Here is a 70,587-nt window from a genome sequence, read left to right as displayed (position 1 = left end):
CTGTCTAGGAGTGACTTTATGGTACAATCTTCTCTTTTTACTGTACTGTAGATCTGACCAAATCTGTTCGGCACCTGCGTGTGCTCACATGACAGCATATGTTTGACTGTGCTACAGGATTCAGTACATTGTGTGCCTTGCATTCACTTCCTCCTGGAGTGTCAGTAAGAAGTGTTGTACAGAATCACCCTTACAGTAACTTCAGAAAGAATTCACATCCCTTGACTTTTTCCAAATTTTGTTGTGTTACAGCCTGAATTTGGATTGAATTGAGATTTTGTGTCACTGGCCTACACATACATTTTTACAAATGTATAAAAAAAACATGTCTCAAGTCAATAAATATTCAACCCCTTTGATATGGCAAGCCTAAAAGTTCAGGAGTGAAAATGTGCTTAACAAGTCACATAATAAGTTGCATGGACTCACTCTTTGCGAAATATTAGTGTTTAACCTGATGTTTGAATGACTACCTCATCTCTGTACCCCACACATACAATCATCTGCAAGGTCTTTCAATCGAGCAGTGAATTGCAAACACAGATTAAACCACAAAGATCAAAATGTAAACAAGCAGACATTGAATATCCCTTAGAGCATGGCGTAGTTATAAACCGCGCCCAAGTGCGCAGTGGTCTAAGGCACTGCATCTCAGTGCAAGAGGTGTCACCACAGTTCCTGGTTTGAATCCGGGCTGAATCATATCTGGCCGTGATTGGGAGTCCTATAGGACGGTGCACCATTGGCCCAGTGTCGGCTGGGCTAAGAATTTGTTCTTAACTGACTTGCCTAGTGATATAAAGTTTGGGAAGGACTAGGAAGTTTTTGGGGGGATAAAAAGCCAAGCAAAGAAAAAACTGGTTCAGTCTGCTGTCCAACAGACACTGGGAGACAAATTCACCTTTCCGCAGGACAATAAACTAAAACACAAGGCCAAATATACACTAAAGTTGCTTACCAAGACAACATTGAATGTTCCTGAGTGGCCTAATTACAGCTTTGACTTATATCGGCTTGAAAATCTATGGCAAGATTTGAAAATAGCTGTCTAGCAATGATCAACAACTAATTTGATAAAGCTTGGAAGAATTGTAAAAAAAATTATCCCGGTATGCAAATCTCTTAGAGATTTACCCAGAAAGGCTCACAGCTGTATTCGCTGTCAAAGATCATTCTAACATGTATTGACTCGGGTGTGAATACCTATGTAAATGAGATATTTCTGTATTTCATTTCAATAAATGCGTAAACATTTCTATAAACATGTTTTCACTTTGTCATCATGGGGTATTGTGCGTAGATGGGTGTGAGAAAATAAATGTCATCCATTTTGAATTCATGTTGTAGCCTAACACAACAAAATGTGGAATAAGACAACTGTCATGCCCTGACCTTAGATCCCTTTTATTCTCTATTTGGTTAGGTCAGGGTGTGACACGGGTGGGAAATCTATGTTTCTATTTCTTTGTTGGCCTAGTATGGTTCCCAATCAGAGATAGCTGTTTGTCGGTGTCTCGGATTGGGGATCATACTTAGGCAGCCCTTTTTCCCACCTTAGATTGTGGGATCTTGTTTGTGTGTAGTTGCTTTCTGCACTGCATATAGCTTTATGTTATTTTTTTTGTGTATATATATTTTTTTCCGGTGTTGTTTTTAATAAAAGTAAAATGTACGCCTACCACGTTGCACCTTGGTCTCATTCCAACAACGAGCGTAACAACGGGTATGAATACGTTCTGAAGGCACTGTAATCACTATTGCTATGGTATTGATAATAGAATTCATAATATAATTGATATACATATTTTAATTAAGAATGTTATTTTGATTAATTTATTCATACTATTCAACCTTCCACAAGATATAGTCCCGACACAAATCTAGGGTTGTTACCCAAGCTGGCTGGTCATTCGTTCTATTGGTTCAGTTGCCAGAGACGCGATCCAGTCGTTCAGTCTTTTTGTTCTGTATCTATGGACACGACCCAGTCGTTTGTTCTAAATGTTCCATTGCCATACTGGCTGACAACGTTCTTATCCCTTGCTTGCTAGCTAGTCAACTACGGCTAACTTACAGTCACGTCAAACAGTGAAGCCAAAATAACAACAAAGTACAGTAGTTGCATTTGCGTTTAAGCTGTTTCTTAGTGGCATTTATTTGGATATATCCATAACAATGAGCTAATGATGCACGATTTCGCCTGGTGTAGAAAATGAGCTCTCTCGTCAGGACACTTGTTCAGAGGAGCCAACACAGTCAACATAGTCACTTCAAACTGAGGCTGGAAAGATAGTAAACCAGCTGAACTTTTGTTTCATTTACCTGTTTTCTATTGATAGTTCTTTGTATATATCCTTAAAAATGATGCTGATTCATGATTTTGACTGGTTGAGAAAAGCTGCCTGCCCGTCTGTCTCATCCCGACTCCCGACATGTTCATTACTATGGGACAGCTGGAGATCCAATTTGTATATTGAAACAATGTTGCAAATGTTGGAGAGACAGACAGCAAGCTTTATACTAATAAGCGTTATACTAATCTCTGCTGTTGACAACTAAATGTTAGTCTAAAAGAAATGTGAGATAATGTCTAGATGCTTTTTATAGTGGAGATCAAGTTCATAACTTGCCTGGCTGGGCTGATGAGACAGTGGATTGCGCAGTCAGATGTAACAAAGTAAATAGTCATTTTAAAGTCATAGATTTAGCCAGTGGTAATTTGTGGAATAGACTCCCGGCTGGAATGCGGTTTTAAACAATCAGCCTTCAGGATTAGACACACCTTTTGTATAAATGTACAATATCCTGTAGATCAAGCATTGGAATCACCCCTACATCTCCGTGGCTGGTGTGTGTGTGTCCATCACCACTAATGTAAACAATCAGAATACAGGCATGTATTGTACCTGTTCTTCCCCCCAGAGCCAGGCACTAGCATCACCCCTACATCTCCGTGGCTGGTGTGTGTGTGTCCATCACCACTAATGTAAACAATCAGAATACAGGCATGTATTGTACCTGTTCTTCCCCCCAGAGCCAGGCACTAGCATCACCCCTACATTTCCGTGGCTGGTGTGTGTGTGTCCATCACCACTAATGTAAACAATCAGAATACAGGCATGTATTGTACCTGTTCTTCCCCCCAGAGCCAGGCACTAGCATCACCCCTACAGCTCTGTGTTAGCGTGTGTCACGACTTCCGCCGAAGTCGGTCCCTCTCCTTGTTCGGGCAACGTTCGGCGGTCGACGTCACCGGCTTTCTAGCCACCGCCGATCCACTTTTAATTTTCCATTTGTTCTGTCTTTGTCTTACACACCTGGCTTCACTCAACCAATCACTTGTTTATTATTTAACCCTCTGTTCCCCATGTTGTGTTTGTGAGTGATTGTTTGTTGTAATTCGGCCCGTCTTTGTGGGCTCGGTATGTTACTTTGTATATTTGTCTTTTTGAGTAAAAGAACGTTGATTACTCATAACTGCTGTCCTGCGCCTGACTCTCTACACCAGCTACACACAGGACCCTTACAGAATCACTCACCTGAAGAATGGGGTCAGTAGGAGCAGACGTCCTCCCTGTTGCAGTGGAGGAGCGCGTTCAGCAGCATGTGACCATGTTGCAACGTCTGGGCACCGCCATGGAGCGCGTGCTGCAGACAATGGATCGTTGGGAGAGAGGAGGAGGCTTTCCAGTACCTCCACCAGCTCTACTACAGCCGGTCCCACTGTCCACCCCTCCTTCACCTGGTCCCAACGGGATTCGACTCGCGCTCCCAAGGGAGTATGATGGGACGGCTGCCGGATGCCAGGGGTTTCTACTCCAGCTGGAGCTCTATCTGGCGACCGTCCACCCGGCTCCTTCGGGGCGTGAGAGCGTGTCCGTCCTCGTCTCCTGCCTCTCAGGCAAAGCCCTGGAGTGGGCCAACGCCGTATGGAGTGAGGGAGACGAGGCGTTGGACCATTACGCAGAGTTCACCCGCCGCTTTCGGGCAGTGTTCGACCACCCACCTGAGGGTTGAGCGGCGGGTGAACGTCTGTTCCACCTGAGGCAGGGGACGAGGAGCGCACAGGATTTCGCCTTGGACTTCCGGACCCTGGCTGCCAGCGCGGGATGGAACGACAGGGCCCTGATCGATCACTACCGGTGCAGTCTGCATGAGGACGTCCGTCAGGAGTTGGCCTGCCGAGACACCACCCTCACATTGGACCAGCTGGTGGACCTGTCCATCCGGCTGGACAACCTGCTGACTGCCCGCGGACGTCCGGATCGGGGCCTGTCAGTTCCATCCCCCAGCACCTCCGCTCCGACGCCCATGGAGCTGGGAGGTGCTGCACTTAGGGCGACCGGAGGAGGGGCCATTCCCTGCACCATCTGTGGCCGCAGAGGGCACACTGCTGGTCGGTGCTGGGGGGGTTCTTCAGGGAGTCAAGGCAGCAGGCAGGGCACTGTCGTGTCACCCCAGGTGAGTCGGCACCAGGCTCACCCAGAACCCCCTGTTGCTTACATGTATGTGTTTATTTCATTTCCTGAGTTTTCCCCGCATTCCCAGCATAAGGCGCTAGTAGATTCAGGCGCAGCTGGGAATTTTATTGACCGTTCATTTGCCCATAGTTTAGGGATTCCCCTTGTTCCTGTGGATATGCCCTTCCCTGTGCACGCCCTAGATAGTCGACCATTAGGGTCAGGGCTGTTTAGGGAGGCCACCGCTCCACTAGACATGGTTACGCAGGAGGGTCATAAGGAGAGAATCAGTCTCTTCCTTATTGATTTTCCTGCCTTTCCAGTGGTGCTGGTCTTACCCTGGTTGGCCTGTCATGACCCCACAATTTCGTGGCAACAGAGGGCTCTCAAGGGGTGGTCACGAGAGTGCTCAGGGAGGTGTGTGGGGGTTTCCATCGGTGCGACTACGGTGGAAAGTCCAGACCAAGTCTCCACCGTGCACATCCCCTCAGAATATGCCGATTTGGCTCTCGCCTTCTGTAAGAAGAGGGCGACTAAATGACCACCTCATCGACGGGGGGATTGTGCGATAAACCTCCTGGTAGACGCAGCACTTCCCAGGAGTCACGTGTATCTTCTGTCACAGGAGGAGACAGTGGCTATGGAAACATATGTCTCCGAATCCCTGGGGCAGGGATACATTCGGCCCTCCACTTCACCTGCCTCCTCAAGTTTATTTTTTGTGAAGAAGAAGGATGGGGGTCTGCGCCCGTGTATTGACTATCGAGGTATCAATCAGATCACTGTGAGGTACAGCTACCCGCTGCCTCTCATTGCCAGTGCGATCGAGTCAATGCACGGGGCGCGCTTCTTCACAAAATTGGATCTCAGGAGCGCTTACAACCTGGTGCGTATCCGGGAGGGGGACGAGTGGAAGACGGCATTTAGTACCACCGCGGCACTATGAGTACCTCGTCATGCCGTATGGGTTGATGAATGCTCCATCAGTCTTCAAGGCCTTTGTTGATGAGATTTTCCGGGACTTGCACGGGCAGGGTGTAGTGGTGTATATCGACGACATTCTGATATACACACGCCGAGCATGTGTCCCTGGTGCGCAGGTTGCTTGGTCGACTGTTGGAGCATGACCTGTACGTCAAGGCTGAGAAATGTCTGTTCTTCCAACAGTCCGTCTCCTTCCTAGGGTACCGCATTTCCATGTCAGGGGTGGAGATGGAGAGTGAATGCATTTCAGCCGTGCGTAATTGGCCGACTCCCACCACGGTAAAGGAAGTGCAGCGGTTTCTAGGGTTTGCCAACTACTACCGGAGGTTTATCCAGGGTTTTGGTCAGGTAGCAGCTCCCATTACCTCACTGCTGAAGGGGGGACTGGTGCGGCTGCAGTGGTTGGCTGAGGCGGACAGGGCTTTTGGTCACCTGAAGGCTCTGTTTACCTCGGCTCCCGTGCTGGCTCATCCGGATCCCTCTTTGGCGTTCATAGTGGAGGTGGACGCTTCCGAGGCTGGGATAGGAGCCGTGCTCTCTCAGCGCTCAGGCACACCACCAAAGCTCCGCCCTGTGCTTTCTTTTCGAAGAAGCTCAGCCCGGCGGAGCGAAACTATGATGTGGGGGACCGGGAGCTGTTGGCTGTTGTCAAGGCTCTGAAGGCGTGGTGACATTGCCTTGAGGGGGCTAAACACCCTTTTCTCATCTGGACTGACCACCGCAATCTTGAGTACATCCGGGCGGCGAGGAGACTGAACCCTCGCCAGGCAAGGTGGGCTATGTTCTTTACCCGTTTTGTTTTCACTCTATCCTACAGACCAGGTTTCCAGAACGCTAAGGCAGACGCACTGTCCCGGATGTATGACACAGAGGAGCGGTCCATGGATCACACTCCCATACTTCCGGCCTCTTGCCTGGTGGCACCGGTGGTGTGGGAGCTGGACGCGGACATCGAGCAGGCGTTATGCACAGAGCCCACTCCCCCCAGTGTCTAGCTGGGCGCCTGTACATTCCGTCTGCTGTCCGCGACCGTTTGATCTATTGGGCCCATACGTCACCATCCTCTGGTTATCCTGGCATCGGTCGGACGGTGCGTTGCCTTAGTGGGATGTACTGGTGGCCCACCTTGGCCAAGGACGTGAGGGTTTATGTTTCCTCCTGCTCGGTGTGCGCCCAGTGCAAGGCTCCCAGGCACCTGCCCAGAGGGAAATTACAACCCCTACCCGTTCCACAACGGCCGTGGTCGCACCTGTTGGTGGACTTCCTGATGGATCTTCCTCCCTCACAGGGCAACACCACAATCCTGGTCGTTGTGGATTGGTTTTCTAAGTCCTGCCGTCTCCTCCCTTTGCCCGGTCTCCCTACGGCCCTACAGACTGTGGAGGCCCTGTTCACACACGTCTTCCGGCACTACGGGGTGCCTGAGGACATAGTTTCTGATCGGGGTCCCCAGTTCACGTCCAGGGTCTGGAGAGCGTTTATGGAACGTCTGGGGGTCTCGGTCAGCCTCACCTCAGGTTTTCACCCCGAGAGTAACGGTCAGGTGGAGAGAGTAAACCAGGATGTGGGTAGGTTTCTGCGGTCATATTGCCAGGACCGGCCGGGGGAGTGGGCAGCGTTCATCCCCTGGGCAGAGACGGCCCAAAACTGGCTCTCGACCCGAAACCTGCCCCTCTACCTGCCCTGCCGGAAGCTGGGTCCGCGGTTTGTGGGGCCATTTAAAGTCCTGAGGAGACTGAACGAGGTTTGCAACAGGTTACAGCTTCCCCCAGGTTATCGTATTAATCCCTTGTTCCATGTGTCTCTCCTCAGGCCGGTGGTGGCTGGTCCACTACAGGAATCTGAGGTGCGGGAGGTTCCTCCGCCCCCTCTGGACATCGAGGCGGCCCCGGCGTATGCTGTTCGAGCCATCCTGGACTCGATGCGTTGGGCGAGGGGCCTTCAGTACCTCGTGGAGTGGGAAGGGTACGGTCCGGAGGAGAGATGCTGGGTGCCGGTGGAGGACGTCCTGGACCCTTCGTTGCTGCGGGATTTCCACCGTCTCCATCCGGATCGCCCTGCGCCTTGTCATCCGGGTCGTCCCCGAGGTCGGTGTCGGCACACTGCTGGAGCTGCGCGTCAAGTGGGGGTACTGTCACGACTTCTGCCGAAGTCGGTCCCTCTCCTTGTTCGGGCGACGTTCGGCGGTCGACGTCACCGGCTTTCTAGCCACCGCCGATCCACTTTTGATTTTCCATTTGTTCTGTCTTTGTCTTACACACCTGGCTTCACTCAACCAATTACTTGTTTATTATTTAACCCTCTGTTCCCCATGTTGTGTTTGTGAGTGATTGTTTGTTGTAATTCGGTCCGTCTTTGTGGGCTCGGTATGTTACTTTGTATATTTGTCTTTTTGATTAAAGGAAGGCTGATTACTCATATCTGCTGTCCTGCGCCTGACTCTCTATACCAGCTACACACAGGACCCTTACAGTATGTGTGTGTGTGCGTGTGTACATCGCCACTTACGTAACCAATAATTTTAAAATATAAAGGAAATGTTGTACATATAAATTTAAAAAATGATTTAGGCCCACACATTGGGGAAGGGGGTTAAAGTAAAAATAAAATACAAAAACAATTAAAAACAAACAATCAGAATGTAAAAAAATAACATGAATTGAGGTAGCAACAACTCATTAAGGATAATGAAACAATGGTATGTACCAACAGTGCATTCGAAAGTATTCAGACCCCTTGACTTTTTCCACATTTTATTACATTGCAGCCTTATTCTAAAATGGATTAAATAAAAAAAATCTCTGCAATTTACACACAATACCCCATAGTGACAAAGCAAAAACAGATTTTTTGAAATTTTTGCAAATGTATCAAAAAATATAATTCATATTTACATAAGCATTCAAACCCTTTGCTTAGAGACTCAAAATTGAGCTCAGGTGCATCCTGTTTCCATTGATCATCCTTGAGATGTTTCTACAACTTGATTGGAGTACACCTGTGGTAAATTCAATTGATTGGACATGGTTTGGAAAGGCACACACCTGTCCATATCTTATCCCACAGTTGACAGTGCATGTCTGAGCAAAAACCAAGCCATTTTTTCTTAATTTTATTTTTTTTCACCTTTATTTAACCAGGTAGGCCAGTTGAGAACAAGTTCTCATTTACAACTGCGACCTGGCCAAGATAAAGCAAAGCAGTGCGACAAGAAACAACAACACAGAGTTACACATGGGATAAACAAAAGTACAGTCAATAACACTATAGAAAAATCTATATACAGTGTGTGCAAATGGAGTAAGGCGGTAAGGCAGTAAATAGGCCATAGTAGCGAAATAATTACAATTTAGCAAATGAACACTGGAGTGATAGATGTGCAGATGATGATGTGCAAGTAGAAATACTGCTGTGCAAAAGAGCAAAAAAGTAAATAAAAACAATATGGGGATGAGGTAGATAGTTGGATGGGCTATTTACAGATGGGCTATGTACAGCTGCTGTGATCAGTAAGCTGCTCAGATAGCTGATGCTTAAAGTAAGTGAGGGAGAAATAAGTCTCCAACTTCAGCGATTTTTGCAGTTCGTTCCAGTCATTGGCAGCAGAGAACTGGAAGGAAAGGCGGCCAAAAGGGGTGTTGGCTTTGGGGATGACCAGTGAGATATACCTGCTGGAGCGCGTGCTACGGGTGGGTGTTGTTATGGTGACCAGTGAGCTGATATAAGGCAGAGATTTACCGAGCAAAGACTTATAGATGACCTGGAGCCAGTGGGTCTGGCAACGAATATGAAGCGAGGCCCAGCCAACGAGAGCTTACAGGTCGCAGTGGTGGGTAGTGTATGGGGCTTTGGTGACAAAACGGATGGCACTGTGATAGACTGCATCCAGTTTGCTGAGTAGAGTGTTGGAGGCTATTTTGTAAATGACATGGCCGAAGTCGAGGATCGGTAGGATGGTCAGTTTTACGAGGGTATGTTTGGCAGCCTGAGTGAAGGAGGCTTTGTTGCGAAATAGGAAGCCGACTAGATTTCATTTTGGATTGGAGATGCTTAATGTGAGTCTGGAAGGAGAGTTTACAGTCTAACCAGACACCTAGGTATTTGTAGTTGTCCACATATTCTAAGTCAGAACAGTCCAAAGTAGTGATGCTAGTCGGGCGGGCGGGTGCGGGCAGCGATCGGTTGAAGAGCATGCATTTAGTTTTACTAGCGTTTAAGAGCAGTTGGAGGCCACGGAATGAGTGTTGTATGGCATTGAAGCTCGTTTGGAGGTTTGTTAACACAGTGTCCAAAGAAGAGTCAGATGTATACAGAATAGTGTCGTCTGCGTAGAGGTGGATCAAGGAATCACCAGCAGCAAGAGCGACATCATTGAGATATATATATATATATATATCCCGAGAATTGAACCCTGTGCTACCCCCATAGAGACTGCCAGAGGTCTGGACAGCAGGCCCTCCGATTTGACACAATGAACTCTAACTGAGAAGTAGTTGGTGGAACCAGGCGAGGCAGTCATGAGGTCAAAGGAATTGTCCGTAGAGCTCCGAGATGGGATTGTGTCGAGGCACATATTTCTTTACATGTATTTTTATTTCACCTTTACATAACCAGGTAAGCCAGTTGAGAACATGTTCTCATTTACAACTGCGACCTGGCCAAGATAAAGCAAAGCAGTGCGACAAAAACAACAACGCAGAGTTACACATGGAGTAAACAAACGTACAGTCAATAACACAAGATCTGGGGAAGGATACCAAAACATTTCTGCAGGATTGAAGGTCCCCAAGAACACAGTGGCCTCCATCATTCTTATATGGAAGATGTTTGTAACCACCGAGATTCTTCCTAGAGCTGCCCGCCCGGCCAAACTGAGCAATCGTGGGAGAAGGGCCTTGGTCAGGGAGGTGACCAAGAACCCGATGGTCACTCTGCCAGAGCTCTAGAGTTCCTCTGTGGAGATGGGAGAACCTTCCAGATCTCTGCAGCACTCCACCAATCAGGCCTTTATGGTAAACTGGCCAATTGGAAACCACTCCTCAGTAAAAGGCACTTGACGGCCTGCTTGGAGTTTACCAAAAGGCAGCTAAAGAACGCTCAGACCATGAGAACCATCCCTACGTTGAAGTATGGTGGTTAGCATCATGCTGTGGGGATGTTTTTCAGCGACAGGGACTGGGAGACTAGTCAGGATTGAGGAACAGATGAATGGAGCAAAGTACAGAGAGATTTACACTTTTTACATTTTTAGTCATTTAGCAGACGCTCTTATCCAGAGCGACTTACAGTAGTGAATGCATACATTTCATACATTTAAAAAAAAAAATATGTTACAATTTTTTTTGTACTGGTCTCCCGTGGGAATCGAACCCACAACCTTGGCGTTGCAAATACCATGCTCTACCAACTGAGCCACAGGGGATCCTTGATGAAAACCTGCTCCAGAGCGCTCAGGACCTCAGACTGGGGCGAAGGTTCACCTTCCAACAGGACAACGACCCTAAGCACACAGCTAAGACAATGCAGGAGTGCCTTCGGGACAAGTCTCTGAATGTCCTTGAGTGGCCCAGCCAGAGCCTGGACTTGAACCCGATTGAACATCTCTGGGCAGACCTGAAAATAGCTGTGCAGCAACGCTCCACGTCCAACCTGACAGAGCTTGGGAGGATCTGCAGAGTAGAATGGGAGGAACTCTCCAAATACAGGGTTGCCAAGCTTGTAGCATCATACCCAAGAGGACTCGAGGCTGTAATCGCTGCCAACAGTGCTTCAACAAAGTACTGAGTAAAGGGTCTGAATAAATGTGATATTTTTGTCTTGTATTTTTAATATATTTGCAAAACAAAAATATAAACCTGTTTTTGTTTAGTCATTATGGGCTATTGTGTGTAGATTGATGAGGGGGGGAAAAAACAATTTAATCAATTTTAGAATAAGGGTCTGAATACTTTCTGAATGCACTGTAGGTCACCATATATGCTGCCACAATTTAAATTAGATTTGATAGGATAAGTCATTCTGCCAATATAGTTAGATGGAGTTAGAGAGAGGAACAGACACATTGCTTTCCCACGGGAGCTGCTAAGAATCCATTCAATCTGATCTGAGATCAGATCAGAGACTGTGTCAGCATCCCAAATGGCACCCTATTCCTTATGTAGTGCACCTCTTTTTGACCAGGTCCCATATAGGGTTTCATTTGGGACTAGTGCCTAGTGATGCAGTAGATATGACATCATGGAAGTGACCACGCAGCAATGGATTTCTCTCAGGGATTGTCTGCTTCACACCCGACTTGAGATACCGTCCACATTGGCATCATCATGGTGTCTATACCTTCCATTGATTCAATGCTGTTGCACCCATCAACTGGTGTCATTGGACGGACAGTTTGGAAAACGGGTGTGTTTATCATAATTAAGTTGGAGCTATTGCCAACATTGACATTACAATGTTCTGCTCATTGATACACGAGGCTACTGCATTACTCCTCAACTAGTTTTATTGTGCTGTATAGGCAATTGGGCATTGTGCTGTATAGGCAATTGGGCATTGAGAATGTGCATGTGCCTCCTTAGCCAGCTTGAGGTATTTACTTTGCAATGAATGTGTTCAATTGACGCCCTACTGCCAACCACCTTAACAGGTTTCACTGGATCGACATTGAGAATGGGTATGTAATTAGCAAGTAAATGTAAATGTTTTTGAGTACTCAATGTCTGGTTGTCATGTACTATGAATCTTTAAAAAATTGGTCATGGTAGGTACTAAGACTGAAAGCCAAGAAATACACACACACACTTTCTCACACAACAAAACAGTTTTACAGTTTAATATTTCCATTTTAATCTGCACTTTGCTATCATTTATTTCCGTAAGAAATTGTGTATAAAAATATATATCCTAAAAATCTGGGTTTTCCAACAGTTACTGGGTGCTTTACCGCAGAGCTGTATTTACACAGGCTTCAGTGGTTCACTAGGTGACAAAAAAGCTATTGTAAATATTTTACATTTACTGTTGATTTAGTCATTCAACACATTCAGTCAACGAATTTAACAGACATAAATTCAATTAACTTTTGATACAATGGTACTAGATATACCATATGACTTCAATTCAATGACGAATCATGGTCTATAGTCAGGGATTAATACAGCAACAACAAAAAATCCTGTGATGGAAACTTAAGTCGATCTCAGATTGATGGTCTCACAAGCCACAGAGATGAAGGGGTGATGCTAGTGCCTGGTTCTAGGGGATATAGTACATGGAAGTCTGCGTGACGTAAATTCATAATGCCCTCGAAGCCGGTGTTTGGAGGATACATTGACACAGTTTGCCAGCCCGAGACGAAACAACACCCATGTCAATATATCCTCCAAACACCGGCTTCTCTGGCATTATCACTTAAGTAAACAGCAGATGGAAGTTTGTGTGATGTGCAGCTGAACACACAACACATGGCATACTGGAGAACGCTTAAGGTGAGAGTGATAACAGCGAAACATGTGCCTGTGTGTGTGTCCGTGCGTGTGCGTGTGTGTGTGTTTCCATGCCCACACCTTTGTTAATAGCTACTATGACAACCCAGGTGGAAAAAGTACCCAATTGTCATACTTGAGTAAAAGTAAAAATACCTTAATAGAAAATGACTCAAGTAAAAGTAAAAGGCACACAGTAAAATTCTACTTGAGTAAAAGTATTTGGTTTAAAATATACTTATGTATCAAAAGTAAAAGTATAAATCATTTGAAATTCCTTCTATTAACCTCTACGTACGGGATGGGTGTCCCTAAACTGGGATGGTTGTTGTTAACGTGCGATAATGTGACTAGAATGTTGTTGTATACAACAGCCAACTTTCCGGGACATAGACATGTCTTGTATGGGCAGAAAGCTTAAATTCTTGTTAATCTAACTGCAGTGTCCAATTAACAGTAGCTATTACAGTGAACAAATACCTTGCTATTGTTTGAGGAGAGTGCACAACAACAAAAAACTTTTATCACGGCAACTGGTTTGATACATTCACCGCTGAGGGTCCCAGAGATAAAATGTAGCTTAGTTTTGTTTGATAAAATCAATTTTTATGTTCCAATGTAGGAAATGGGGTCTACAGTTTGACCCCACTGCTGTCTCTGGCTGCACACCCACCCCGACCGGCCGTCTAGATGTGTGAAAGTTAGTGTATAAGCTAACGATCTACAATTTAAGACATTCCTGGGGGTGTGTAAACTTAAATGTTTTATTACGATAGCATTTGTGTATGTTCTCTATAGTTATGTACTTCAAAATGTATCAATTGACCAATTCCACACATTTGGGTAAACTCCTGGCAGACTTGATACAACATTTTGTGCAGTAATATAATTCTTCACTGGATCAGTCTGAAACTTTGCCCACACACTGCTGCCGTCTGCTGGCCAAAATCTAAATTACACCTAGACTCCTATCTGAAAGTATGGCCTTTCTCCTGCATTTCAAAGATTAATTTAATTTATTTTTAAATATGCATTTTTTTGTTTGTATTGTCTTTTACCCGATCTAATGTGTTATATTCCTCAACATTAATTTAAAATCTCCACAAACTTCAAAGTGTTTCCTTTCAAATGGTATCAAGAATATGCATATCCTTGCTTCAGGTCCTGAGCTACAGGCAGTTAGATTTGGGTATGTCATTTTAGGCGAAAATTGGAAAAAAAGGGTACGATCCTTTAAGCAAACCAGTTGGCACCATTTTCTCGTTTTTTTTTTTACGGAAAGCCAGGGGCACACGCCAACACTCAGACATCATTTACAAACTAAGCATGTGTGTTTAGTGAGTCCGCGAGATCAGAGGCAGTAGGAATGACCAGGGATGTTTGGTTGATAAGTGAGTGAATTTGACTATTTTCCTGTCCTGCTAAGCACTCAAAATGTAGTGAGTACTTTTGGGTGTCAAGGAAAATTAATGGAGTATAAAGTACAATATTTTCTTAAGGAATGTAGTGAAGTAAAAGTAGGAAAAAATATAAATAGTGAAGTACAGATACCCCCAAAAAGTACTTAAGTAAAAATACTTTAAAGTACTACTTAAGTACTTTACACCACGTGTGTGTGTGTGCCCCATCAAAAGTAAAATGTTTACAGTGTTTTTCCGTGCCAACACCTTTATTAATAGCTTGTATGACAACCAAGTGAACCCACCATCAAGGATTTTCGTTCTATAACCTCGGTTAAAGATTAGATCCAATGTTTTAAAAGAACAAAGTTCCAACAACCATCATAGATAAAAGGGGTGTTTTAGAAATATGAGCTGGATTTACAACTGTGTAGGCTAGATTAACGAACACTCAACGAAGGAACAGTCAACTGATTATGATTGTGTTATTCTAATGTTTATATTATCAATTATTTTATCAATACCTTACCAATAGTGATTACAGTGCCTTCAGGACTTGGTCTTTTACCAAATAGGGCTATCTTCTGTATACCACCCCTACCTTGTCACAACACAATTGATTGGCTCAAACGCATTAAGAAGGAAAGAAATTCCACAAATTAACTATTAACAAGGCACTCCTGATAATTGAAATGCATTCCGAGTGACTACCTCATGAAGCTGGCTGAGAGAATGCCAAAAGTGTGCAAAGCTGTCATCAAGGCATAGGGTGGCTACTTTCAAGAATCTCAAATATAAAATATATTTTGAATTGATTAACACTTTTTTGGTTACTACATGATTCCATATGTGTTATTTCATAGTTTTGATGTCTTAACTATTATTCTACAATGTAGAAAATAGTAAAAATCAAGAAAAACCCTTGAATGAGTAGGTGCGTCCAAACTTTTGACTGGTACTGTAAGAAAGTCATGACCATTATGCTTTTAGGGAAAGAGGATAATTTTGTACATGTTTTAAACTGCGAGTGTGACTGATTCCAGTCCTCTTGATTAGGGGGTCCAGGGTCCTCCCCCAGGAGAATGTTTAAGCAGAAAGACTGAGAAGCTCAGTTCTGGTGACTTGTTAAAAGGACATTCTACTTCAAAATTAATTCAAATAAGATCATGCTGACACCATCTAAGATATAATTACCACTTCTAAAAATGGGCCTAATAACATACTGATAAAAATTATGCTAAAATTATTTGAACAGATTGGATATAGCCTATGCATGGTCTATATTATCAGATGTGCTATTAGCAATAAGCATTGTCACCTGTAGCCCAACTGTTGAAGAATAGTGGCTATAAAATCTGCATTCACCCCATTGGACACAACATCCTGTTTGTTATTATTATTATTCTACACATTTTGCCATGGGACGGCGAGAGGATTTTACAGCTAATTTCCCTCAAATCTACACATTTTGCCATATGTTGGAGAGAAATATTTGCAGTCTGTAATATGATATCTGAGTGAGACTGACAAAAACATTTATGGGGCCTCCCTGGCCGGTAATTCGACCATGATAACAAGTTTAGATAGCTGGCCGCTAAACTAATTTAGCAATCTAAAAAATGTAAGCTAACATGGGCTGACTATCAGTGACTGACATAACAAGAGAAAAACAGCTGGCCGCCAGTTGCCCATCACTGATCTCAGACAACGATCTAGCATTAGTGTTACTATCCTTTACCCAGTATTGGAAGGGAACAACCATCTAGGAGTAGTATAAGTATCCTGAACCCAGTAGGGAACAACCATCTAGGAGTACTATAACTATCCTGGACCCAGTAGGGAACAACCATCTAGGAGTAGTATAACTATCCTGGACCCAGTAGGGAACAACCATCTAGGAGTAGTATAACTATCCTGGACCCAGTAGGGAACAACCATCTAGGAGTAGTATAACTATCCTGGACCCAGTAGGGAACAACCATCTAGGAGTAGTATAACTATCCTGGACCCAGTAGGGAACAACCATCTAGGAGTAGTATAACTATCCTGGACCCAGTAGGGAACAACCATCTAGGAGTAGTATAACTATCCTGGACCCAGTAGGGAACAACCATCTAGGAGTAGTATAACTATCCTGGACCCAGTAGGGAACAACCATCCAGGACTAGTGTAACTATCCTGGACCCAGTACTTTTGGGGTGCAAGAATATCATAACATTTAACAGTAGAAAAAGTAGATCATGTAAATTGAAATAATTTTGAGTGTTGAATGTTATCATGATCAATTAGATATTGGAAATTAAATTAAAATGTTTCTACTTGTCTACTTGTGCTACTTGTCATATTTTTTGGTTTCTATTACCAGGTATGTGATGACCTTTTTAAGGTGACAGTACCTCTTTAAGGGCTCTGTTGCGCAGCTGTGCCTAAACCATGCTTAAAACTCTGGATGGAAACACTGCATTTGTAAAATGATGCCATGCGCAATTGAATTTTTAAAGAAATAAACGTGGTAGCAATGTAAAACTGCCCCCCCCCTCTGAATAAGTTTCCCTCCTATGGCTCTCGAACACGCCTCGAGAGGAATATTTATCTCGCATAGAAAACACAACAACCGACGAGGGAAATAGGTCAACTGTTCTGTCGGGTGTCTGATTTTGTTATAATAAAACATTACATGTCAAAAATAGTACCTCTGGAAAGTTACAGAGTTAAAAGTATATGCTCTGAATCAGGGGCGAAAATCTGATATCAACTTTGGAGGGGACAATTACATTACATTTTCTCAAGAGCAATTCCTGAGGGGGACACCAAAAGTAGTGCTGTAACACATAGCCTACGTTTAATATGGTAAATGTATATTGAGGAACCAAAGAAATAAGGTGTTTGCCGTACTCCTAACTACCGGTACCCAAAACTACACAACTAATCCCAACAGCAATACCATTGCCTTTAACAAATCTTAGTTCAGTCACCAGTTTAAGTTGAGAGTGGGGGTATCCATGGCATTTTCCAATTATGTTCCTATTTTACAAGTCAAAAAAATTGAGAACCTTTCATAATGTTGCCAAACAAAGACTCAACAAACTTACCTGAGACTCCCTGTCTCTGCCAGTCTGTCCCTGCATATCTGTCCCCAACTCTGCTGTCTGTGTGCCATCTGTGGCCTGCTCTGCCTAATGACATCATTGTGAAACATTTCCATTAGAATATAATTTCTTTCTTATGAACATTTTATCAACTAGTCTTTGAGATATTAGGCTACTAGGGTTCTTACTTTGCGTTTTGGTGTACTGAAAAATACTCTGATGTCCGTCTTTTTTCTGCCATTTTTCTACCTGGTTGGCTACACACACACAGTATGTAGGTTATTTACAGTAGGAGATGGGCTTCTATCATCTTATCTTCTATCATTCTATTTGGGCTTCGATCTAAAAGGTAGCTAGCAAATGTGAAACGGATTGCAGTGACAAGAGTTGACAGCTGTATGAGTTCACCATTTACACAACATATGCTGCAACCTTTTGTAATTTTAATCGTTTGTTTCATATTGGCTGGCTTCTAACAATAGCTGAATTTGCAAAGCTAGCGAGCACCAATTCAGTGGTGTTTGCTATAATCTTTGCTACCCGGGTTAAATAAAGGTGAAATAAAATATATAAATAAAAGTTCCCTTGCGACAATTTAGCTTTTGCAACGAGACCATTAAATATATTTAAAACAATGGTAGAAGAGAGTGTAGTTCTGTTCAGTTTATCGCTAACCTTATCACAGGGACTTTGAAGCACTAACTTACATGCATGCTGATCTTGGAATAAATTGACGATAGCAAAGATTCCATCTTTGACGACGCCACATAAATGGAATAGGTACTAGCTAGCTTAATAGTTAATATTTGCGCGCTAGCTCTGCATATTCAGGTAGTGTGTGTGCGCGATTGACTGGATTAACCTCACGTCAGTTACGTGCATTGAGTGCCTTTCAGACAGTAGATACAACCTCTACGTTACCTCGCAAGCTAAGGAACTGGCAGTGGATCAAACCATTGTGAGGCAAAGGGTGGGGGGGGTCGCAATCTTTTGAAACTTAAAAACGAGCTATTAAGTGTCTATAATCAGCACAATTGCTTTCATTGCGTATTATTAATATTATTTAAATTACATAGTTATGTTTCAGTGATATATTGGGGGGACAAATCATATTTTTCCCAGGATGGGGGGGTCGTGTCCCCCCCGTCCCCCCCGGGATTTCCGCCCCTGCTCTGAATGACTTTGCCAGCAGTTACAGCAGGCTACACACCGCTGCCAGAATTGAGCGCTGCTGTGGTGCGCGTTAAAGACTATTCATTCCCTTCATCTGAACATCGGAGTTTTCGTAAACATTCATGCATGTCTCACACAGTTTAAAAAACAAAATAAACCATTTAAGAATACATGTATTTGGGAATATATTGAGTAGAACATGCTTATGTCTGTATTAGGCTGTGTAATTTCCAAACTAGAAGGATGAGCAATCTGCATGTATAATTTAGTGACATCCTGTGATAATGGCAAGGAAGGCCAATGCAGGGAGGAAATGGACAATAGACCTCCCCTGTAAATCTGAAACAAGACCATTTTTTTAAATAAAATATATTTAAAAAAAATCATCATTGTAAATAAAACTTCATATAAAACATATCTGCATAAAACACAGTTTTGCAATGAAGGGTTTTAAAGTAGTCTCAATAGCAATTCCTTTTAATATCCATATTTCACAACGTACTTTTGACCACTAGATGGCAGTCACTGGCCATTGTAAAAAAGCATCGGCTGCTCACTGGACTGCATGCTTTCCCTAATTTGTAGCCTAGGTTTGGACTAGTAGACACAGAGCATACAAACATCACAAGACCGAAAGCAAATACTAACTCAGATATCTAAATGGCGTCGTTTGCAATTGGAGCAAATTAAGTATAGTAGGCAGAACAAGCAAGGTGGGCAGAGCCAAGCAGAGCTAGCAAGATCCTATTGACATGTTTTAACATGTACACTGAACAAAAATATAAAACGCAACATGTAAAGTGTTGGTCCCATGTTTCATGAGCTGAAATAAAAGATCCCAGAAATGTTCCTTAGGCACAGTAAGCTTTTGTTTAAATCCCTATTAATTCTAAGTTCATCCATCCACCCGACAGGTGCGGCATATCAAGAAGCTGATTAAACAGCATGATCATTAAACAGGTGCACCTTGTGCTGGGGACAATAAAAGGCCACTAAAATGTTCAGTTTTGTCACACAACGCCAAAGTTTTGAGAGAGCATGCAAATGGCATGATGACTGCAGGATTGTCCACCAGAGCAGTTGACAGAGAATTGAACGTTCATCTCTCTATCATAAGCCATTTTAGAGAATTTGGCAGTACGTCCAACCGGTCTCACAAGCGCAGACCACATGTATGGCTTCGTGTGGACGAGCAGTTTGCTGTCAATGTTGTGAACAGAGTGCCCCATGGTGGCGGTGGGGTTATGGTATGGGCAGGCATAAGCTACAGACAACGAAGACAATTGCATTTTATCGATGGCAATTTGAATGCACAGAGATACCTTGATCAGATTCTGAGGCCCATTGTCTTGCCATTCATCTGCAACCATCACCTCATGTTTCAGCATGATTATGCAAGGCCCCATGTCGCAAGGATCTGTACACAATTCCTGGAACCTAAAAATGTCCCAGTTCTTCCATGGTCTGCATACTCAGACATATCACCCATTGAGCATGTTTGGGATGCTCTGGATCGACGTGTATGACAGCGTGTTCCAGTTCCCACCAATATCCAGCAACTTCGCACAGCTATTGACCAAGAGTGAGACATTCCACAGGCCACAATCAACAATCCGATCAACTCTATGCGAAGGAAATCGGCCGCGCTGCATGAGGCAAGTACATGGTGGTCACACCAGATACTGACTGGTTTTCTGATCCACGCCCCTATCTTTTTTTAAAGTTATCTGAATTCCCAGTCATGTGAAATCCATAGATTAGGGCCTAATTTATTTCAATTGACTGATTTCCTTATAGTAACTGTAACTCAGTAAAATCTTTGAAATGGTTGCGTTTATATTTTTGTTCAGTATATTTGCTTATTTCCGTTAGGGAATAACTGAAGTGTGTGTGTGCACAATAACTCAATTCACCCTTCCATGCCTTCTAAACAACGCAATTTTTCGAAACCTTGGCAAAGGGTCAAGTCTACAAAACTTTGAGCACTCTGCTCTTAATAGATGTTCTGTTCCCAAAACTACAATGTATTAAGAGCTGAAGTTAGCAGAACGGCATCCAAATTTCATCTGGCTCCATCTTCTCCCACTTCCCATCACTTGACTTCCTCTTATTACCATATTTGGTGGTGAGTGGAAGTTCTAAACGGATGCTTCAGATTTATACATCCTGTGAGACATCTGGCTCCTTCTGTCTCTGCCGAAAGTGCTCAAGGGACGATGCTACAGTGCATTCAGAAAGTATTCAGACCCCTTCACTTTTTTCACATTTTGTTACGTTACAGCCTTCTTTTAAAATGTATTACATTTAAAAAGCATTCTTATCAATCTACACACAATACCCCATAATGACAAAGCAAAGAAAAAATTTATAAAATAACCTTATTTACATAAGTATTCAGACCCTTTGCTATGAGATTCGAAATTGAGCTCAGGTGCATCCTGTTTCCATTGATTATCCTTGAGATGTTTCTACAACTTGATTGGAGTCTACCATTGTTGAAACTAAATACACTACAAGGAACGTCTTGATTAGTGTTATGTTAGCTAGCTAGCTACAAAGTTGCTTTGTATCATGACAAGGTGTAGTACTGAAACTACCGAGGTTACCTAGCCAGCTACACGTTCAAAGTCAACAACGCAGCCACTGCTAGCTAGCCTACTCCACCAGCCAGCAGTACTGTATCATTTTAGTCAATAACATTCTTGCAACGTAAGCTTAACTTCCTGAACATTCGAGACGTGTAGTCCACTTGTCACTCCAATCTCATTTGCATTAGCGTAGCCTCTTCTGTAGCTTGTCTACTATGTGTCTGCCTATCCCTGTTCTCTCTCCTCTGCACAGGCCATACAAACGCTCCACACCGCGTGGCCGCTGCCACTCTAACCTGCTGGTCCCAGCGCGCACGACCCACGTGGAGTTCCAGGTCTCCGGCAGCCTCTGGAACTGCCGGTCTGCGGCCAACAAGGCTGAGTTCATCTCAGCCTATGCTACCCTCCAGTCCCTAGACTTCCTGGCGCTGACGGAAACATGGATCACCACAGATAACACTGCTACTCCTACTGCTCTCTCCTCGTCTGACTACGTGTTCTCGCATACCCCTAGAGCATCGAGCCAGCGGGGTGGTGGCACTGGAATCCTCATCTCTCCCAAGTGGACATTCTCTCTTTCTCCCCTGACCCATCTGTCTATCTCCTCATTTGAATTCCATGCTGTCACAGTTACCAGCCCTTTCAAGCTTAACATCCTTATCATTTATCGCCCTCCAGGTTCCCTTGGAGAGTTCATCAATGAGCTTGACGCCTTGATAAGTTCCTTTCCTGAGGATGGCTCACCTCTCACAGTTCTGGGTGACTTTAACCTCCCCACGTCTACCTTCGACTCATTCCTCTCTGCCTCCTTCTTTCCACTCCTCTCCTCTTTCGACCTCACCCTCTCACCTTCCCCCCCTACTCACAAGGCAGGCAATACGCTTGACCTCATCTTTACTAGATGCTGTTCTTCCACTAATCTCATTGCAACTCCCCTCCAAGTCTCCGACCACTACCTTGTATCCTTTTCCCTCTCGCTCTCATCCAACACTTCTCACTCTCCCCCTACTCGGATGGTATTGCGCCGTCCCAACCTTCGCTCTCTCTCTCCCGCTACTCTCTCCTCTTCCATCCTATCATCTCTTCCCTCTGCTCAAACCTTCTCCAACCTATCTCCTGATTCTGCCTCCTCAACCCTCCTCTCCTCCCTCTCTGCATCCTTTGATTTCCTCTGTCCCCTATCCTCCAGGCCGGCTCGGTCCTCCCATCCTGCTCCGTGGCTCGACGACTCACTGCGAGCTCACAGAACAGGGCTCCGGGCAGCCGAGCGGAAATGGAGGAAAACTCGCCTCCCCTGCGGACCTGGCATCCTTTCACTCCCTCCTCTCTACATTTTCCTCTTCTGTCTCTGCTGCTAAAGCCACTTTCTACCACTCTAAACTCCAAGCATCTGCCTCTAACCCTAGGAAGCTCTTTGCTACCTTCTCCTCCCTCCTGAATCCTCCTCCCCCCCCCTCCTCCCTCTCTGCGGATGACTTCGTCAACCATTTTGAAAAGAAGGTTGACGACATCCGATCCTCGTTGCTAAGTCAAACGACACTGCTGGTCCTGCTCACACTGCCCTACCCTGTGCTTTGACCTCTTTCTCCCCTCTCTCTCCAGATGAAATCTCGCGTCTTGTGACGGCCGGCCGCCCAACAACCTGCCCACTTGACCCTATCCCCTCCTCTCTTCTCCAGACCATTTCCGGAGACCTTCTCCCCTACCTCACCTCGCTCATCAACGCATCCTTGACCGCTGGCTACGTCCCTTCCGTCTTCAAGAGAGCGAGAGTTGCACCCCTTCTGAAAAAAACCTACACTCGATCCCTCCGATGTCAACAACTACAGACCAGTATCCCTTCTTTCCTTTCTCTCCAAAACTCTTGAACGCGCCGTCCTTGGCCAGCTCTCTTGCTATCTCTCTCAGAATGACCTTCTTGATCCTAATCAGTCAGGTTTCAAGACTGGGCATTCAACTGAGACTGCTCTTCTCTGTGTCACGGAGGCTCTCCGCACTGCTAAAGCTAACTCTCTCTCCTCTGCTCTCATCCTTCTAGACCTATCTGCTGCCTTTGATACCGTGAACCATCAGATCCTCCTCTCCACCCTCTCCGAGCTGGGCATCTCCGGCACCGCGCACGCTTGGATTGCGTCCTACCTGACAGGTCGCTCCTACCAGGTGGCGTGGCGAGAATCTGTCTCCGCACCACGTGCTCTCACCACTGGTGTCCCCCAGGGCTCTGTTCTTGGCCCACTCCTATTCTCGCTATACACCAAGTCACTTGGCTCTGTCATATCCTCACATGGTCTCTCATATCATTGCTATGCAGATGACACACAATTAATCTTCTCCTTTCCCCCTTCTGACAACCAGGTGGCGAATCGCATCTCTGCATGTCTGGCAGACATATCAGTGTGGATGACGGATCACCACCTCAAGCTGAACCTCGGCAAGACGGAGCTGCTCTTCCTCCCGGGAAGGACTGCCCGTTCCATGATCTCGCCATCACGGTTGACAACTCCCTTGTGTCCTCCTCCCAGAGTGCTAAGAGCCTTGGCGTGACCCTGGACAACACCCTGTCGTTCTCCACCAACATCAAGGCGGTGACCCGATCCTGTAGGTTCATGCTCTACAACATTCGCAGAGTACGACCCTGCCTCACACAGGAAGCGGCGCAGGTCCTAATCCAGGCACTTGTCATCTCCCATCTGGATTATTGCAACTCGCTGTTGGCTGGGCTCCCTGCCTGTGCCATTAAACCCCTACAACTCATCCAGAACGCCGCAGCCCGTCTGGTGTTCAACCTTCCCAAGTTCTCTCACGTCACCCCGCTCCTCCGCTCTCTCCACTGGCTTCCAGTCGAAGCTCGCATCCGCTACAAGACCATGGTGCTTGCCTACGGAGCTGTGAGGGGAACGGCACCTCCATACCTTCAGGCTCTGATCAGGCCCTACACCCAAACAAGGGCACTCCGTTCATCCACCTCTGGCCTGCTCGCCTCCCTACCTCTGAGGAAGCACAGTTCCCGCTCAGCCCAGTCAAAACTGTTCGCTGCTCTGGCACCCCAATGGTGGAACAAGCTCCCTCACGACGCCAGGACAGCGGAGTCAATCACCACCTTCCGGAGACACCTGAAACCCCACCTCTTCAAGGAATACCTGGGATAGGATAAAGTAACCCTTCTAACCCCCCCCCTTAAAAGATTTAGATGCACTATTGTAAAGTGGTTGTTCCACTGGATATTATAGGTGAATGCACCAATTTGTAAGTCGCTCTGGATAAGAGCGTCTGCTAAATGACTAAAATGTAAAAAAAATGTAAATGTACCTGTGGTAAATGAAATTCATTAGACATGATTTGGAAAGGCACACACCTGTCTATATAAGGTCCCACAGATGACAGTGCATGTCAGAGCAAAACCCAAGCCATGAGGTCGAAGGAATTGTCCGTAGAACTCTGAGACAGGATTGCTTCGAGGCACAGATATGGGGAAGGGTACCAAAACATGTCTGTAGCATTGAAGGTCCCCAAGAACACAGTGGCCTCCATCATACTTCAATGGAAGAAGTTCGCAACCACCAAGACTCTTCCTAGAGCTGGCCACCCGGCCAAACTGAGCAATCAGGGGAGAAGGGCCTTGGTCAAGGAGATGACCAAGAACGCGATGGTCACGCTGACAGAGCTCCAGATTTCCTCTGTGGAGATGGTTGTCCTTCTGGAAGATTTTCCCATCTCTGCAGCACTCCACTAATCAGGCCTTTATGGTAGAGTGGCCAGATGGAAGCCACATCTCAGTAAAAGGCACATAACAGACCACTTGGAGTTTGCCAAAAGGCACCTAAAGGACTCGAACCATGAGAAACAAGATTCTCTGGTCTGATAAAACCAAGATTGAACTCTTTGGCCTAAATGCCAGGTGTCACGTCTGGAAGAAACCTGGCACCATCCCTACAGTGAAGCATCATGCTGTGGGGATGTTTTTCAATGGCAGGGACTGGAAGACTAGTCAGGATCGGAGCAAAGTACAGAGAGATCCTCGATGAAAACCTGCTCCAGAGCGCTCAGGACCTCAAGACTGGGGCGAAGGTTCACCATTCAGCAGAACAATGACCCCAAGCACACATCTAAGACAACGCAGAAGTGGCTTCGGGACAAGTCTCTGAATGTCCTTGTGGCCCAGCCAGAGCCTGGACTTGAACCCAATCGAACATCTATGGAGAGACCTGAAAACAGCTGTCCAGTGACGCTCCCCATCCAACCTGACAAGAGCTTGATAGGATCTGCAGAGAATGGGAGAAACTCCCCCAAATACAGGTGTGGAAAGCTTGTAGCATCATACCCAGGAAGACTCAAGGTTGTAATCTCTGCCAAAGGTGCTTCAACAAAGCACTGAGTAAATGGTCTGAATACTTATGTAAAAGTACTATTTCATTAAAAATATATATATATATTAGTGCAAAAATGATGGGGTATTGGGTGTAGATTTTTATTTTTGTATTAATTTTAAAGGCTGTAACATAACAAAATGTTAAAAGTCAAGGGGTCTGAATATTTCCAAATGTACCATGACCAAGGATAGACTACTACACAACCTATGGCTGAAGAGGATGTGTATTTCATAAACTAAAAAGATTAAATACAATAAAACCTACATGCAATACACCAAAAAGGACTCTAGGTGAGAAACAAACCAAGTCAACAGAAAAACCACACGTTATTATCAAAATAGATTTTTTATTCTAGACGTTTCAAAGATCTGATTGATATTACAACAGTCAGATGCGTAGGTTGCAGAGTCTCAGCATCTGTGTGAGTGAGAGAAGATAACATGGGTGAGGGCGAAGACAAAATGAAACAAACAAAAGAAATCTCCACTGGTATTTACCTACATGGTCCAGGGTGTTATGGATACATCCACTGGTATTTACCTACATGGTCCAGGGTGTTATGGATACATCCACTGGTATTTACCTACATGGTCCAGGGTGTTATGGATACATCCACTGGTATTTACCTACATGGTCCAGGGTGTTATGGATACATCCACTGGTATTTACCTACATGGTCCAGGGTGTTATGGATACATCCACATTAAAGTTTAGATTTATTGTTCTTGTTAATTTTTGCGTACATAGCTAGAAATAAATCAGAATTATAAAAGTTTTTCAAAGAGTACAAAACCTTCAAGGGCTTTTTAGGCATAGCAAAGAGAATTAGTACTTTAGGTAGGAACAAGAAATAGCAAACACTTGAATGCATTGTAAAAAGATTATTTTTTTTAAAACAAACATTATAAAATACCATTCCACTGTCAGACTTCCTAATAGTCTTCATGGTACGATCCACTCACTGTTGGTTATATTAAAGCAAACTTCAAAATACTCTTAGCTAGCTTCTGTACAAAATGCGTTTGTAAAACAAGTGACATTCTTTGAGCAAAGGAGGCTTTTGCAGAAGAAAAATAAAATTGAAAATAAAACATTGGTGTTTAAGAGCCACTGGATGTTAGCTAGGGCTAAGAGATGGTATGTTGGAATGCCATGAAGTTGGCTTGGATCCAATGTGTACCCAACAAGTGAACAGTTTAGAAACTACTATTGTCCCTCGCTTTTTCACAGAACGTCTGCACGCATTCAGCTACGGGAGAGAAATTCAACTAGCAGCATTATCCTGCGTCTGGATGTACCAACCAGGGTTGGTGGTCAATGCCATTTAAAGTGCTCAAATTCCAATTCAATCATGGAAAAAAAAGATTTTATTCAAATTCTTGACTTGGAAGTTCACTTCCAGAATGAATCAAAATGGAATTGACCCCAATCCTTGCTTGAACACATCTCCCTGTTTTGCATTATTCTTAAGTGCAGAAAATAACTTCAACAAAGCCATTCTCAGGGCTGCTCTTTTATAGCTATGACCGTTTAATGGTATTTTATAAAGAACCATTTCTCATGGTGAAAGACCCACATGATGCATAAGAATAACATATTTCCAAGCGTGTCTTCGAGAGTTACGGAGAATTTTACAAAACCAACCTTGCATACAAAAAGAATCCCCTGTGATGTCACACATACATACGTACACATATATATACACATACATACGTACACATATATATACACATACATACGTACACATATATATACACATACATACGTACACATATATACACACATATGTACGTACGTATACATACACATATATATACATATATATACACATATGTACATACGTATACATACACATATATATATATACACATATGTACGTACGTATACATACACATATATATATATACATATATATACATATATATACGTACGTATACATACATATATATATACATATATACATATATATACACATACGTACGTACACATATATATATACACACATATGTACGTACGTATACATACACATATATATATATATATACACACATATATATACATATATATACACATATGTACATACGTATACATACACATATATATATATACACATATGTACGTACGTATACATACACATATATATATACATATATACATATATATACACATATGTACGTACGTATACATACACATATATATATACATATATATACACATATGTACGTACGTATACATACACACATATATATACATATATACATATATATACACATATATATATATATATATATATACATATACATATATACATACATATATATACATATGTACGTACACACACACATATATATATGCAGTTAGAATGTTACGTCAAGTCATATGTTCCAAAGTCCGCTTCTCATCTCCCTGCCTAGAAAACATCACCTTCTGAACACCACAAAAAAAACAAGCACCATCTATCCATGCATAGGCCTTGACACAGCCTGTCTCCAAGTGTTGGTGCTGGGAAGAAAATCAATCATCCACAATGACCTAAGAGCAGACACAGCAGTGCATCCTCAAACAGAACACTTGAAACAATGGTTCACTCCAAAATCAAAGTTGGTCAGAAGTTACAACTCAAAAGTAGTCTTGGAACGTTGACAAAATCTCATGTTTCACCAATTTCGGGTATGAAGACTCCCGGCTAACTTTGACATCGGCGTTTGTATGGGGCTCGTCCTGCGTCCTATTCATTCATGAGCTACCCAAAGCACTGGCATTCCTATGTTCTGGCTAAAAGAGCCACGGAGGCACAGATGGACGATCAGCCTTTCCTTCTACATAACACTGAAACCTAAAGTAACATGTCCTTAGAATATGAAAGGATGGGGTTATGTGAAAGGATGAAAGGATGGGGTTATGTAGTAGCTAACAGTGATGATCTTTAGTCCAGAGATCTAACAGTTTTACACACCTGAAACCATTTCCCCAAGGTAGTCAAGCAAAATGAGACGTAGTGGGGAGGAAAGCCCTAACTGCTCTCTGACAAATATATATAAAAAAAGTTTTGGGGGGCAAACTGAAAAACAAGCATCAAAATTTCAATTGAAAACAAATTAACCCATTTCAACTTATGAAATATAGATTTGTTCAATGTTTTCTTGAGCCATGAAAAAAAAAGTACAATGCCAAAGTGAATGGATTTCTCCCAATAAACAGTTTCAAACCCAAATTGTAAAAGAAACAAAAATCCTACTGACCTCTCCACTCTTTCCCCGACATGTAACACAAACCTACGGCAAAAAGACAACAAAACATGCTGACATGTACAATATGCACACACCAACGACGTGAGGGGAAAAAGCCATTTCTAATTTCTGGTATAAAGGATAAAAAGAAACAAAGTAAATAGCAGATCTTTTGGTATGTATGAATGGGTCCCTTTGGGATGTTTTCATTCTCTGAACGTAAAAGTAATCTCTCTCCTGTGGGTCTGAGTCTGACTGGGGGGGAGGGGAGACCCCCTTCACGGGAGGTTAGTTTGACCCCTTCTCTGGAGGTGTAGTTTAAGTGTTTATGTGGGTGTTGGGCGCTCCGTCTGTGGTGGTGGTTGTGATGGCAGGCCATGGCTTCTGATGGGACTACAGCAGTGTAGACGACAGGCAGGGACAGTCATTTTGGCTATGTACACATTCGTAGTCGGTCCATGGCTCCCCAAACGAGCGTCATTTCCTCAGGTCTAATACACAAACCTGGAACAGAGAGCGAGAGCGAGGTTAAAGGTCATATGTAATTGAGCTGGGTTATGTGACCAGACCTGGAAAACCCCTGGCCTTAAAAGGGCCTTTATCTACTTTCCCATAGTCAGATAAACATTTTTATGTCTCTGCGTGCAGTTTGAAGTTAAGAGGTAGATTCGCGAGCCATTGCTAACTAGCATTAGCATAATGACTGGAAGTCTATGGTACCGGCTAGCAGATACCCATAGACTTTCAGTCATTGCGCTAACGCTAGTAGGCAATGGCTCGCGAATCTACCTCTTAACTCCCTTCATACTTGACACAGAGACATAAAAATGGTATCCACAAGTTCATCTGACTCTGGGGAGGTAGATAAAGGCCCCATTTATCCCTTTAACATAGAAACCAATGAGACAAACACACATCCATTACTAGTCTAAGTGGTCCAGTATACACTGCAGAAAGTCACTTCATTGTCATTCATTATTCAATCTGCGGAACCTCTAAGGTTCTGACACCGCCTGGTATCGGTAGCAGAAAGAACAGTCCATGACCATTTGAAGCCTTGCTCTGACACCACCTGGCATAGAGGTCATAGATGGCAGGGAGCTCGGCTCCAGTGATGTACCTAGGCCATACGCACTACCCTCTGTAGCACCTCGCGTTCGGATGCCAAGCAGTTTCCATACCAAGCGGTGATGCAGCCAGTCAAGATGCTTTCAATAGTGCAGCCGTATAACTTTGAGGATCTGAGGGGCCCATCCTAAATCTTTTCAGCCTCCTGAGGGGGAAGAGGCATTGTTGTACCTTCACAACTTTTGGTGTGTGTGGACCCTAATTCCTTAGTGATGTGGACACCAAGGAACTTGAAGCTCTCGACCCGTTCCACTACAGCTCCGTTGATGTGTCGTCAGCAAACTTAATGGTGTTGGAGTCGTGGGTGAACAGAGAGTACAGGAAGGGACTAAGCACGCACCCCTAAGGAGCCCTCGTATTCTGGGTCTGCATGGCGGACGCGTTATCGCCTACCCCCACTGTGGTCCCTTAGAAAGTCCAGGATCCAGTTGCAGAGGGATGTGTTCAGTCCCAGGTTCCTGAGCTTAGTGATGAGCTTGGAGGGGACTATGGTGTGGAACTACTAGGACAATCCCTTACAGATGACCTGTAGATGCTCAAGACCATCGATAAACTAGCCATTTGATTCATTACGCCTCAGCTGCAACTGTTGACAAGTAAACAATTCTGTTTATTGCTCTAGCTGTAGACATTTGACCCCAGATGAATATAACAGACGCTGGATACTGGACAGGTAGCTAACAGATCATTAGCACAGTACTAAAATCTATATATAGTGTCACTACTTGGTGCTCGTGAAGCCAGGCGTTTACCTGGACCATGCGACGTGAGCAGGAAACACCTTGGGCCCTAGATAAAGCTTTTGACTGGGGTCTGACGTGATTCTATCTCAGCTCCTCCTGACACCAGGGAAATAATTCCTGGCTGTGTCCATTAAGAGGCAGCTGGTGAGACTTACCGATCCGTCTGACGCACTGGCTCCCACCTTGTCGCCCGTGGCGTTCCAGCACACCTCGAAGATGCCCCCCGTTCCCCTATAGCTGTGGACTAAAGCACCCGTCTGGACAGAGGGACAGACAGAGGGACAGAGAGGGACAGACAGAGGGACAGGGGTGTAATCAGCCAAACAATGACCAGGAAAAATGGATTTGGGGAAACTCAATTTCAATCATGTTCACATTATTACACGTATCTCACTAAGGGCTGAGCTCCAGATTTACAGAAATCAATGCATCATATACGTCAGAGCTAAATACTCAAACCCATTCATCCACCACCAGACAAGCCCTACAACAAACAGTCGGGCTTGAGATGTGAATGAAGTACGAGTGACGTCAGAGACTGTGTGTGTCAGTCCGTCCCGTACCTGTGTGTTCCAGATGTGGACACACTTGTCGAAGGAGCCGCTGGCCAGGTGGCGCCCGTCGGGGCTGAAGGCCACACTGTAGACAGGCTCCTGGTGGCGGGTGAGCGTGTGGATGCACACGCCTCGCTCCACGTCCCACAGACGCACCGTCGAGTCAAACGACGCGCTGGGGAGAAGAAGAACAGTACTTTAGTATCCATCTTGGAAATTCATCTTCTGCCCCTAACGTCCCAGACACCACCCATTTGGGAGGGAGCATGCTGCAGCGCCCCTGGAGCTGTTTAGGAGGGTAAAAGGCAGAGGAAGGACAGAAGATCTATTCACATATATTACAGTGACTATCCTGGGCTCTTTATTTTTTTCCTTCAGCTGGGGGAAACAGAATGTCACAGACGGAGATGAACACATCACTCCATACTACGTCACATACAGATCCTGAATGCTTTTTATGATAAAAAGCCCAGAGGAATGCTGGGAGTGTTTCACCGTCTTGTATTACCTGGCCAGCATCAGGTTGGCATTGGGGTTGTTGGTCCCGGGCCCCGTGGGGCTCCACTTGATGGTGTAGATCTCCTTACTGTGGGCCTGCAGGTCGTGGACACACGAGTCCTGCTTCATACTCCAGATCTGAGAGACAGACAGGAGAGAGAGACAGAGACATTATGTAGCACCATGGGACCGACTCAGGAAGGAGAGAGAGATGTGTGTGAGAGTGAGAGAGCTGTGTGTGTGTGTGTGTGTGTGTGATAGAGCTGTGTGTGTGTGTGTGTGTGTGAGAGAGCTGTGTGTGTGTGTGAGAGAGAGCTGTGTGTGTGTGTGGAGAGAGCTGTGTGTGTGTGAGAGAGAGCTGTGTGTGTGTGAGAGAGAGCTGTGTGTGTGTGAGAGAGAGCTGTGTGTGTGTGAGAGAGCTGTGTGTGTGTGTGAGAGAGAGCTGTGTGTGTGTGTGAGAGAGCTGTGTGTGTGTGAGAGAGCTGTGTGTGTGTGTGAGAGAGCTGTGTGTGTGTGTGAGAGCCTGTGTGTGTGTGTGTGAGAGAGCTGTGTGTGTGTGTGAGAGAGCTGTGTGTGTGTGTGGAGAGAGCTGTGTGTGTGTGTGTGAGAGAGCTGTGTGTGTGTGTGTGTGTGAGAGAGCTGTGTGTGTGTGTGGAGAGAGCTGTGTGTGTGTGTGAGAGAGAGCTGTGTGTGTGTGTGTGAGAGAGCTGTGTGTGTGTGTGAGAGAGGCTGTGTGTGTGTGTGAGAGCTGTGTGTGTGTGTGTGTGAGAGAGAGCTGTGTGTGTGTGTGTGTGTGAGAGAGCTGTGTGTGTGTGTGTGTGAGAGAGAGAGCTGTGTGTGTGTGTGTGTGTGAGAGCTGTGTGAGAGCTGTGTGTGTGTGTGAGAGCTGTGTGTGTGTGTGTGTGTGTGTGAGAGAGCTGTGTGTGTGTGTGTGTGAGAGAGCTGTGTGTGTGTGTGTGAGAGAGCTGTGTGTGTGTGTGTGTGAGAGAGCTGTGTGTGTGTGTGTGTGTGAGAGAGCTGTGTGTGTGTGTGTGTGTGTGAGAGCTGTGTGTGTGTGTGTGTGTGAGAGAGCTGTGTGTGTGTGTGTGTGTGTGTGTGAGAGAGCTGTGTGTGTGTGTGTGTGTTGAGAGGTCTGTGTGTGTGTGTGTGTGTGTGAGAGAGCTGTGTGTGTGTGTGTGTGTGAGAGCTGTGTGTGTGTGTGTGTGAGAGAGCTGTGTGTGTGTGTGTAAAGCTGTGTGTGTGTGTGTGAGAGAGCTGTGTGTGTGTGTAGAGAGCTGTGTGTGTGTGAGAGAGCTGTGTGTGTGTGTGTGTGAGAGAGCTGTGTGTGTGTGTGTGTGTGAGAGAGCTGTGTGTGTGTGTGTGTGTGTGTGAGAGAGCTGTGTGTGTGTGTGTGTGAGAGAGCTGTGTGTGTGTGTGTGTGTGTGTGTGAGAGAGCTGTGTGTGTGTGTGAGAGCTGTGTGTGTGTGTGTGTGTGTGAGAGAGCTGTGTGTGTGTGTGAGAGAGCTGTGTGTGTGTGGAGAGCTGTGTGTGTGTGTGTGTGAGAGAGCTGTGTGTGTGTGTGTGTGTGTGGAGAGAGCTGTGTGTGTGTGTGAGAGAGAGCTGTGTGTGTGTGTGAGAGAGAGCTGTGTGTGTGTGTGAGAGAGGCTGTGTGTGTGTGTGAGAGAGAGAGCTGTGTGTGTGTGTGAGAGAGAGAGCTGTGTGTGTGTGTGAGAGAGAGAGCTGTGTGTGTGTGTGAGAGAGAGAGCTGTGTGTGTGTGTGAGAGAGAGAGCTGTGTGTGTGTGTGTGAGAGAGAGCTGTGTGTGTGTGTGAAGAGAGAGCTGTGTGTGTGTGTGTGAGAGAGCTGTGTGTGTGTGTGAGAGAGAGAGCTGTGTGTGTGTGTGGAGAGAGACTGTGTGTGTGTGTGTGAGAGAGCTGTGTGTGTGTGTGGAGAGAGCTGTGTGTGTGTGTGTGTGTAGAGAGCTGTGTGTGTGTGTGTGTGTGAGAGCTGTGTAGAGAGCTGTGTGTGTGTGAGAGAGAGAGCTGTGTGTGTGTGTGAGAGAGAGCTGTGTGTGTGTGTGTGAGAGAGAGCTGTGTGTGTGTGTGAGAGAGAGCTGTGTGTGTGTGTGAGAGAGCTGTGTGTGTGTGTGAGAGAGAGCTGTGTGTGTGTGTGAGAGAGAGAGCTGTGTGTGTGTGTGAGAGAGAGCTGTGTGTGTGTGTGTGAGAGAGAGCTGTGTGTGTGTGTGAGAGAGAGCTGTGTGTGTGTGTGAGAGAGCTGTGTGTGTGTGTGTGAGAGAGCTGTGTGTGTGTGTGTGTGAGAGAGCTGTGTGTGTGTGTGGTTAGAGAGCTGTGTGTGTGTGTGAGAGAGCTGTGTGTGTGTGTGTAGAGAGCTGTGTGTGTGTGTGAGAGAGCTGTGTGTGTGTGTGTGTGTAGAGAGCTGTGTGTGTGTGTGTGAGAGACTGTGTGTGTGTGAGAGAGCTGTGTGTGTGTGTGTGAGAGAGCTGTGTGTGTGTGTGAGAGAGCTGTGTGTGTGTGAGAGAGCTGTGTGTGTGTGAGAGAGCTGTGTGTGTGTGTGAGAGAGAGCTGTGTGTGTGTGTGAGAGAGCTGTGTGTGTGTGTGAGAGAGCTGTGTGTGTGTGTGAGAGAGAGCTGTGTGTGTGTGTTGAGAGAGAGCTGTGTGTGTGTGTGAGAGAGCTGTGTGTGTGTGTGAGAGCTGTGAGAGCTGTGTGTGTGTGTGTGTGAGAGAGCTGTGTGTGTGTGTGAGAGAGCTGTGTGTGTGTGTGTGAGAGAGCTGTGTGTGTGTGTGAGAGAGCTGTGTGTGTGTGTGAGAGAGCTGTGTGTGTGTGTGTGAGAGAGCTGTGTGTGTGTGTGAGAGAGCTGTGTGTGTGTGTGAGAGAGCTGTGTGTGTGTGTTGAGAGAGCTGTGTGTGTGTGTGAGAGAGGAGCTGTGTGTGTGTGTGTGAGAGAGAGCTGTGTGTGTGTGTGTGAGAGAGCTGTGTGTGTGTGTGTGAGAGAGCTGTGTGTGTGTGTGTGGAGAGCTGTGTGTGTGTGTGTGTGAGAGAGCTGTGTGTGTGTGTGTGTGAGAGAGCTGTGTGTGTGTGTGTGTGTGAGAGAGCTGTGTGTGTGTGTGTGTGAGAGAGCTGTGTGTGTGTGTGTGAGAGAGCTGTGTGTGTGTGTGTGAGAGAGCTGTGTGTGTGTGATGTGTGTGTGAGAGAGCTGTGTGTGTGTGTGAGAGAGCTGTGTGTGTGTGTGTGAGAGAGCTGTGTGTGTGTGAGAGAGCTGTGTGTGTGTGAGAGAGCTGTGTGTGTGTGAGAGAGCTGTGTGTGTGTGAGAGAGCTGTGTGTGTGTGTGAGAGAGAGCTGTGTGTGTGTGTGAGAGAGAGAGCTGTGTGTGTGTGTGTGAGAGAGAGCTGTGTGTGTGTGTGAGAGAGAGCTGTGTGTGTGTGAGAGAGAGAGAGCTGTGTGTGTGTGTGAGAGAGAGAGCTGTGTGTGTGTGTGTGAGAGAGAGAGCTGTGTGTGTGTGTGTGTGAGAGAGCTGTGTGTGTGTGTGGGAGAGAGCTGTGTGTGTGTGTGTGTGAGAGAGCTGTGTGTGTGTGTGTGTGTGAGAGAGCTGTGTGTGTGTGTGTGGAGAGAGCTGTGTGTGTGTGTGTGTAGAGAGCTGTGTGTGTGTGTGTGTGTGGAGAGAGCTGTGTGTGTGTGTGTGAGAGAGCTGTGTGTGTGTGTGAGAGAGCTGTGTGTGTGTGTGTGAGAGAGCTGTGTGTGTGTGTGTGAGAGAGCTGTGTGTGTGTGTGTGAGAGAGCTGTGTGTGTGTGTGTGAGAGCTGTGTGTGTGTGTGTGTGTGTGAGAGAGCTGTGTGTGTGTGTGTGTGAGAGAGCTGTGTGTGTGTGTGTGTGTGAGAGAGCTGTGTGTGTGTGTGTGTGTGTGTGTGTGTGTGTGTGTGTGTGTGTGTGTGTGTGTGTGTGTGTGAGAGCTGTGTGTGTGAGAGAGCTGTGTGTGTGTGAGAGAGCTGTGTGTGTGAGAGAGCTGTGTGTGGAGAGAGAGCTGTGTGTGTGAGAGAGCTGTGTGTGTGTGTGTGTGTGTGTGTGAGAGAGCTGTGTGTGTGTGTGTGTGTGTGTGTGTGAGAGCTGTGTGTGTGAGAGAGAGCTGTGTGTGTGTGAGAGAGCTGTGTGTGTGTGTGAGAGAGCTGTGTGTGTGTGAGAGAGCTGTGTGTGTGTGAGAGAGCTGTGTGTGTGTGTGAGAGAGAGCTGTGTGTGTGTGTGAGAGAGAGCTGTGTGTGTGTGAGAGAGAGCTGTGTGTGTGTGAGAGAGCTGTGTGTGTGTGTGAGAGAGCTGTGTGTGTGTGAGAGAGCTGTGTGTGTGTGTGAGAGAGCTGTGTGTGTGTGTGTGTGAGAGAGCTGTGTGTGTGTGTGTGTGTGTGGAGAGAGCTGTGTGTGTGTGTGTGTGTGTGAGAGAGCTGTGTGTGTGTGTAGAGAGCTGTGTGTGTGTGTGTGAGAGAGCTGTGTGTGTGTGTGTGTGTGTGTGTGAGAGAGCTGTGTGTGTGTGAGAGAGCTGTGTGTGAGAGAGCTGTGTGAGAGCTGTGTGTGTGTGTGAGAGAGCTGTGTGTGTGTGTGAGAGAGCTGTGTGTGTGTGTGAGAGAGAGCTGTGTGTGTGTGTAGAGAGCTGTGTGTGTGTGAGAGAGACTGTGTGTGTGTGAGAGAGAGCTGTGTGTGTGTGAGAGAGAGCTGTGTGTGTGTGTGAGAGAGAGCTGTGTGTGTGTGTGAGAGAGAGAGCTGTGTGTGTGTGTGAGAGAGAGCTGTGTGTGTGTGGAGAGAGAGCTGTGTGTGTGTGTGAGAGAGAGAGCTGTGTGTGTGTGTGAGAGAGAGCTGTGTGTGTGTGGAGAGAGAGCTGTGTGTGTGTGTGTGTGTGAGAGAGCTGTGTGTGTGTGTGTGTGTGTGAGAGAAGCTGTGTGTGTGTGTGTGTGTGTGTGAGAGCTGTGTGTGTGTGTGAGAGAGCTGTGTGTGTGTGTGAGAGAGCTGTGTGTGTGTGTGAGAGAGCTGTGTGTGTGTGTGAGAGAGCTGTGTGTGTGTGTGTGAGAGAGCTGTGTGTGTGTGTGAGAGAGCTGTGTGTGTGTGTGTGTGTGTGAGAGAGCTGTGTGTGTGTGTGTGTGTGAGAGAGCTGTGTGTGTGAGAGAGCTGTGTGTGTGTGAGAGAGCTGTGTGAGAGAGCTGTGTGTGTGTGTGTGTGTGTGTGTGTGTGTGTGTGTGTGTGTGTGTGTGTGTGTGTGTGTGTGTGTGAGAGAGAGCTGTGTGTGTGTGAGAGAGCTGTGTGTGTGTGTGAGAGAGCTGTGTGTGTGTGTGAGAGAGCTGTGTGTGTGTGTAGAGAGCTGTGTGTGTGGAGAGAGAGCTGTGTGTGTGTGAGAGAGACTGTGTGTGTGTGTAGAGAGAGCTGTGTGTGTGTGTGTGAGAGAGAGGCTGTGTGTGTGTGTGAGAGAGCTGTGTGTGTGTGTGAGAGAGCTGTGTGTGTGTGTGTGTTAGAGAGCTGTGTGTGTGTGTGAGAGAGCTGTGTGTGTGTGTGTGAGAGAGTGTGTGTGTGTGTGTGTGTGTGTGTGTGTGAGAGAGCTGTGTGTGTGTGTGGAGAGAGCTGTGTGTGTGTGTGTGAGAGAGCTGTGTGTGTGTGTGTGTGTGTGTGTGTGAGAGAGCTGTGTGTGTGTGAGAGCTGTGTGTGTGAGAGAGCTGTGTGTGTGTGAGAGAGCTGTGTGAGAGAGCTGTGTGTGTGTGTGTGAGAGCTGTGTGTGTGTGTGAGAGAGAGCTGTGTGTGTGTGAGAGAGCTGTGTGTGTGTGTGAGAGAGCTGTGTGTGTGTGTGAGAGAGCTGTGTGTGTGTAGAGAGAGCTGTGTGTGTGTGAGAGAGAGCTGTGTGTGTGTGTAGAGAGAGCTGTGTGTGTGTGTGAGAGAGAGCTGTGTGTGTGTGTGTGAGAGAGAGAGCTGTGTGTGTGTGTGAGAGAGAGCTGTGTGTGTGTGGAGAGAGAGCTGTGTGTGTGTGTGAGAGAGAGGCTGTGTGTGTGTGTGAGAGAGCTGTGTGTGTGTGTGTGAGAGAGCTGTGTGTGTGTGTGTGTGGAGAGAGCTGTGTGTGTGTGTGAGAGAGCTGTGTGTGTGTGTGTGAGAGAGCTGTGTGTGTGTGTGTGTGTGTGAGAGAGCTGTGTGTGTGTGTGTGTGTGTGAGAGAGCTGTGTGTGTGAGAGAGCTGTGTGTGTGTGAGAGAGCTGTGTGAGAGAGCTGTGTGTGTGTGTGTGAGAGAGCTGTGTGTGTGTGTGTGTGTGTGTGTGTGTGTGAGAGATCTGTGTGTGTGAGAGAGAGCTGTGTGTGTGTGTGAGAGAGCTGTGTGTGTGTGTGAGAGAGCTGTGTGTGTGTGTGAGAGAGCTGTGTGTGTGTGAGAGAGAGCTGTGTGTGTGTGTGAGAGAGAGAGCTGTGTGTGTGTGGAGAGAGAGAGAGCTGTGTGTGTGTGTGTGAGAGAGCTGTGTGTGTGTGTGTGAGAGAGCTGTGTGTGTGTGTGAGAGAGCTGTGTGTGTGTGTGTGTGAGAGAGCTGTGTGTGTGTGTGTGAGAGAGCTGTGTGTGTGTGTGTGTGTGTGAGAGAGCTGTGTGTGTGTGTGTGTGTAGAGAGCTGTGTGTGTGTGTGAGAGAGCTGTGTGTGTGTGTGTGAGAGAGCTGTGTGTGTGTGTGAGAGAGCTGTGTGTGTGTGTGTGTGTGTAGAGAGCTGTGTGTGTGTGTGAGAGCTGTGTGTGTGAGAGAGCTGTGTGTGTGTGAGAGAGCTGTGTGAGAGAGCTGTGTGTGTGTGTGAGAGAGCTGTGTGTGTGTGTGTAGAGAGCTGTGTGTGTGTGTGAGAGAGAGCTGTGTGTGTGTGTGTGAGAGAGCTGTGTGTGTGTGTGAGAGAGCTGTGTGTGTGTGAGAGAGCTGTGTGTGTGTGTGAGAGAGAGCTGTGTGTGTGTGAGAGAGAGCTGTGTGTGTGTGTGAGAGAGAGCTGTGAGAGCTGTGTGTGTGTGTGTGTGAGAGCTGTGCAGAGCTGTGTGTGTGTGTGTGTGAGAGCTGTGTGAGAGCTGTGTGTGTGTGTGAGAGCTGTGTGAGAGCTGTGTGTGTGTGTGAGAGAGCTGTGTGTGTGTGTGTGTGTGAGAGAGCTGTGTGTGTGTGTGTGTGAGAGAGCTGTGTGTGTGTGTGGAGAGAGCTGTGTGTGTGTGTGAGAGAGCTGTGTGTGTGTGTGAGAGAGAGCTGTGTGTGTGTGTGAGAGAGAGCTGTGTGTGTGTGTGAGAGAGAGAGCTGTGTGTGTGTGTGAGAGAGAGAGCTGTGTGTGTGTGTGTGAGAGAGCTGTGTGTGTGTGTGTGAGAGAGCTGTGTGTGTGTGTGAGAGAGCTGTGTGTGTGTGTGAGAGAGCTGTGTGTGTGTGTGTGTGAGAGAGGCTGTGTGTGTGTGTGTGTGTGAGAGAGCTGTGTGTGTGTGTGTGTGTGTGAGAGAGCTGTGTGTGTGTGTGAGAGAGCTGTGTGTGTGTGTGTGTGTGTGAGAGAGCTGTGTGTGTGTGAGAGACTGTGTGTGTGAGAGAGCTGTGTGTGTGTGAGAGAGCTGTGTAGAGAGCTGTGTGTGTGTGTGTGAGAGAGCTGTGTGTGTGTGTGTGTAGAGAGCTGTGTGTGTGTGGAGAGAGAACTGTGTGTGTGTGTGGAGAGAGAGCTGTGTGTGTGTGTGTGTGTAGAGAGAGCTGTGTGTGTGTGTGTGTGTGAGAGAGCTGTGTGTGTGTGTGTGTGTGGAGAGAGCTGTGTGTGTGTGTGTGTGTGTGTGAGAGAGCTGTGTGTGTGTGTGTGTGTGAGAGCTGTGTGTGTGTGTGTGTGTGAGAGAGCTGTGTGTGTGTGTGTGTGTGAGAGAGCTGTGTGTGTGTGTGTGTGAGAGAGCTGTGTGTGTGTGTGTGTGAGAGAGCTGTGTGTGTGTGTGTGTGAGAGAGCTGTGTGTGTGTGTGTGTAGAGAGCTGTGTGTGTGTGTGTGTGAGAGAGCTGTGTGTGTGTGTGTGTAGAGAGCTGTGTGTGTGTGTGTGAGAGAGCTGTGTGTGTGTGTGTGAGAGCCTGTGTGTGTGTGTGTGTGTGAGAGAGCTGTGTGTGTGTGTGTGTGTGTGTGTGTGTGTGTGTGTGTGTGTGTGTGTGTGTGTGTGTGTGTGTGTGTGTGTGTGTGTGTGAGCTGTGTGTGTGAGAGAGCTGTGTGTGAGAGAGCTGTGTGTGAGAGAGCTGTGTGTGAGAGAGCTGTGTGTGTAGAGAGCTGTGTGTGTGTGTGTGTGTAGAGAGCTGTGTGTGTGTGTGTGTGTGTGTGTGTGTGGAGAGAGCTGTGTGTGTGTGTGTGTGTGTGTGTGTGTGTGTGTGTGTGTGTGTGTGTGTGTAGAGAGCTGTGTGTGTGTGTGTGTGTGTGTGTGTGTGTGTGTGTGTGTGTGTGTGAGAGAGAGCTGTGTGTGTGTGTGAGAGAGCTGTGTGTGTGTGTGAGAGAGCTGTGTGTGTGTGTGAGAGAGCTGTGTGTGTGTGTGAGAGAGAGCTGTGTGTGTGTGTGAGAGAGAGCTGTGTGTGTGTGTGTAGAGAGAGAGCTGTGTGTGTGTGTGAGAGAGAGGCTGTGTGTGTGTGTGTGAGAGAGCTGTGTGTGTGTGTGTTGAGAGAGCTGTGTGTGTGTGTGAGAGAGCTGTGTGTGTGTGTGAGAGAGCTGTGTGTGTGTGTGTGTGTGTGTGAGTGTGTGTGTGTGTGTGAGAGAGCTGTGTGTGTGTGAGAGAGCTGTGTGTGTGTGTGAGAGAGCTGTGTGTGTGTGTGAGAGAGCTGTGTGTGTGTGTGAGAGAGAGCTTGTGTGTGTGTGAGAGAGAGAGCTGTGTGTGTGTGTGAGAGAGAGCTGTGTGTGTGTGTGAGAGAGCTGTGTGTGTGTGTGTGAGAGAGCTGTGTGTGTGTGTGAGAGAGCTGTGTGTGTGTGTGAGAGAGCTGTGTGTGTGTGAGAGAGCTGTGTGTGTGTGTGTGTGTAGAGAGCTGTGTGTGTGTGTGTGTGTGAGAGAGCTGTGTGTGTGTGAGAGAGCTGTGTGTGTGTGTGTGAGAGAGCTGTGTGTGTGTGTGTGTGTGTGTGTGTGTGTGTGAGAGAGCTGTGTGTGTGTGAGGAGAGCTGTGTGTGTGAGAGAGCTGTGTGAGAGAGCTTGTGTGTGTGTGAGAGAGAGCTGTGTGTGTGTGTGAGAGAGAGCTGTGTGTGTGTGTGAGAGAGAGCTGTGTGTGTGTGAGAGAGAGCTGTGTGTGTGTGTGAGAGAGCTGTGTGTGTGTGTGAGAGAGAGCTGTGTGTGTGTGTGAGAGAGAGAGCTGTGTGTGTGTGGAGAGAGAGCTGTGTGTGTGTGTGAGAGAGAGAGCTGTGTGTGTGTGAGAGAGAGAGCTGTGTGTGTGTGAGAGAGAGCTGTGTGTGTGTGTAGAGAGAGAGCTGTGTGTGTGAGAGAGAGAGCTGTGTGTGTGTGAGAGAGAGCTGTGTGTGTGTGTGTGTGAGAGAGCTGTGTGTGTGTGTGTGTGCAGAGAGCTGTGTGTGTGTGTGTGAGAGAGCTGTGTGTGTGTGTGTGAGAGCTGTGTGTGTGTGTGTAGAGAGCTGTGTGTGTGTGTGTGAGAGCTGTGTGTGTGTGTGAGAGAGCTGTGTGTGTGTGTTAGAGAGCTGTGTGTGTGTGTGTGAGAGAGCTGTGTGTGTGTGTGTGTGTGGAGAGAGCTGTGTGTGTGTGTGTGTGGAGAGAGCTGTGTGTGTAGAGAGCTGTGTGTGTGTGTGAGAGAGCTGTGAGAGAGCTGTGTGTGTGTGTGGAGAGCTGTGTGTGTGTGTGTGTGTGTGTGTGTGTGTGTGTGTGTGTGTGTGTGTGTGTGTGAGAGATCTGTGTGTGTGAGAGAGAGCTGTGTGTGTGTGTGTGAGAGAGCTGTGTGTGTGTGAGAGAGCTGTGTGTGTGTGTGAGAGAGCTGTGTGTGTGTGTGAGAGAGCTGTGTGTGTGTGAGAGAGAGCTGTGTGTGTGTGAGAGAGAGAGCTGTGTGTGTGTGTGAGAGAGAGAGCTGTGTGTGTGTGTGTAGAGAGCTGTGTGTGTGTGTGAGAGAGCTGTGTGTGTGTGTGAGAGAGCTGTGTGTGTGTGTGGAGAGAGCTGTGTGTGTGTGTGAGAGAGCTGTGTGTGTGTGTGTGTGAGAGAGCTGTGTGTGTGTGTGTGTGTGTGTGTGTGTGTAGAGAGCTGTGTGTGTGTGTGTGTGTGAGAGAGCTGTGTGTGTGTGTGAGAGAGCTGTGTGTGTGTGTGTGAGAGAGCGTGTGTGTGTGTGTGTGTGAGAGACTGCTGTGTGTGTGTGAGAGCTGTGTGTGAGAGAGCTGTGTGTGTGAGAGAGCTGTGTGAGAGAGCTGTGTGTGTGTGTGTGAGAGAGCTGTGTGTGTGTGTGAGAGAGAGCTGTGTGTGTGTGTGAGAGAGCTGTGTGTGTGTGTGAGAGAGCTGTGTGTGTGTGGAGAGAGAGCTGTGTGTGTGTAGAGAGAGCTGTGTGTGTGTGTGAGAGAGACTGTGTGTGTGTGTGAGAGAGAGAGCTGTGTGTGTGTGAGAGAGAGAGCTGTGTGTGTGTGTGAGAGAGAGCTGTGTGTGTGTGTGAGAGAGAGAGCTGTGTGTGTGTGTGAGAGAGAGCTGTGTGTGTGTGTGTAGAGAGCTGTGTGTGTGTGTGTGAGAGAGCTGTGTGTGTGTGTGTGAGAGAGAGCTGTGTGTGTGTGTAGAGAGCTGTGTGTGTGTGTGTGAGAGAGCTGTGTGTGTGTGTGTGTGTGAGAGAGCTGTGTGTGTGTGTGTGTGTGTGAGAGAGCTGTGTGTGTAGAGAGCTGTGTGTGTGTGAGAGAGCTGTGTGAGAGAGCTGTGTGTGTGTGTGTGAGAGAGCTGTGTGTGTGTGTGTGTGTGTGTGTGTGTGTGTGTGTAGAGATCTGTGTGTGTGAGAGAGAGCTGTGTGTGTGTGTGAGAGAGCTGTGTGTGTGTGTGAGAGAGCTGTGTGTGTGTGTGAGAGAGCTGTGTGTGTGAGAGAGAGCTGTGTGTGTGTGTGAGAGAGAGAGCTGTGTGTGTGTGTGAGAGAGAGAGCTGTGTGTGTGTGTGTGAGAGAGCTGTGTGTGTGTGTGTGAGAGGCTGTGTGTGTGTGTGTGTGTGAGAGAGCTGTGTGTGTGTGTGTGTAGAGAGCTGTGTGTGTGTGTGTGTGTGAGAGAGCTGTGTGTGTGTGTGTGTGTGAGAGAGCTGTGTGTGTGTGTGAGAGAGCTGTGTGTGTGTGTGAGAGAGCTGTGTGTGTGTGTGTGAGAGAGCTGTGTGTGTGTGTGTGAGAGAGCTGTGTGTGTGTGTGTGTGTGTGGAGAGAGCTGTGTGTGTGTGTGAGAGCTGTGTGTGTGAGAGAGCTGTGTGTGTGAGAGAGCTGTGTGAGAGGCTGTGTGTGTGTGTGTAGAGAGCTGTGTGTGTGTGTGTGAGAGAGCTGTGTGTGTGTGTGAGAGAGAGCTGTGTGTGTGTGTGAGAGAGCTGTGTGTGTGTGGAGAGAGAGCTGTGTGTGTGTAGAGAGAGAGCTGTGTGTGTGTGTGAGAGAGAGAGCTGTGTGAGAGCTGTGTGTGTGTGTGTTGAGAGCTGTGTGAGGAGCTGTGTGTGTGTGTGTGTGAGAGCTGTGTGAGAGCTGTGTGTGTGTGTAGAGCTGTGTGAGAGCTGTGTGTGTGTGAGAGAGCTGTGTGTGTGTGTGTGTGTGAGAGAGCTGTGTGTGTGTGTGAGAGAGCTGTGTGTGTGTGAGAGAGAGCTGTGTGTGTGTGTGAGAGAGCTGTGTGTGTGTGTGAGAGAGCTGTGTGTGTGTGTGAGAGAGCTGTGTGTGTGTGGAGAGAGCTGTGTGTGTGTGTGAGAGAGAGCTGTGTGTGTGTGTGAGAGAGAGGCTGTGTGTGTGTGTGAGAGAGAGAGCTGTGTGTGTGTGAGAGAGAGCTGTGTGTGTGTGTGAGAGAGAGAGCTGTGTGTGTGTGTGTGAGAGAGCTGTGTGTGTGTGTGTGAGAGAGCTGTGTGTGTGTGTGAGAGAGCTGTGTGTGTGTGTGTGTGAGAGAGCTGTGTGTGTGTGTGTGTGTGGAGAGAGCTGTGTGTGTGTGTGTGTGTGTGTGAGAGAGCTGTGTGTGTGTGTGTGTGTGAGAGAGCTGTGTGTGTGTGTGAGAGAGCTGTGTGTGTGTGTGAGAGAGCTGTGTGTGTGTGTGTGTGTGTGTTAGAGAGCTGTGTGTGTGTGAGAGCTGTGTGTGTGAGAGAGCTGTGTGTGTGTGAGAGAGCTGTGTGAGAGAGCTGTGTGTGTGTGTGTGAGAGAGCTGTGTGTGTGTGTGAGAGAGAGCTGTGTGTGTGTGTGAGAGAGAGCTGTGTGTGTGTGTGAGAGAGCTGTGTGTGTGTGTGAGAGAGCTGTGTGTGTGTGTGAGAGAGCTGTGTGTGTGTGAGAGAGCTGTGTGTGTGTGTGAGAGAGAGAGCTGTGTGTGTGTGTGTGGAGAGAGACAGCTGTGTGAGAGCTGTGTGTGTGTGTGTGAGAGCTGTGTGAGAGCTGTGTGTGTGTGTGAGAGAGAGAGCTGTGTGTGTGTGAGAGAGAGAGCTGTGTGTGTGTGAGAGAGAGCTGTGTGTGTGTGTGTGTGTGAGAGAGAGCTGTGTGTGTGTGTGTGTGTGTGTGTGAGAGAGCTGTGTGTGTGTGTGTGTGAGAGAGAGCTGTGTGTGTGTGTGTGTGTGTGAGAGAGCTGTGTGTGTGTGTGTGTGTGTGTGAGAGAGCTGTGTGTGTGTGTGTGTGTGAGAGAGCTGTGTGTGTGTGTGTGTGTGTGTGAGAGAGCTGTGTGTGTGTGTGTGTGTGAGAGCTGTGTGTGTGTGTGTGTGAGAGAGCTGTGTGTGTGTGTGTGAGAGAGCTGTGTGTGTGTGTGTGTGTGAGAGAGCTGTGTGTGTGTGTGTGTGAGAGAGCTGTGTGTGTGTGTGGTGAGAGAGCTGTGTGTGTGTGTGTGTGAGAGAGCTGTGTGTGTGTGTGTGTGAGAGAGCTGTGTGTGTGTGTGTGTGTGAGAGCTGTGTGTGTGTGTGTGTGTGTGTGTGTGTGTGTGTGTGTGTGTGTGTGAGCTGTGTGTGTGTGAGAGAGCTGTGTGTGTAGAGAGCTGTGTGTGTGAGAGAGCTGTGTGTGTGAGAGAGCTGTGTGTGTGAGAGAGCTGTGTGTGTGTGTGTGTGAGAGAGCTGTGTGTGTGTGTGTGTGTGTGTGTGTGTGAGAGAGCTGTGTGTGTGTGTGTGTGTGTGTGTGTGAGAGAGCTGTGTGTGTGTGTGTGTGTGTGTGTGTGTGTGTGTGTGTGTGTGTGTGTGTGTGTGAGAGAGCTGTGTGTGTGTGTGTGTGTGTGTGTGTGTGTGTGTGAGAGAGCTGTGTGTGTGTGTGAGAGAGCTGTGTGTGTGTGTGAGAGAGAGCTGTGTGTGTGTGAGAGAGAGCTGTGTGTGTGTGAGAGAGAGCTGTGTGTGTGTGTGAGAGAGAGCTGTGTGTGTGTGTGAGAGAGAGCTGTGTGTGTGTGAGAGAGAGCTGTGTGTGTGTGTGTGAGAGAGCTGTGTGTGTGTGAGAGAGCTGTGTGTGTGTGTGAGAGAGAGCTGTGTGTGTGTGTGAGAGAGAGCTGTGTGTGTGTGTGTGTGTGTGAGAGAGCTGTGTGTGTGTGTGTGTGAGAGAGCTGTGTGTGTGTGAGAGAGCTGTGTGTGTGTGTGTGAGAGAGCTGTGTGTGTGTGTGTGTGTGTGTGTGTGTGTGTGAGAGAGCTGTGTGTGTGTGTGAGAGCTGTGTGTGTGTGTGTGTGAGAGCTGTGTGAGAGGCTGTGTGTGTGTGTGAGAGAGCTGTGTGTGTGTGAGAGAGCTGTGTGTGTGTGTGAGAGAGCTGTGTGTGTGTGGAGAGAGCTGTGTGTGTGTGAGAGAGGCTGTGTGTGTGTGGAGAGAGCTGTGTGTGTGTGTGAGAGAGAGAGCTGTGTGTGTGTGTGAGAGAGAGCTGTGTGTGTGTGTGAGAGAGAGAGCTGTGTGTGTGTGTGAGAGAGAGAGCTGTGTGTGTGTGTGAGAGAGAGAGCTGTGTGTGTGTGTGAGAGAGAGAGCTGTGTGTGTGTGTGAGAGAGAGAGCTGTGTGTGTGTGTGAGAGAGAGAGCTGTGTGTGTGTGTGAGAGAGAGAGCTGTGTGTGTGTGTGTGAGAGAGCTGTGTGTGTGTGTGTGTGTGAGAGAGCTGTGTGTGTGTGTGTGTGTGAGAGAGCTGTGTGTGTGTGTGTGTGTGGAGAGAGCTGTGTGTGTGTGTGTGTGAGAGAGCTGTGTGTGTGTGTGTGAGAGAGCTGTGTGTGTGTGTGTGAGAGAGCTGTGTGTGTGTGAGAGAGCTGTGTGTGTGTGTGAGAGAGCTGTGTGTGTGTGTGTAGAGAGCTGTGTGTGTGTGTGTGAGAGAGCTGTGTGTGTGTGTGTGTGTGTGAGAGAGCTGTGTGTGTGTGTGTGTGTGTGAGAGAGCTGTGTGTGTGTGTGAGAGAGCTGTGTGTGTGTGTGTGAGAGAGCTGTGTGTGTGTGTGTGTGTGTGTGTGTGTGTGTGTGTGTGTGTGTGTGTGTGTGTGTGTGTGAGAGAGCTGTGTGTGTGAGAGAGCTGTGTGTGTGTGTGAGAGCTGTGTGTGTGTGTGAGAGAGCTGTGTGTGTGTGTGGCTGTGTGTGTGTGAGAGAGCTGTGTGTGTGTGAGAGAGAGCTGTGTGTGTGTGTGTAGAGAGAGCTGTGTGTGTGTGTTAGAGAGCTGTGTGTGTGTGTGAGAGCTGTGTGTGTGTGTGAGAGAGCTGTGTGTGTGTGTGAGAGCTGTGTGTGTGTGTGTGGCTGTGTGTGTGTGTGTGTGGAGAGAGCTGTGTGTGTGTGTGTGTGAGAGAGCTGTGTGTGTGTGAGAGAGCTGTGTGTGTGTGTGAGAGAGCTGTGTGTGTGTGTGTGTGTGAGAGAGCTGTGTGTGTGTGTGAGAGCTGTGTGAGAGCTGTGTGTGGAGAGCTGTGTGTGTGGAGAGAGCTGTGTGTGTGTGTGAGAGAGAGCTGTGTGTGTGTGTGAGAGAGAGAGCTGTGTGTGTGTGTGAGAGAGAGCTGTGTGTGTGTGTGAGAGAGAGCTGTGTGTGTGTGTGAGAGAGAGCTGTGTGTGTGTGTGAGAGAGCTGTGTGTGTGAGAGAGCTGTGTGTGTGTGTGAGAGAGAGAGCTGTGTGTGTGTGTGAGAGAGAGAGCTGTGTGTGTGTGTGAGAGAGAGAGCTGTGTGTGTGTGTGAGAGAGAGAGCTGTGTGTGTGTGTGAGAGAGAGGCTGTGTGTGTGTGTGAGAGAGACTGTGTGTGTGTGTGTGTGTGAGAGAGCTGTGTGTGTGTGTGTGGAGAGAGCTGTGTGTGTGTGTGTGAGAGAGCTGTGTGTGTGTGTGTGTGAGAGAGCTGTGTGTGTGTGTGTGTGAGAGAGCTGTGTGTGTGTGTGAGAGAGCTGTGTGTGTGTGTGTGTGTGAGAGAGCTGTGTGTGTGTGTAGAGAGCTGTGTGTGTGTGTGAGAGAGCTGTGTGTGTGTGTGTGTGTGTGTGTGAGAGAGCTGTGTGTGTGTGTGTGGCTGTGTGTGTGTGTGAGAGAGCTGTGTGTGTGTGTGAGAGAGGCTGTGTGTGTGTGTGTGAGAGAGCTGTGTGTGTGTGTGAGAGAGCTGTGTGTGTGTGAGAGAGAGCTGTGTGTGTGGAGAGAGCTGTGTGTGTGTGTGAGAGAGCTGTGTGTGTGTGTGAGAGAGCTGTGTGTGTGTGTGAGAGAGCTGTGTGTGTGTGTGAGAGAGCTGTGTGTGTGTGTGAGAGAGCTGTGTGTGTGTGTGAGAGCTGTGTGTGTGTGTGAGAGAGCTGTGTGTGTGTGTGAGAGAGCTGTGTGTGTGTGTGAGAGAGCTGTGTGTGTGTGTGAGAGAGCTGTGTGTGTGTGTGAGAGAGCTGTGTGTGTGTGTGTAGAGAGCTGTGTGTGTGTGTGAGAGAGCTGTGTGTGTGTGTGAGAGAGCTGTGTGTGTGTGAGAGAGCTGTGTGTGTGTGTGAGAGAGCTGTGTGTGTGTGTGTGTGAGAGAGCTGTGTGTGTGTGTGTGTGAGAGAGCTGTGTGTGTGTGTGTGTGAGAGAGCTGTGTGTGTGTGTGTGAGAGAGCTGTGTGTGTGTGTGTGTGAGAGAGCTGTGTGTGTGTGTGTGAGAGAGCTGTGTGTGTGTGTGTGTGAGAGAGCTGTGTGTGTGTGTGTGTGAGAGAGCTGTGTGTGTGTGTGTGAGAGAGCTGTGTGTGTGTGTGTGTGTGAGAGAGCTGTGTGTGTGTGTGTGTGAGAGAGCTGTGTGTGTGTGAGAGCTGTGTGTGTGAGAGAGCTGTGTGTGTGTGAGAGAGCTGTGTGTGTGAGAGAGCTGTGTGTGTGTGTGTGTGAGAGAGCTGTGTGTGTGAGAGAGCTGTGTGTGTGAGAGAGCTGTGTGTGTGAGAGAGCTGTGTGTGTGTGAGAGAGCTGTGTGTGTGTGTGTGAGAGAGCTGTGTGTGTGAGAGAGCTGTGTGTGTGTAGAGAGCTGTGTGTGTGTGAGAGAGCTGTGTGTGTGAGAGAGCTGTGTGTGTGTGAGAGAGCTGTGTGTGTGTGAGAGAGCTGTGTGTGTGAGAGAGAGCTGTGTGTGTGAGAGAGAGCTGTGTGTGTGAGAGAGCTGTGTGTGTGAGAGAGAGCTGTGTGTGTGAGAGAGCTGTGTGTGTGAGAGAGAGCTGTGTGTGTGAGAGAGCTGTGTGTGTGAGAGAGAGCTGTGTGTGTGAGAGAGCTGTGTGTGTGAGAGAGAGCTGTGTGTGTGAGAGAGCTGTGTGTGTGAGAGAGAGCTGTGTGTGTGAGAGAGAGCTGTGTGTGTGTGAGAGAGCTGTGTGTGTGAGAGAGAGCTGTGTGTGTGAGAGAGAGCTGTGTGTGAGAGAGAGCTGTGTGTGTGAGAGAGAGCTGTGTGTGTGAGAGAGAGCTGTGTGTGTGAGAGAGAGCTGTGTGTGTGAGAGAGAGCTGTGTGTGTGAGAGAGAGCTGTGTGTGTGAGAGAGGCTGTGTGTGTGAGAGAGAGCTGTGTGTGTGAGAGAGAGCTGTGTGTGTGAGAGAGGCTGTGTGTGTGAGAGAGAGCTGTGTGTGTGAGAGAGAGCTGTGTGTGTGTGAGAGAGCTGTGTGTGTGTGAGAGAGCTGTGTGTGTGAGAGAGCTGTGTGTGTGAGAGAGCTGTGTGTGTGTGAGAGAGCTGTGTGTGTGTGAGAGAGCTGTGTGTGTGTGAGAGAGCTGTGTGTGTGTGAGAGAGCTGTGTGTGTGTGAGAGAGCTGTGTGTGTGTGAGAGAGCTGTGTGTGTGTGTGAGAGAGCTGTGTGTGTGTGAGAGAGCTGTGTGTGTTGTAATGACCTTGAGTGTCATGTCGTCAGAGCAGGAGGCCAGCAGACTCCCCGTGGGATCCCACTTGATTGCGTTCACTTCATTCTATAGGAGGGAAAGACATGATGAGTGGCAATACAAGGAAACACGCTGTGAACTTTAGAATTTAGCAGCGCACAACGAATGCATTAACTGTCTCAAGGCACTTCCTGTAGTGACGTGACAGAACAGGAAGAGGACGGGCAAAAGCCTTCACCTTTATATTCAGGTCAGGGCATTTGAAGACGAGGCCTTTAGACTATAGAGATGAATCAATGTCAGTCACAATGTCAACGTGACTGAGAGGAGACAGCCAGTCCCTGGTCTTACCGTGTGTCCCTGGAAAGTCTTGACAGGCCGGTCCTGGCCCAGCTTACACACGTGTATGCACATGTCCGTGCTGCAGGAGGCAAACGTGTTGTTGCTCTGCCAGTCCACGTCCAGGGCCGGCGCTGAGTGGAAGGGAAACTGCTGCTTCGCCTCGCCTGTGTGAGCGTCCCAAATGATGGTGGTCTGAACGGGAGATGGATACACTGTCAGTCCTTTCATCATGACTGACCAATGACAGCACACCATGATGAATCTAATTCATTTAAAGGGATTTTAAACCCAACTGTCTATCACAAAACCCATAATCTTACCTTACCTACGTTATCTTATCTACGTTACCTTACCTTATCTACTCCTGCACTGAGGATGAAGTTTCCTTTCTTATTCCATTTAAGGGCAAATATAGGACCTTTATGCTGGCCCAAGGTACTGGCGAGGTTACCTGAAAAACACGTCACAGTGCTTGTTCAGCAAGAGAACAGGACGATGGGCCATCTATGATTTGGTGTTTAGAAATGTTGAGATGCTGCTCTAGCCAAAAGGGATCCCCTAAATGGACAGACGTGTTGTCCAGAAATCACCTCATTGGACAAAAGCTTATATTATTTGCCTAAAACTATTAAAGCAAAAACGTTATGTAAACAATTAACAACGGCCGTAGTGCGTCTTTAAATGGCTTACCGTCTTTAGTCCATATTCTGGCAAAGCCGTCGTATGAGCCTGTGGCTAGCAGCGTACCCTCACTCTGAAAAATACAAATTCAGCAGTTATTTATGATTTTTTTTAACCAAAACTAAACCCTTTAAATAACCTGGAATTCTGGGTTGCCATATTTTTTGTTGGTTTCTGTTGCACACCAGATTGGAACCAAACACAGGACGATCCTAATTTGAGATTTATGTGCATTACTAAAAATAATCTCCCGATGACATCAAACATTTACCAGAAAGTCAGTTTTGCCTGCTTGTCCCGAGTTGCGATTAGGCCCAAAGTAGTTAAATGCAGGTTGAGTATCGTTCACGGAGCAGGGAAATGACAGCCTGACCTACTGTTACTCAGCCCTGGATTTTCCATGGGAGAGAGAAGCACGTCCCATATTTCCAGCTGGGAAGACAAACTAATCGGGGTCTCTCTCTAACTCACATTCCAGTCCAGTGAGGTGACGTCTTTGTTGCTGGGTACGTCCTGGCCTCCCTCCCGTATACAGTGTCTCAGCACCAGCTGCGTGGAGCTGCCCGTGCCGTTCTCACTCAGGTTCCAGATCCGCGCCGTCGAGTCCCCAGACCTGCACACACACACACACACACACACACACACACACACACACACACACATCTAACATAACTTCTTTGGCTAGCCTAAAACCACAGTAATATCTGACTACCTAGATTGTATTATATGGTGCGTAGGACTCAATTAGATGTGCAAGTACAAAACACACAAATAAACATTATTTCACTGAAGGTTACCACCAGCAACCTGTTGGAAACGTCCTTGACTAAGTTCTGCCACATCAAAATGTAGGTCAATGCATACTTCTCCAGACTACCAATGCTGTATGAAGGTGGATTTTACTTTATGAACAGAAATCATTTATCTTTAGGCTATGTCCCTTCTCTGTAAAGAGACAGAAGTAGGGCAGACAGTGAAAGAGAAGTAGGGCAGACAGTGAAAGAGAAGTAGGGCAGACAGTGAAAGAGAAGTAGGGCAGACAGTGAAAGAGAAGTAGGGCAGACAGTGAAAGAGAAGTAGGGCAGACAGTGAAAGAGAAGTAGGGCAGACAGTGAAAGAGAAGGATATAGGAGTTTGTTCTGTACCCAGAGGCCAGCAGGTCGTTGACGGGGTTCCAGGCACAGATGAACACCTCTGACTCGTGGCCCCTCAGCACCATGGCCTTGTTTTGGGGGATCTCCACATCCCGGTCCACCTCCATCATCTCTGCATGGTGGTCTGGACACACACCATAAAGTTAGATAGAAGACTCAACTTGTATCAAACGTCTTATATCCATCTAGAGTCCTCTATCTCTATGCGAGATACACAGATCAGAGGTCTTGGGCTGAGTCCTGAGCCAATTCTGCACTTGCGCATTCCTCCATCATTTAAAATGCATAGGATTGATGTAAGCATTAGCTGATGGAGTTTCCACCCCTGTTAAATCCATGACCAGAGGGAGATATTGCTAGCTTGTCGAATAGCAGCTAAACCTACGCTAGTGTTAGTATGGATGACAGTCTCCACCGTACATTGTGCTTTAAACTCAAGAGGTGTGAGGCCTATGTATTGTAAATCAGTTGTACTGTTATGGCATCATGATCATGAAAGGAAACATGGAAAATGTAACAAAAATAATAAAAGATGTGCAATAAAAGGTTATGCTCACTGGTTAAGCCATGGGCGCCGTTCTCCTCGCCGTTGGCAGCGGTGCCTCCCTCTCCATTCTTGGCACCACCAGGCTGGAGGCCCTGGGTGCCGCTGGTGCTGCCCACCTGCTGCTGCTGGGCCAGCTTTTCCCTGTAGGCCTGCTGCCGCGTCTGCACCACGTCGGGCATAACCGCGTCGATCAGGGACAGCGACTCGATGGGCCGCCCGTCAAAAAGAGTGCCATCCTGGGTGGCAACAAGACAGAAGTTTGGGTTCTTACACAGTTTCAGGTACTACTACTGATGGGTGGGGCTGGGAACTGCCAGGGACCTCACGATATCATCACCATACTTAGCTGCTGATTCTATAAGTATTGCGATTCTTACGTTTCCATATGTATTGCGATTCTATATGTATTGCGATTCCATATGTATTGCGATTCCATATGTATTGCGATTCCATATGTATTGCGATTCCATATGTATTGCGATTCTATTCAGTTGAAGTCGGAAGTTTACATACACCTTAGCCAAATGCAATAAAATTCAGTTTTTCACAATTCCTGACATTTAATCCTAGTAAAAATTCCCTGTCTAAGGTCAGTTAGGATCACCAATTTATTTTAAGAATGTGAAATGTCAGAATAATAGTAGAGAGAATGATTTATTTCAGCTTTTATTTCTTTCATCACATTCCCAGTGGGTCAGAAGTTTATATGCACTCAATTAGTATTTGGTAGCATTGCCTTTAAATTGTTTAACTTGGGTCAAATGTTGCAGGTAGCCTTCCACAAGCTTCCCACAATAAGTTGGGTGAATTTTGGCCCATTCCTGGACTTTGTTGTCCTTAAGCCATTTTGCCAAAACTTTGTAAGTATGCTTGGGGTCATTGTCCATTTGGAAGACGCATTTGCGACCAAGCTTTAACTTCCTGATTGATGTCTTCAGATGTTGCTTCAATATATCCACATAATTTTCCTCCCTCATGATGCCATCTATTTTGTTAAGTGCACCAGTCCCTCCTGCAGCAAAGCACCCCCACAAACATAACGATGGTCATTACGGCCAAACAATTCTATTTTTGTTTCATCAGACCAGAGAACATTTCTCCAAAAAGTACGATCTTTGTCCCCATGTGCAGTTGCAAACCGTAGTCTGGCTTTTTTATGGCGGTTTTTGAGCAGTGCCTTCTTCCTTGCTTAGCGGCCTTTCAGGTTATGTCGATATAGGACTCGTTTTACTGTGGATATAGATACTTTTGTACCCGTTTCCTCCAGCATCTTCACAAGGTCCTTTGCTGTTGTTCTGGGATTGATTTGCACTTTTCACACCAAAGTACGTTCATCTCTAGGAGACAGAAAGCGTCTCCTTCCTGAGCGGTACGACAGCTGCGTGGTCCCATGGTGTTTATACTTGCGTACTATTGTTTGTACAGATGAACGTGGAACCTTCAGGGGTTTGGAAATTGCTCCCAAGGATGAACCAGACTTGAGGTCTACAATTTTTTTTCCTGAGGTCTTGGCTGATTTCTTTTGATTTTCCCATGTTAAGGAAAGAGGCACTGAGTTTGAAATACATCCACATGTACACCTCCAATTGACTCAAATGATGTCAATTAGCCTATCAGAAGCTTCTAAAGCCATGACATCAGTACTGGAATTTTCCAAGCTGTTCAAAGGCACAGTCAACCCACTGGAATTGCGATTCAGTGAATTATAAGTGAAATAATCTCTCTATAAACAATTGTTGGAAAAATTACTTGTGTCATGCACAAAGTAGATGTCCTAACAGACTTGCCAAAACTATAGTTTGTTAACCTGTTGGGGCTAGGGGGCAGTATTTTCACGGCCGGATATTTTTTTTTTTTACCCCATTTAAACTGGTTACTACTCTTGCCCAGAAACAAGAATATGCATATAATTAGTAGATTTGGGTAGAAAACACTCTAAAGTTTCTAAAACTGTTTGAATGGTGTCTGTGAGTAAGGAGAAGGAGAAGTATATCTATAATTCTTTCAATAACTGTTGTAAATTTTTTCAACGTTTATGATGAGTATTTTTGTAAATTGATGTGCTCACTCACCGGAAGTTTTGGTGGGAATACATTTTCTGAACAGCACACGCCAATGTAAAATGGAGTTTTTGGATATAAATATGAACTTTATCGAGCAAAACATACATGTATTGTGTAACATGAAGTCCTATGAGTGCCACCTGATGAAGATCATCAAAGGTTAGTGAATATTTTAGCTGTATTTTTGTGATGCAAGTGTGGTTTTTCTTGTGAAGTTTATGTCCTAACATAATCTAACCTTATGCTTTCGCCGTAAAGCCTTTTTGAAATCGGACAATGTGGTTAGATTAACAAGAAGTTTATCTTTAAAATGGTGTAAAATAGTTGATTGTTTGAGAAAATTAAATTGAGATTTTTGCTGTATTTCGCGCCATGCTATTTCACTGGCTGTTGATAGTGTGTACCGCGGGTGGGACGCTAGCCCATAGAAGTTAAGAACACATTCTTATTTTCAACGACGGCCTAGGAACGGTGGGTTAACTGCCTTGTTCAGGGGTAGAACGACAGATCTTTACCTTGTCAGCTCGGGGAGTCAATCTTGCAACCTTACGGTTAACTAGTCCAACGCTCTAACCACCTGCTTTACATTGCACTCCACGAGGAGCCTGCCTGTTACACAAATGCAGTAAGAAGCCAAGGTAAGTTGCTAGCTAGCATTAAACTTATCTTATAAAAAAAACAATCAATCAATCATAATCACTAGTTAACTACACATGGTTGATGATATTACTAGTTTATCTAGCCTGTCCTGCGTTGCATATAATCGCTTAGGTACACGTTGCTCCAACCATAAACATGAATGCCTTTCTTAAAATCAATACACAAGTATATATTTTTAAACCTGCATATTTAGTTAATATTACCTGCTAACATGAATTTCTTTTAACCAGGGAAAATGTGTCACTTCTCTTGCAAACAGAGTCAGGGTATATGCAGCAGTTTGGGCCGCCTGGCTCGTTGCGAACTTTGAAGACTATTTCTTCCTAACAAAGACAGCCAACTTCGCCAAACGGGGGATGATTTAACAAAAGCGCATTTGCGAAAAAAGCACAATCGTTGCACGACTGTACCTAACCATAAACATCAATGCCTTTCTTAAAATCAATACACAGAATTATATATTTTTAAACCTGCATATTCAGCTAAAAGAAATCCAGGTTACCAAGCAATATTAACCAGGTAACATTGTCGTTTTGCATTCATTGCACGCAGAGTCAGGGTATATGCAACAGTTTGGGCTGCCTGGATCGTTATGAATTAATTTGCCAGAATTTTACGTAATTATGACATAACATTGAAGGTTGTGCAATGTAACAGGAATATTTAGGCTTAGGGATGCCACCCGTTAGATAAAATACAGAACAGTTCCGTATTTCACTGACAGGAAAAACGTTTTGTTTTCGAGATGATAGTTTCCGGATTCGACCATATTAATGACCTAAGGCTCGTATTTCTGTGTGTTATTATGTTATAATTAAGTCTATGATTTGATAGAGCAGTCTGACTGAGCGGTGGTAGGCAGCAGCAGGCTCGTAAGCGTTCATTCAAACAGCACTTTCGTGCGTTTGCCAGCAGCCCTTCGCAATGCATTGCGCTGTTTATGACTTCAAGCCTGTCAACTCCCAAGATTAGGCTGGTGTAACTGATGTGAAATGGCTAGCTAGTTAGCCGGGTGGGCGCTAATAGCGTTTCAAACGTCACTCGCTCTGAGACTTGGGAGTAGTTTTTCCCCTTGCTCTACATGGGTAACGCTGCTTCGAGGGTGGCTGTTGTCGATGTGTTCCTGGTTCGAGCCCAGGTAGGAGCGAGGAGAGGGACGGAAGCTATACTGTTACACTGGCAATACTAAAGTGCCTATAAGAACATCCAATAGTCAAAGGTATATGAAATACAAATCGTATAGAGAGAAGTAGTCCTATAATTCCTATAATAACTACAACCTAAAACTATTGAAGACTCATGTTAAAAGGAACCACCAGCTTTCATATGTTCTCATGTTCTGAGCAAGGAACTTAAATGTTAGCTTTTTTACATGGCACATATTGCACTTTTACTTTCTTCTCCAACACTTTGTTTTTGCATTATTTAAACCAAATTGAACATGTTTCATTATTTATTTGAGGCTAAATTGATTTTATTGATGTATTATATTAAGTTAAAATAAGTGTTCATTCAGTATTGTTGTAATTGTCATTATTACAAATAAAAATAGAAAAAAATTATAATATTTTTTTTATATAATAATAATAATACTAAAAAAATATATATAATAAAAAAATAATACTAATAATAATAATACATCGGCCGGTTAACCTATTATGGATAGGGGGCAGTATTTTCACGGCCGGATAAAAAAACGTACCCGATTTAATCTGTTTATTACTCCTGCCCAGAAACTAGAATATGCATATAATTGTTTGATTTGGATAGAAAACACCCTAAAGTTTCTAAAACTGTTTGAATGGTGTCTGAGTATAACAGAACTCATATGGCAGGCCAAAACCTGAGAAGATTCCAAACAGGAAGTGCCCTCTCTGACCATTTCTTGGCCTTTTTAGCCTCTTTATTGAAAACAGAGGATCTCTGCTGTAACGTGACACTTTCTAAGGCTCCCATAGGCTCTCAGAAGGCGCCAGAACGTTGAATGATGACTCTGCAGTCCCTGGCTGAAAAACAGAAGCGCATTTGGATAGTGGTCGATCTGAGAACAATGAGACGGGCACACGCGTGCACGTGAAGAGTCCATTTTACATTTTCAGTCTTTGAATGAAATCTCCCAGTCGGAATATTATCGCTATTTTATGAGAAAAATCGCATAAAAATTGATTTTAAACAGCGTTTGACATGCTTCGAAGTACGGTAATGGAATATTTTGAATTTTTTTGTCACGATACGCGCCGGCGCCTCACCCTTTGTTACCCTTCGGATAGTGTCTTGAACGCACGAACAAAACGCCGCTATTTGGATATAACTATGGATTATTCGGAACCAAACCAAAATTTTTTGTTGAAGTAGAAGTCCTGGGAGTGCATTCTGACGAAGAACAGCAAAGGTAATCCAATTTTTCTTATAGTAAATCTGAGTTTGGTGTGTACCAAACTTGGTGGGTGTCAAAATACCTAGCCTGTGATGGCCGGGCTATCTACTCAGAATATTGCAAAATGTGCTTTCACCGAAAAGCTATTTTAAAAATCGGACACGATTGCATAAAGGAGTTCTGTATCTATAATTCTTAAAATAATTATGTTTTTTTGTGAACGTTTATCGTGAGTAATTTACTAAATTCACCGGAAGTGTTCGGTGGGAATGCTAGTTCTGAACGTCACATGAGAATGTAAAAAGCTGGTTTTTGATATAAATATGAACTTGATAGAACAAAACATGCATGTATTGTATAACATAATGTACTAGGAGTGTAATCTGATGAAGATCATCAAAGGTTAGTGCTGCATTTAGCTGTGGTTTTGGTTTTTGTGACATTATATGCTAGCTTGAAAAATGGGTGTCTGATTATTTCTGGCTGGGTACTCTCCTGACATAATCTAATGTTTTGCTTTCGTTGTAAAGCCCTTTTGAAATCGGACAGTGTGGTTAGATAAAGGAGAGTCTTGTCTTTAAAATGGTGTAAAATAGTCATATGTTTGAAAAATTGAAGTTTTTGGATTTCTGACGTGTTTGTAATTCGCGCCACGCCCTATCATTGGATATTGGAGCGGTGTTCCACTAGCGGAACATCTAGATGTAAGAGGTTAATCAGCATCGGCTTTTTTCTGGGTCCTCCAATAATCGGTATCGGCGTTGAAAAATCATAATCGGTCGACCTCTAATTGTGATTCTATATGCATTGTGATTCTATATGTATTGTGATTCTCATGATTCTATATGTAGTGATTCTCACGATTCTATATGCATTGTGATTCTATATGTATTGTGATTCTCATGATTCTATATGTATTGATTCGCCAGCGCGCTTTCACTGTGATTCGATGTTCCAAACATATTGCTCACTATGTCTGCTGCTGAGGGACAAGAGAGAGCAGTAGAAAACGAGTTTTGATCAGTCAGGGAAACAAAGAAAGTGCTGAAAGCATGTTGGCTCACTATTTAAAAACAAAACGGAGAAAAACAGCAGTTTTGGCGCAGGCACAGATGACTAGCACTAGCTAACTACCTACAGTAGCAAAAATAATAGCAATAAATACATTTACAAATCGATACTTGGAGTCAACTATAGATAAGATAGTCCAAAAATAATATTGCAATTTGTAACTTCATTAATTCCCACCCCATCACTACAGGTGATTCAGGGCCAGTTGGTTTTATAATCCCCTAATGGCTAAAGGGGAATTCCACTCAAAAGTTTAAATTTCATTCTTTACCTTTGAATGTTTCAATTGATATGCGTCTTTACCCAGAAACTTTAGTCAAAATCTGTAGTAGAGCACTAGAAAATTACAATCCAATGACATCAGCTATAGCAGAGCAATAGAGCGGATGATGTCATAGGATTGCTCTTCCCTAGGATTAGATCTAATGTAATCCTAGATTTATGGTTGGGGCAACTTCAACCGTCTTACATTTAGGAAATGAAAGGCTACATAGAGAAGGTATTGAACACGGCAGCAGGTAGCCTAGTGGTTAGAGCGTTAGGCCAGTAACCGAAAGGTTGCTAGATCGAATCCCTGAGCTGACAAGGTAAAAATCTGTCATTCTGCCTTGCCTGAACAAGGCAGTTAACCCACTGTTCCTAGGCAGTCATTGTACATAAGAATTTGTTCTTAACTGACTTGCCTAGTTAAATAAAGGTTAAATAAAATAAACAGTCAATATATAGGAAAGTTAGCGGTTAATGTGGCGTACAGTCAGTAAATAAGCAAGTTAGCATTGAGGGTACTGACCTCGTTGATGCTGACCTCTGCCTCCACGTACTGCAGGCCCTTCTGGATGATGGAGATGAGGGCAGCAGGGGGAACCAGGGCTCCGTTGATATTGGACTGGCTGATGTGGCTCTCTATGCCAAAGGTGAAAGCCGAGTGGGAGAAGCCTGGCAGACAGGGAGGGATCGAGAGAGGGAAATTAGTGTTATTACACTCCTGTCCTTCAAATCGCCACACCACTGTGTCATTAGGTTGTTATGGTTACATTCACCTTGAAGAGTTTATACCCAGTGGGCGAAACTTGTTGAAATGATGTCACAGTGACGTCATTTCAACCAGCGTCTGGTCACAGTGACATCATTTCAACCAGTGTCTGGTCACAGTGACGTCATTTCAACCAGTGTCTGGTCACAGTGACGTCATTTCAACCAGCGTCTGGTCACAGTGACGTCATTTCAACCAGCGTCTGGTCACAGTGACATCATTTCAACCAGTGTCTGGTCACAGTGACGTCATTTCAACCAGCGTCTGGTCACAGTGACATCATTTCAACCAGCGTCTGGTCACAGTGACATCATTTCAACCAGTGTCTGGTCACAGTGACGTCATTTCAACCAGCGTCTGGTCATTATGATATTTCAACCAGCTTCACCAGCTGTGTTGCACTCAGTTAAGATTCCATTTGAGGATTATGGTGGTAGATATATTAAGCATTTTTCCTGCATTTCAGCTAGATAAATTGCAGATCTGACAATGGATAATGGTCCCAATTAGTTCAAATAGAAATGTTCAAAAGGACGAGACACTACATTTCCGGAGCGGTCTACTGCATAAAGTATATGAGAAGATGTAGGTCTGTCTTACCCGACTCTTGCAGGTATCTGTACACCAGGAAGTTGACCTCATCACTGCTAATGCTCATTTTTAATCCTGGTGGTTAAACCATGGGGTCAGCGCAGGATAGGAGCCTAGCAACAACAAAAGACAGACACAGTTACAACACCTAGCCTGACGAAATATGAATGCTGTATGGTCCTATTATACTCAGACACTTATTAACCCAGTGAACTGACATGTCAATGAACCCAGTGCCTTCGTCGGGGTTGAACATTTGAACGCTTGCCCATGGATTACCAATACACTGATTAGTAACTAAGTATTTAGTTGGAACTGGGCATGCTTTTGAACTTGGTAGTCTTGGCAAGTGGCAACATTGACTTTCAACACGTAGTGTAGATTGTAAATGCATAGTAGATCCTTGCAAACAGAGTGTAATTCCCAAGTCAAAAAAAATAAAAAGACTAACTCCCCAACAGATGATGACCTAAGGCCTTATGATCCCTCACCTTGCCCGACCTACTTATGATCCCTCACCTTGCCCGACCTACTTATGATCCCTCACCTTGCCCGACCTACTTATGATCCCTCACCTTGCCCGACCTACTTATGATCCCTCACCTTGCCCGACCTACTTTGGGAAAACTTCATAACACTGTGGCTACAGCGATCATCATTTGGCAGTACAATCATGGAGTTTAATTCTTCTTTGGTGGGTTGTGTAGTGTCCCCATCCTGGCCCTTAGGCAAGGCACTAGTTTCCATTCATTAATCCCCACAACTGGAAATCATTACCGAGCCCTCCTTAAAGAGGGCAGGCTAATTCTTGTGGACAAAACCACTGGGGGAAAGGAAATGGGGGGGGAGGGTTCAGGAATAACAGCCAGCAGAGTTTGTATCCCTGCCGCGTATTTATTCAAGCAAAGCCACACACTGTTTAAACAGGACTGTGGAAATAAACAGGGACGTGGAGAGTGGCTGGATCGAAACTTCCAGCTCTCTGTCATGCCAGCACACTAAAGTCAACACTCAGACCAGAAATTAGATCCAATGCTAATCAAATCAAGAGCGCCTTCGACTCTGGCAAATGACGATGCACTTCCTGGTGCAGACAGAATCATGACAATGTTGGGTGTAGAACCGCGCTGCAGGAGACACCCATAGGTGTTCACATTGAGTATGGGGGGTCAGCTTGCTGATGTGGTGTCTACATACACCCATAGGTGTTCACATTGAGTATGAGGGGTCAGCTTGCTGATGTGGTGTCTACATACACCCATAGGTGTTCACATTGAGTATGAGGGGTCAGGTTGCTGACGTGGTGTCTACATACACCCATAGGTGTTCACATTGAGTATGAGGGGTCAGCTTGCTGATGTGGTGTCTACATACACCCATAGGTGTTCACAATGAGTATGAGGGGTCAGCTTGCTGATGTGGTGTCTACATACACCCATAGGTGTTCACATTGAGTATGAGGGGTCAGCTTGCTGATGTGGTGTCTACATACATCATCTAAAATAGTTTTTTTTAGTTTTTTTAAACACACAATACACTGACAACAGGTTTGTATGTTATTTGCTGAGTACACTGCTTTTCTCTTGTCCCATACCAATTACAGACCTTCTCTAAAGGCGTTGGAGGAAAAGTATGAGAAAGTGGCAGGTTTTCATTCTAACTTGTAGCTGCTTAAAAACACCCTCCCACTGGCCAGGATTAGTGATGTTAAGCCAGACCATAGCTCACATTGCAAAGTGGTGGGTGACCTGCTGATAGCCTAGCCTGCTTACCGTTGACTATAGCCTACCGCACTCAAATGGTGAATCGGAGGCACACTTTAATTATAATAAAAAATAAGAGTAGCTTTTTAATCGTGGCCATCAAAACAGTTAGCACATGATTGCATTTACAATGGTTATTTGTTATGCAATGACAGGGCTTCTAAAAGCCTGTTTCACTCCAGTAGCAGCTTTCTGAGGAGCTGCTCTCATTCTGTCTGACAGGATATTCCTCTCCTCAAACTAGGCTCTGTACGCTGTGCGTGTGATAAGATACATGATGACTAATGAAAATACACAACCAACAGTTTAATTATACTAAATAATGCAAATTAACCTATAGACCAATAAGCATAACCAATCACGTATTTTTGATGGCTAACCGGTTAACATCCCTAGATTGTATACAAGCCTCTCGGTAGGCTATAGTATACCGTAGCTTCAACTGTATTGCACTCCCTCTCTGAACGCGAGGCCCAAGGACAGCACTCTGAACGCAAGGCCCAAGGACAGCACTCTCTCTAGGGATGTCACGATACCAGTATCACAAAACTCAGAAGTATCGTGGCAAGTAAACAAAACATGAAGCGGACAAAATTTGCTGAGGAAAGCAGTCCTAATATTGTAAACAAACAGCCTTATGTTGTCACCCAGAATCACATGTTTATTTTCCAAGCTATAGCACAATATTTTACATACAGTAGGACCAAAGAGTTGTCTGATTTGTGTTTTCCTGACATGGTAAATCATGTATTGTAGTACCTGGTTTTGTGACAAACCTATGTTCTATGAATACGAGCCCCAAGGACAGCACTCTCTCCCTGAGCACGAGGCCCAAGGCTGTGAATGCATTAACCCAGCACAGCACAGTTTGTACTGCACATTCCATCCATAAATCACAGCCGGGGCCTGGAGAGTGAATGTGTGGGAAATCATGTCAGCTACAGCTCGACCAGCCAGATTACAACTGGTTGATATGTATTCCTATTCCCCCACGTAAATATTTACAGCGTTCAAGGGACGGAAGGTGTTTCTTTTTCCAGTCCATGCCGCTTCGAGGTCGTGCCACAAGTCAGTCGGGTCATGGAGGGTGAATATGACTCACTGGTGTGAGGTCTTTGTCTCTCTGTTTGACGTACACTGAAGTACAGGCCTCAACCCCAGAGTCCTGACATGTTGTCGGGGGCATGACTGTGCCTGCAGACTCCTCTCGTGCTCCTTCACTACAGTTCACAGAGCGGATGAGAAAAGACTATGTTGATGTAAAATGACACGCTTATCCTATGGGGTATCCAAAATTAACTCTGCATCCTGGTAGTCCAGGTCTGAGCCAACGTATAGAGAAAGTCATCCTTACAACGCACTTTGCACTCAAGTCAAAGTGTGAACCTGCGATAACCACTGTGCTTTCTAATATACTATATTGGACAAAAGCACAACTTGTGTGTTGCATCTAAGGGACCCATGTAGGCTATTACATACGATGATGTCAGCTCCAGACTACTCACCATGTGATCAAGTGTCTTTCAGAAGCTCATTGCTCCACCATCCATAGGAGGAACTCTGCAATCTAGGAACCAAGACAGGTCAGGGTCAGCAGTGTTGAAGCCAAAAACAGCCAGTGCCCTGGTGGGAGAATGCAAGAAGCAGACTGGGGAAAATTATTACTACAGTACACAAGGACTGTGTTATAGTAGTGTACCTTGAAAATATGTGTTGAATTTTCAACATGTACCCATGTAGCCTACAACATGGTAGTTCAATTATTGGAAGGGCTATGATTTTGTTTCTATAACTTAGGCTTTGTTTTCTTGACACCTAGCTAGAAGTTTGAAGAAATTGATAGCAAGTGTAAGAAATCATACGTTAGTGTTTATGTGTAGACTATAGTGGGAGGTTGGTTCCACACTCTCCATCCCACTACAACACACACTCACCAAAAACACTTGGTTGTGTATTTGATGGACTTTTCCTCTGGTGCTACAAATCATTAATACCGCCATTTTTCTCTCTCTTCTCTATTTGAAAATACAACGCTTGAATGAGATAGCTAGTCTAGCTGACTGAGCCGTTCCCTACTACAGTAGTTAATGAACTCTTCCCTTTAACTACACAAGTCACTAATGAGTTGGGAGTCATTCCCGTGGTAGCCTAGTAGAACACTTCTACTTGATATCAAAGATTGGACTAATCCCTACTCATTATTATCATGGTCTTAAAATGGGAGGTTGGGCCCTGGCACCATGGCAATTTATTTTTCTTTAACACACAGTTAACAAAAGTCCCCCACTGCCGAAGCATGAGGACCTACTGGTAGTGGCAGAAGACTGCTAACATTAGCACACTGGTAGCTAACCAATTGGAGGTCAATTACTAGTTAATTATTTTGCACAATTTACTATCGGTAAGTTAAATAACAGTTAACTGCGTCATTTAAATTTCGTCTAACGTATAACCTCAGCTATTATAACAGAAACTAATTCATCTAGCCAAACTATTACGGTCTGTCACCTAACGTTAGCTTAGCCTGGTGACATAACGCTAGCTAGCTAGCTTACATAGCTAACTGGCTAGCTAACGGGGAGAGCACAAATCCCATCCCCCACACGGTTGTTAGCAAATGAGGCTAAGCTAATGTAAGTTAGCTAGCTAGCCTGAGTACCGCGACGTGGTTTTTTCGCTCGCCACACTCCCGTGCCCATGAGGCATTGCTAAACGACTTAGCGTTAGCTAGCTAGCTAGCTACACTAACGTACAAAAACCAAAGGCAATCCTTTTGAAAGTGTTGGCAATATTTTGCATTCAATCCTATGTTCAACAACAAATACAAAACATACGACTCGGTCTTATATGAAATGTTCTGCTAAACACTAGCTGGCTAGCAAGTAAGCTAGGCTAGTTAGCTAGCTGCTCTTTCAAAATGTCCCCATAATCCAGTACCTACTTTGTCTGAAATCTTTTGATAGATGGTTTCCGCTGTAATCCTCGTGTTCAAGCTAAACCATGTTATCCATTTACAAATATTGCAAAATTGATATCTCAAGGAAATAGCTAGAGATACAGAGCCAGGCGGTTCGAAACCAACGGCTTCAGACACAGTAACGTGACTTTCCCTACAAAAATGGGCAGTCCTGGCAGCCTGCTACTGTATCTCCAAACGTCACTCATTGTAGCGGAGTACACAAAGCATAGTTATCAGAGTTTACAGGAAACGTGTTTCCTACTGTTCAACCAGTGGTGTAGTGCTATTTTCTTAGGCGCAGGAGCGGTATTTCTTTTATTACGATCAATTCCATTTCAATTCAAAGGGTTTATTGACATGGGAAACATATATTTACATTGCCAAAGCAAGTGAAATAGATAATAAACAAAAGTGAAATAAACAATAAAAAATAAACAGTAAACATTACATTCACAAAAGTTCCAAAGGAATAGAGACATTTAAAATGTCATATTATGGCTATATACAGTGTTGTAACGATGTGCAAATAGTTAAAGTACAAAAGGGAAAATAAATAAACATAGATTTTGGTTGTATTTACAAGGGTGTTTGTTCTTCACTGGTTGCCCTTTTCTTGTGGCAACATGTCACAAATATTGCTGCTGTGATTGCACACTGTGATATTTCACCCAATATATATGGGAGTTTATCAAATTTGGATTTGTTTTCGAATTCTTTGTGGGTGTGTGTAATCTGAGGGAAATATGTGTCTCTAATATGGTCATACATTTGGCAGGAGGTTAGGAATTGCAGCTCAGTTTCCACCTCATTTTGTGGGCAGCGTGCACAAAGCCTGTCTTCTCTTGAGAGCCAGGTCTGCCTACGGCAGCATCTCTCAATAGCAAGGCTATGCAGGGCTGTTAAAAGTATCCAATTGTGATACTTGAGTAAAAGTATAGATACCTGAATAGAAAGTTACTCAAGTAAAAGTTGAAGTCACCCAGTAAAATACTACGTGAGTAAAAGTCTAAAAGTATGTGGTTCTAAAAAGTAAAAGTATAAATCATTTCAAATTCCTTCTATTAAGCAAAGCAGATGGCGCCATTTTCTTGTTTTTCAATTTTACGGATAGCCAGGGGCACACTCCAACACTCAGACATAATTTACAAGTTATGCATTTGTGTTTAGTGAGTCCGTCAGATCAGAGGCAGTAGGGATGACCACATGTTCTCTTGATAAGTGCGTAAATTGGACCATTTCCTGTCCCGCTAAGCATTCAAAATATAACGAGTACTTCTGGGTGTCAGGAAAATAAATAGTAGATTACAGATACCCCCAAAAAACACCTTAACTAGTTCTTTAAAGTATTTTTACTTAAGTACTTTACACCACTGAGGCTATGTTCACTGAGTCTGTATATAGTCAAAGCTTTCCTTAATTTTGTGTACTCTCTGTTTAGGGCCAAATAGCATTCTAGTTTGCGCAATAATAATAAAAAAATTGTTTACAATGTGTCAAGTAATTATCTTTTTGTTTTCTCATGATTTGGTTGGGTCTAATTGTGTTTCTGTACTGGGGCTCTGTGGGGTCTGTTTGTGTTTGTGAACAGAGCCCCAGGACCAGCTTGCTTAGGGGACTCTTCTCCAGGTTAATCTCTCTGTAGGTGATGGCTTTGTTATGGAAGATTTGGGAATCGCTTCCTTTTAGGTGGTTGTAGAATTTAACTTATCTTTTCTGGATTTTGATAATTAGCAGGGATCGGCGTAATTCTGCTCTACATGCATTATTTGGTGTTTTACGTTCTACATAGAGGATATTTTTTGGTCTAAGGCACTGGTTCGATTCCAGGCTGTATCACAACCGGCCGTGATTGGGAGTCCCATAGGGCGGCGCACAATTGGCCCAGCATTGTCTGGGTTAGGGTTTGGCCGGGGTAGGCCATCATTGGAAATAGGAATTTGTTCTTAACTGACTTGCCTGGTTAAATAAATAAAAAAGTGTTGGTGTTTGTCCCATTTTGTGAATTCTTAGTCGGTGAGCGGACCCAAGACCTCACAACCATAAAGGGCAATGGGTTCTATAACTGATTCAAGTATTTTTTGGCAGATCCTAATTGGTATGTTGAATTTTATGTTCCTTTTGATGGCGTAGAAGGCCCTTGTCTTGTCTCTCAGATCGTTCACAGCTTTGTGAAAGTGTGTGCTCTAGGGTAACGGTGTCTAAATGGAATTTGTATTTGTGGTCCTGGCAACTGGACCTTTTTTGGAACACCAATATTTTTTGTCTTACTGAGATTAACTGTCAGGGCCCAGGTCTGACAGAATCTGTGCAGACTATCTAGGTGCTGCTGTAGGCCCTCGTTGTTTGGGGACAGAAGCGCCAGATTATTTGCAAACAATATACGTTTGACTTTAGATTCTAGTAGGGTGAGGCCTGGTGCTGCAGACTGTTCTAGTGCCCTCGCCAATTCGTTGAGATATATGTTGAAGAGGGTGGGGCTCAAGCTGCATCCCTGTCTCACCCACGGCACTGCACACTTGTTGTTTGTGTACATGGATTTTATAATGTCCTATGTTTTTCCCCTAAACACCGCTTTCCATCAATTTGTATAGCAGCCTCTCATGTCAAATTGAGTCAACAGCTTTTTTGAAATCAACAAAGCATGAGAAGACTTTCCCTTTCCTTTGGTTAATTTGTTTGTCAATTAGGGTGTGTAGGGTGAATACGTGGTCTGTCGTACAGTCATTTGGTAAAAGCCAATTTGACATTTGCTCAGTACATTGTTTTCACTGAGGAAATGTACAAGTCTGCTGTTAATGCAGAGGACTTTCCCATGGTTGCTGTTGACACATATCACACAGCAGCTATTGGGGTCGAATTTGTCTCCACTTTTGTGGATTGGGGTGATCAGTCCTGGGTTCCAAATATTGGAGAAGATGCCAGAACTGAGGATGATGTTAAAGAGTTTAAGTATAGCCAATGGGAATTTGTGGTCTGTATATTTTATAATTTCATTTAGGGTACCATCAACACAACAGGACTTCTTAGGGTTCTGGAGCTCAGACTTTACGACCTGAAGATCACAGACGCCATGATTTGCCCTCATATTTTTCAGAGTTCCCAGTTGTTTTGAACAGGGAATCTTTATAGAATACGCATAAAATGCACCCTCCAAATGCAATGTTTGCCAATGCACACATATCTCAAGAATACTTTTTCATTGTAATACCTTAAAAACACGAAGTTAGGCATACCATAATCAAAATAGGCCATCATCGCTGTCAATCGTGAATGATAATAGATGCCAGCTTGTAGTCCTAACACCGGAAATGAGTTACCTCTGGTTCATTCAGCCATTCCTATGGGGAAAATGAATAGGGAAAGAATAGAGTTTTGGGATAAACACCGAAAGGTCTGAGGTTAAGGTCTTTGAAAGCCAAATTAACAAACAGATTACCGACCATTTCGAATCTCACCGTACCTTCTCGGCTTTGCAATCTGGTTTCAGAGCTGGTCATGGGTGCACCTCAGCCACGCTCAAGGTCCTAAACGATATCATAACCGCCATCGATAAGAGACATTACTGTGCAGCCGTATTCATCGACCTGGCTAAGGCTTTCAACTCTGTCAATCACAACATTCTTATTGACTCAACAGCCTTGGTTTTGCAAATGATTGCCTCGCTTGGTTCACCATTTACTTCTCCAATAGAGTTCAGTATGTCAAATCGGAGGGCCTTCATCAACACTGAACTCTGTCTGAGAAGTAGTTCATGAACCAGTAGTTGGTGAAATATAAACGCAACATTTTACTGAGTTACAGTTCATATAAGGAAATCAGTCAATTGAAATTAATAAATTAGGCCCTAATCTATGGATTTCACATGACTGGGCCCTGGGGAGCCAGGGCCAGCCAATCAGCATGTGTTTTTCCCCATGAAAGGGCTTTATTACAGACAGAAATACTACTCAGTTTCATCAGCTGTCCGGGTGGCTGGTCTCAGATGATCCCGTAGGTGAAGAAGACGGATTTGGAGGTCCGGGGCTGGCATAGTTACACATGGTCTGGGATGTGAGGCCGGTTGGACGTACTTCCAACATAACATAAAATTATCTGGCAACAGCTCTAGTGGACATTGCTGCAGTCAGCATGCTAATTGCACGCGCCCTCAAAACCTGAGTAATCTGTGACATTGTCTTGTGTGACAAAACTGCACATTTTAGAGTGGCCTTTTATTGTGCCCAGCACAAGGTGCTCCTGTGTAATGATCATGCTGTTTAATCAGCTTCTTGATATGGATTATCTTGGCAAACGAGAAATGCTCACTAATGTAAACACATTTCTGCACAAAATTGGAGTGAAATAAGCTTTTTGTGCGTATGGAATATTTCAGGGATCTTTTATTTCAGCTCATGAAACATGGGACCAACTCTTTGCATGTTGCGTTTATAGTTTTGTTCAGTATATGTGCATTTGGTCAGGTCTCTCAAAAAGTTACATATTGCAGCTTTAATATTGTCCATGAAAGAAATTGGGGAGTTTAAAAACTCAAAATAAAATTATGAGGAAATAGACAGCTCACTTTTACAATCATATACAGTGTTTATAGTCAAATCAAATCAAATGTTATTGGTCGCATACACATATTTAGAAGGTGTTATTACGGGTGTAGTGAAATGCTTGTGTTCCTTGCTTCAACAGCAGTAATATCTAACAATTCACAACAATACAGACAAATCTAAAACATTTTAAGTCAGAACAACCGCTCCATCACAACATATAATCCCCCTAATTGGGTTACAACCCTTCACTTGGTTTCACCAATCAGACAAAAAGGAAAAAGTAGAGGCTTCTCTCAATCAAAGTCTGCAGCCAGCCACCAGTCACAACAACAGTGATTCACCCATCCCCCACCACGGCTCATTTTTGCCTGGCTGGGCACCACTAGCCATAGATGAATTACTCCCCACCCCCTATCCTTTGCTCAGTATATACAGTCATTGGCTCAGTCATTCGGACTGGGAAAGTCAATAACAAGCTGAAGTCATCATTGATTTGTATATACTGTATATTGCTGTTTTCTATTTACATCATGTTCTTAAGTGCATTGCACAGTTTTACCTGGAGATGCTGATCAAAATATATACCAACGTAAGATCTTCTGAGAAGCACTGGCAGGGCTGTGAAAGTGTCATGGGAGTTGTATATCACCCTGGGCTGAGACCTTGAGATAGGATCATTCCATGATTCCTCAGTACATTTCAGATCAAATGCTGCAGATATATCAAAGATAGGATGACATGACCATAGCACAAGCTTCTCCTGCCATAATTGAAAAACTAGCCTGAATAGTGTACTGATTTTGTGCTAACCTACCTCTGTTTCCCTCAGACTGGTCCCTAGGGAAGATTCTGCTTCATCGCTCCAGGCTTTCCTGTGGCAGATGATGACACATCATGAAATTATGAATGTTGCCAGCAGAAGAACCCATAAAGCAAAACAAACAGAACAAGTAGCCTAAATACTGTACAGACAGTATAGACAGTACAGACAGTATAGACAGTATAGACAGTACAGACAGTATAGACAGTATAGACAGTACAGACAGTATAGACAGTATAGACAGTACAGACAGTATAGACAGTATAGACAATACAGACAGTACAGACAGTATAGACAATATAGACAGTATAGACAATATAGACAGTACAGACAGTATAGACAGTATAGACAGTACAGACAGTATAGACAGTATAGACAGTATAGACAGTACAGACAGTACAGACAGTATAGACAGTACAGACAGTATAGACAGTATAGACAGTATAGACAGTATAGACAATACAGACAGTACAGACAGTATAGACAATATAGACAGTACAGACAGTATAGACAGTACAGACAGTATAGACAGTACAGACAGTATAGACAGTATAGACAGTACAGACAGTATAGACAGTACAGACAGTATAGACAGTATAGACAGTACAGACAGTATAGACAGTACAGACAGTATAGACAATATAGACAGTACAGACAGTATAGACAGTACAGACAGTATAGACAGTACAGACAGTATAGACAGTATAGACAGTACAGACAGTATAGACAGTACAGACAGTACAGACAGTATAGACAGTACAGACAGTATAGACAGTACAGACAGTATAGACAGTATAGACAGTACAGACAGTATAGACAGTATAGACAGTATAGACAATATAGACAGTACAGACAGTATAGACAGTACAGACAGTATAGACAGTATAGACAGTATAGACAATACAGACAGTACAGACAGTACAGACAGTATAGACAATACAGACAGTACAGACAGTACAGACAGTATAGACAATA

The 70,587-nt window shown here is 45.4% G+C and overlaps 1 protein-coding gene and 1 long non-coding RNA gene across 7 annotated transcripts; both read right to left on the bottom strand.

Moving 5' to 3' along the window:
- Window positions 1–25,874: 25,874 nt before the first annotated feature.
- LOC106598819 (uncharacterized) lies at window positions 25,875–27,358 on the bottom strand. The gene is made up of 2 exons (XR_001327292.2): window positions 26,089–27,358; window positions 25,875–26,045 (listed from the first exon to the last, which is right to left on the bottom strand). It is a non-coding gene; the product is annotated as an uncharacterized lncRNA (long non-coding RNA).
- Window positions 27,359–27,837: 479 nt separating this feature from the next.
- On the bottom strand, window positions 27,838–64,518 carry LOC106598815 (F-box-like/WD repeat-containing protein TBL1XR1). Of its 6 annotated transcripts, none has more exons than XM_014189824.2 (16): window positions 64,234–64,518; window positions 62,798–62,859; window positions 62,395–62,512; window positions 59,539–59,642; window positions 58,696–58,841; window positions 51,745–51,970; window positions 51,179–51,311; window positions 50,505–50,646; window positions 50,043–50,106; window positions 49,706–49,803; window positions 49,362–49,544; window positions 49,023–49,097; window positions 31,712–31,839; window positions 31,213–31,378; window positions 30,805–30,906; window positions 27,838–29,282 (listed from the first exon to the last, which is right to left on the bottom strand). In XM_014189824.2, exons 4-16 carry the CDS (start codon window positions 59,594–59,596, stop codon window positions 29,256–29,258), a joined length of 1,548 nt encoding a protein of 515 aa, XP_014045299.1. In that variant the 5' UTR covers window positions 59,597–59,642; window positions 62,395–62,512; window positions 62,798–62,859; window positions 64,234–64,518; the 3' UTR covers window positions 27,838–29,255. The 6 variants fall into 6 exon arrangements, with proteins under 6 accessions (XP_014045299.1, XP_045570460.1, XP_014045297.1 ...); XM_045714504.1 differs by having other exon boundaries at window positions 62,798–62,915; window positions 64,234–64,482; XM_014189822.2 differs by having other exon boundaries at window positions 62,798–62,940; window positions 64,234–64,428.
- Between the last annotated feature and the right edge of the window lie 6,069 nt (window positions 64,519–70,587).

The sequence above is a fragment of the Salmo salar genome, chromosome ssa03 (genome assembly GCF_905237065.1).
Source record: "Salmo salar chromosome ssa03, Ssal_v3.1, whole genome shotgun sequence".
Taxonomy (NCBI): domain Eukaryota; kingdom Metazoa; phylum Chordata; class Actinopteri; order Salmoniformes; family Salmonidae; genus Salmo; species Salmo salar.
Note: the sequence above shows the minus strand (reverse complement) of the source record. Positions and strands in the feature narration are given on the sequence as shown.

What these genes read in the sequence shown, in the direction of transcription:
- LOC106598815 (XM_014189824.2), bottom strand. Translation starts at nt 59,596, where the DNA reads ATGAGCATTAGCAGTGATGAGGTCAACTTCCTGGTGTACAGATACCTG. An exon ending in AGACTTTCCAGGGACACACG is followed by an intron (nt 49,098 to 49,361) that starts GTAAGACCAGGG and finishes TCCCTCCTATAG; the next exon opens with AATGAAGTGAACGCAATCAA. An exon ending in CTGACGACATGACACTCAAG is followed by an intron (nt 31,840 to 49,022) that starts GTCATTACAACA and finishes TCTGTCTCTCAG; the next exon opens with ATCTGGAGTATGAAGCAGGA.